This window comes from Rhinichthys klamathensis, unplaced genomic scaffold (assembly GCF_029890125.1).
Source record: "Rhinichthys klamathensis goyatoka isolate OS25496 unplaced genomic scaffold, OSU_Roscu_1.1 h1tg000010l_1, whole genome shotgun sequence".
Lineage (NCBI taxonomy): Eukaryota > Metazoa > Chordata > Actinopteri > Cypriniformes > Leuciscidae > Rhinichthys > Rhinichthys klamathensis.
The window spans coordinates 1,776,007-1,836,751 of NW_026606563.1; the positions used below are offsets into that span (position 1 = coordinate 1,776,007).

General features: G+C 39.6%; 1 protein-coding gene, 3 long non-coding RNA genes and 1 other non-coding gene across 7 annotated transcripts; 2 read left to right on the forward strand and 3 right to left on the reverse strand.

Moving 5' to 3' along the window:
• The first annotated feature begins 6,397 nt into the window (after positions 1 to 6,397).
• LOC130095062 (uncharacterized) lies at positions 6,398 to 7,457 on the forward strand. The gene is made up of 3 exons (XM_056261721.1): positions 6,398 to 6,727; positions 6,862 to 7,052; positions 7,139 to 7,457. The coding sequence occupies exons 1-3, from the start codon at positions 6,398 to 6,400 to the stop codon at positions 7,455 to 7,457; spliced, it is 840 nt and encodes a 279-aa protein (XP_056117696.1).
• Positions 7,458 to 16,217: 8,760 nt separating this feature from the next.
• On the reverse strand, positions 16,218 to 17,221 carry LOC130094909 (uncharacterized). The gene is made up of 3 exons (XR_008808022.1): positions 17,156 to 17,221; positions 16,931 to 16,975; positions 16,218 to 16,322 (listed from the first exon to the last, which is right to left on the reverse strand). It is a non-coding gene; the product is annotated as an uncharacterized LOC130094909 (long non-coding RNA).
• A 137-nt stretch (positions 17,222 to 17,358) lies between these two features.
• Positions 17,359 to 19,368, reverse strand: LOC130094913 (uncharacterized). The gene is made up of 2 exons (XR_008808023.1): positions 19,170 to 19,368; positions 17,359 to 17,451 (listed from the first exon to the last, which is right to left on the reverse strand). It is a non-coding gene; the product is annotated as an uncharacterized LOC130094913 (long non-coding RNA).
• A 20,344-nt stretch (positions 19,369 to 39,712) lies between these two features.
• On the reverse strand, positions 39,713 to 42,873 carry LOC130094942 (uncharacterized). 3 transcript variants are annotated; one of them, XR_008808030.1, is made up of 4 exons: positions 42,771 to 42,873; positions 41,809 to 41,919; positions 41,198 to 41,339; positions 39,716 to 39,734 (listed from the first exon to the last, which is right to left on the reverse strand). It is a non-coding gene; the product is annotated as an uncharacterized LOC130094942 (long non-coding RNA). The 3 variants fall into 3 exon arrangements; XR_008808029.1 differs by lacking the exon at positions 42,771 to 42,873 and having other exon boundaries at positions 39,713 to 39,739; positions 41,809 to 41,951; XR_008808028.1 differs by lacking the exon at positions 42,771 to 42,873 and having other exon boundaries at positions 41,809 to 41,951.
• A 6,195-nt stretch (positions 42,874 to 49,068) lies between these two features.
• LOC130095246 (U1 spliceosomal RNA) lies at positions 49,069 to 49,232 on the forward strand. The gene has a single exon (XR_008808068.1). It is a non-coding gene; the product is annotated as a U1 spliceosomal RNA (small nuclear RNA).
• The last annotated feature ends 11,513 nt before the right edge of the window (positions 49,233 to 60,745 follow it).

Sequence of the window (60,745 nt, forward strand, 5' to 3'; positions counted from 1 at the left end):
CACGGCAGCAGTGCCTGGGGAAGCTGGTGGTGCCATTTGGCCAGTACCTTAATGCTCCGTTCCACTGGCTTGTGGAAAATGATGTGGGCTACATGAAGTAGTAAGCATTGTTTTTATGTTTAATGATGTTACATTGTTTTCAGTGTGCAGCTTTTACCAGCTGGTATAAATAATATGTGTAATTGCAGTGTGGTTGACAAGCACCGAGAAGAACTTGCTAAGAAACCTAAGAAGATTAACCATCACTGGATAAAGGACTTTCTGGCAGAGTACGCTGAGAGCTTCCCTCAAATATTCATCGTCCTGGAGGCCAACATTGACTGCTGTATATATGGGCAGAAAGGGTTTGAAAATCATACCTTTAAGGAGATGTGGGAGCTCTAAGAAGAAGAAGAAGAAGAAGTTTTATTTATATAGCGCCTTTCCGAAGCTCAAGGTCGCTTTACATGGTACCTTTATAATACATTTAACACTGACGCACAACTTTACAATCACAAAGGACACATATAATCACATTTAGACGAAGTACATGTTAAACAGATATGTTTTTAACTGTGTCTTGAAAGCAGTCACTGATGAAATATTTCGAAGTGAAAGGGGCAGTGAATTCCATAATGTTGGCGCATTAACACTGAATGACCTTCCACCTACTGTAGATAATCGAAAACGAGGGATGGACAGTAAACCAAGTTCAGTTGATCTGAGAGAGCGTGCAGGACGGTAGGTGAAAAGTAGATCAGACAAATATGGGGGTGCAAGACCGTTTAATGCCTTATATGTTAAAAGCAATACCTTAAAGTGGATACGTGATGAAACAGGTAACCAGTGAAGGTCATGAAGCACCGGAGTAATGTGAGCAGAACGCCTGGTGGAGGTGAGAACTCTTGCTGCTGAGTTTTGGACGTACTGCAATCTTGCAATAAGTTTTTTGGGAAGGCCAAGAAATAAAGCATTGCAATAATCCAGACGTGATGTGATTGATGCATGAATTAAGAGTTCGGCGTCAGCTAAAGTGAGAGATGGTCTTAGACGAGCAATATTTCGAAGATGAAAGAAAGAGTTTTTAACAATGGAAGAAATATGAGAGCCAAAAGACAGAGTTGAGTCAAATAAGACACCGAGGTTGCGAGTCAGTGATGAAGGCTTTATATGGAAACCATCAATATAGAAGGACTGGTCCATCCTTTTGACTGAGGCTGGAGAACCAATCACTAATATCTCAGTTTTATTATCATTTAATTTGAGGAAGTTAAGGGACATCCAATGCTTTATGTCCCTGATGCATGCAGTGAGTGAGTCAGGCAGGGATGGTCTATCGGAGCTGGTGGTGAGGTAAATTTGGATGTCATCTGCATAGCAATGGAATTTAGTCCATGCCTGCGTATGATGCTACCAAGTGGGTGTATGTAGATGATAAACAAGAGTGGACCAAGAACCGAACCTTGAGGAACGCCCCGTGTAAGTAAATTGGTGGCAGAATTATGACCTTGTATGGTGATATAATACATTCTGTCAGTGATATAGGAAATAAGCCAGGAAAGAGCGGAACCAGTTATACCAATATCAGAAAGCCGAGAAATAAGCAATTCATGGCAGACTGTGTCAAAAGCGGCGCTTAGATCAAGGAGCATCAAGATGTTTATTAACCCTGAATCCATCGATGAGAGAATGTCGTTAACCACACGCAGAAGAGCAGTTTCAGTGCTGTGAGATGGGCGAAAACCCGACTGAAAAGGTTCAAAAAGACCATTCATATCCAAATAAGAGCGTAATTGAGAAGCAACAACCTTTTCAAGGGTTTTGCTTAAGAATGTTAGGTTTGATATCGGTCTGTAATTGTCCATGTTTAGGTGATCAAGGCCAGGTTTTTTAAGAATGGGAGTCACTGCAGCAGTTTTTAATTCCGCTGGGACAATGGCACGAGCTAAACTACAGTTTATCATGTGAGTTATGAATGGTGCGACCTCAAGGACGCACTTCTTAAGTAGAACAGTAGGTGTAGGATCGAGCCGGCAGGATGTAGAATTTGACTTCACAATTAGGTCACTTATGGCAACAGGAGTAGTCAGAGTAAAAGTAGAGAGAGGGTTTGACAAGTGGGCTGGTCCAGTTATCATTAAGTTTGAGTCACTTGTATGCGTGTTTTTGGTGATGGAAGAAGTGATAGACATCAATTTGTCTGAAAAGAATTTAGAGAAGCTATTTACAAGCTCCACAGAGCCTGACATAACATGTTGTGGTGGATTTGTTAGTTTGTTAACCATAGCAAAGAGTGATTTGGGTCTGCACGAGGAATTCCTAATAGTGGAGGAGAAATAGGTGGATCTTGCATTGTTAAGGACGGTCCGGTAGTTGAGCAGGTGTTCTTTAAAAGCTAAAGAGTGCACAATGAGTCCAGTTTTCCTGTATAGTCTTTCTAGACGGCGACCCTCAGTTTTCATCATCCGAAGTTCAGGAGTGAACCAGGGTGAGGCACGAGTAGATGGAACCAGTCTAGTTTTAACAGGGGCATGCATATCAAGTATTTGAGACAGGGCATTATTGTAAGTACAGCAGATTTCTGATGGATGGTTAGACAGTAGACATTCAGATAAAGTAGAAGCCCTTATAGAAGCAGAAAAAGAAGTTGAATTAACAGAGTTAATTTTACGATAGGTCAGCATTTTCTTCTGAGGAGACATAGATATAGGAAAACTACAACTGAAATTTATAAGTTTGTGGTCTGAAAGTGCAAAATCAGAGCCGTTAACAAGAATATTATTCAAGCCAGATGTACATATTAGATCCAGTATGTGGCCTCTGGAGTGAGTGGCAAAAGTTACATTTTGAATCAAGTTGAAACAGTCCAATACTGACATCAACTCTTTGCATTGTGCAGTGTTTTCATGTATGTTAAAATCACCAAGCAAAATAACAGATGAATGACAAGCACAGACAAGAGTAAGTATCTCACTAATATCAGAAAAAAAGTCAGAGGGACTTTTTGGTGGTCGGTAAATTAAGATTACCACCAGTGACGTTTGGCCTGTCATTTTCAGCGCTAAATATTCAAATGTTGTAACATCGTGTAACTCAATCTTGGATATTTTAATAGTCTCACGGCAAACTACAACCAGTCCTCCACCTCTGCGATGAAGACGTGGTTGAGAAAAAAAGATGTATCCAGATGGCGTTAAGAGGTTTAAGCTCAAATAGTCATTTGGCACCTGCCAGGTTTCCGTTAGAAATAGCATGTCCAGGTCAGTGTCAATGATTATGTCATTCAATAGTGATGCTTTATCAGTTAGAGAGCGGGTGTTTAGCAGCGCACATCGCAGGTCAGGTGATGCACGTCTGCAGATTCCGAGGTCAGGATCAGGACGCAGCGATCTTAAATTTCCAAAGTTGATATGTCTATGTCTTTTATCCAGTTGTGTTGTATCCAGAACACGGGTGATGGTAGAGACAACCGGAATATTATTGGGGGGCGAGTAATAGTAATTCCGGAGTTTTTTCCGCGACCGGTGAATGTAGCGAGGTCGGCGTAAAACCTCGAGCTGTTCACAGCGTTTATAAGTATCAGGAGCCAGGCGGGAAACTCCTTTTAATGATCTGAGATGAGCAACGGAATATTGCAAAGCCATCTTGGAGAAAAAACTGTGATTCGTCTCATCAACAGACAAGAAGATCCAGATAAGACCACCAAAAAACAAAAACAGAAACTGCCAGTGTGTATGTGACGACATGACGAGTGATGACCCGTTCGACCTAACACAACAGTTTATCGGTTTCACTGCGTTAGCCAGAACCGCGTCGGAATCAACAATCCTCAGAAGGGACGGCTACCCAACCATACTAAGGATTTACATCGCAAAAGACAAATGACAAAGAGAGTGGAGACTCACAGTATCAGGTGTCGAGAGGGATGACAGGATATTGACGGAGAGGACTCGCAGCCGATCTGTGTGAAGGATCACAGGGACACCCAGGTCAGTTATCCAGTTATCCAAAAGTTTTGAGAATAGTCCAGCGAATTCAAAAAGTTTGGAGGGTATGAGAATAGTCCAGCGAATAATCCAGGAGGGTTGAAACAGAGAAAAACATATCCAAGAAAAAACACGAACGTAACAGCAGCAGACAAACAGGTACCAGCGTGAAGCGGCAGCACAACCGCGCCAAGCGTTCTCACAACCGGAAATGGTCTAGTGTGTTGATGTGTTGCTCTACAGCCAGCATTCTGCCCAGAAGGACAGGCCACACGACTTCAGCAGCAGTCAGAGGGATCTGATTAAGAAGGCGCACAGCTCTGTCTGCCGGTGGCTCATTACAACTGTAACACACATCACCAGTGTTCAGATGAAAAGGTTTAGGATGTACATTAATGACAAGTAGGGGTGGGCGGTATGACCAAAATTCTATTTCACGGTATGACTAATTTTATTTCACGGTAACGATATATTCCACGATATAGTTATTTATATATGTAGTTATTCTCGAAAAATCGACAAAAAGGGCTTTGTATAATAAATAAACCCAAATACTTTAGAAATGAAAAGTACTTCACATTGTTTTCTGTTTCTCTTATTTGGTAAATTATTTCTTTGGTAAACTATTTAGATAGCTAAATATAAACAAAACACACTCATCAACTTTTAGATGAACTTCCCCCAACTGATTGATATTAAATACAAATCATAGGTGCAATTAAACTTTAAATAAAGTGTTTCTGAATAATTTTTCAATCTCATGTTAAGCTTTACTTCATCAATCAGTTTATAATATCCGAATATTTTATATTGAACTATTCTATTCATAATAAATTAGTTATTTCCTTTTAATTTTGTAGGATAGTAATACTAGTTATGTTTAAACGTGTTCCCCGGTACATTTGTGCCATGTCTGCTTAGGCTACACTGCGTTTTTAAGGGGCTTGTTTAGCTCTTTTTGTGATATCTGGCAACCCGTCACCCTGCGCTTTAATCAATAGAAGTTCAGAAGTGACTAGAATGAGAGCAGCAGTTTGAAAACGGAACAGCAGCTACTGTTAGTGTTGACAAAGTAGCCTAGTTTAAATTATACACACCTTGTAACTGCGTCATTATTTGACCATAGCCCGGTGAACACCGCGCTCCCTCAGTGCGTGTGCACGCGCGCGTCTTCTGCATCAGTAAAATGCGATCGGTTAATTTGAGTGTCAAGTTGTAATCACGTATCGAATCAAAGGAAGATTTTATCAGCTGGTTGGTGGCCAATTGTTTGGAGTTAGAAATATATAACTCGCGATGCATATTTAGTAATTTTGCCTCAGATAGGCTACAGGATTATACATTCACTTTAACAAGCATGTTGTTCACGGGCGGCAAACTGTTTGCGTGTTTAAAAACTATACTTAAGAGACGGAAAGATGCAGATAACTATACATTATTTAAGGTTATTTCTATTCGTTACGATATTGATATATGAACTGTTGTTGTCCAGCTTTCCCCGTTGCGAGCGTGCAGTCCTCTAATCTGAATGGGTGCTGCACTGCTCTAGTGACTGCTGCGCCTTCCCCCCCGAAAATATCACGTTAACAACAACCCTTTAGAAAATGTAATTCCTTTGTGGATCATCTTGATCTGCTTTCTCCGTGTTTCTTTTTACAATTCGCTGGGTTTCAGTCTCACGCACGTTGCACGCAAGTTAACCACGCCCACTTATTTGCATGTCGCGGTATACACAGAATAAAAAAATCTGTTACGGTTGACATTTTCTACCGCGGTAACGATATATACCGTCATACCGCCCAGCCCTAATGACAAGGATGACAGAGTAAGTGGCCTGCAATGCAAACATTTGATTTTTTTTAATAAATATTTATGAATACATATCAGGAAACAAAAGAAAAAAAAGTAGATGTGACTTTTTTCTTTATGCAAGACATGTTTGATTTAAAAGTCTGTTCAATGCATTTGTTACACAGTCAAAATCTCCCAGCAATGATCCTTCATGGCTGGACGACAGCCTTATATAAGAGGTGATCCGATCTGAGTCTACATCACAATCGTTCACGTCCACATCTGCTGCTGCGTCCACAGCCATATCTGCTGCTGTGTCCACAGCCACGTCCACATCTGCTGCTGCGTCCACAGCCATATCTGCTGCTGTGTCCACAGCCACGTCCACATCAGAGACGGCCATTGCCATGCCGCCTGCCATGTCCACGTGCACTGTCCTTTCCGCTGCCACTTCAGCCACGTCACAGACCGCCATTCCCACGGGCATATTTCATAAGTCTGCTTCCAAGCTCAAGCACAAAGCGTCACAGTCCACAGCCATGAGTCAGAAGTCTTCTTCGGGAGAACCATGTCTGAGTGACTCCCCTGTGAGTAATTCATATCATGTGAAAAATGATCCAACATTAATTTTTATCATTTTAATGATTAACTGTGTTGATGTATTGGACCTCTCATGGGTGAAGGACGACACAGAGAGAGGGCTCTTCACCCACGTCCAGGTGTACAAGCAGAGTACCGGCGTGATGAAGAGGCGACGGGTGATGAAGTCAGACCGGATGTGGTTCTACCCTCCTGAACCTCCAGGGTACGTTAGTGGCGCTGTGCCATCTCCAAACCTCTTCTTTCGGAGTCGTATCTTGGTCTGGCGGCCTGTTGGGGTATGGAGATACTCGCTGAAGTGCCCCCGTGGTGAAGAATGCGTGGGTAGAGGAAAGGACGTTCACCTCTACAAGTCTGGCTACCACACCAAGGTTCGACATATCTGTAATTGGATCGGTTGTTGTTGTTATTACTAGAGTTTCAGTTCAACGGTAGATTTTTACAACATTGATTTTCATGTAAACACATTCAAGGTTCAAATAACAATGCTCTACTGCTATTGCAGGTTTGTCACATCTGCGACGTGTCCAATTGGTACACCATTTTGACGGAGGTCCTTTGCTGTGGACCATGCACTAAAGCAGGCAGGAAAGGTGAAGGTGGAAAGGTTGGTCGTTGGTTAGCATGGGATAATGCTATCCTCTGCCAACTCAGCAAGGCTCACCAAGCCATGTTCCCAGCCATTCTCACATTTAGGTAAGAATACTGAAAAATAGCTGGTGTTCGCTTGTAACAGCAATTACCTCTTGGTTGATTGACACGCTGATTATCAAACTTTATAGACGTGGTGTGGACAAGAACGTTGTGCGGCTTTTGAGGGACCGGACCGAGGGTAACACCATGACCAAAGTGTGGCGGCAGATTCAAGAGAACCACGTGGAAGACTATCTCCACAGGAAGGATCTGTATACCACCCTCCTGATGACTCTGGTAAAGCCTGGGGGGATCGTGTCAGCCTTGGGGCACACGTTTGAGGCTCCACCTCCTCAAAGAGAGCTTCCCTTTGCTCGTCTGCTCCGTCATGCCTTCCTGCTGGCAGAGGCCAACAATGTACAGGATTATAGGACCCAGATTCTCTCCACATTTGGCACTGTGCTTTAAAATGGACTCCACTAAAAAGGTACATAAAGCAATACACTGTGTATACAACGTATTTTAGAACATCATAATTTACATCATTCATCATTTACTCCACTAGCCAAACCTGTATGACCACCTTCTTTCTTCTGTAAACTCACAAAAGGTGACATTTAGAATCAGAAAGAAGAATCAGAAGAGCTTTCCCAGCTGGCATTTTAACGTCGAGTCACTGTTGAATCAACGTCAGGTGCCAGTGTTGGATGACTGTTGAATTTTGCTTAGATTTTCCAAATCTAATTAACGTTGAAATAGCAACGTCATTCCAACGTCACGTTTCTCAACATAGGTTAATGAGCCAACAGTGAATCAATATTGATTTTAGTTTAGATTTTGCAAATCCAATCAACGTTGAAATTTCAACGTCACTATAAAGTCCTGCTTTTCAACATAGGTTATTTTGTTAAACTGTTTTCACTAAATTATTGAGGTGTTCAACAGTAACACCAAACACCTTGAAATGGATACATAAACACCAAAGTTCGCGGACACGCACAATCAGCTAGGAAGAAGCCAATTGGTCAATGCAAGACCAGGAAGAAGATTAATAAAGACATTTCACTGACGTAAGAAACATGCTTTATTACATGGCTTCAAGTGTGCCAACATTTCACACAATGTAATTTTACACCTGTCGAACGTTACTTTCTTTAGAAAAACGGCCCAAACATTGGGCAACATTGAACACGGCTGGTTAAATCTTCCCTTCACTTCTTTCTGCCACCGCCACCCATCCTCACTGGTGCATATTTCAAGTATTTGGCCATGTATTTTACTACTTTTGTTGTAGTTGTATCAAATGAGCTCAAGACAGCATCTGATGAAGAAGAAAAAAAACAGATCAGTATTAGCAAACGCTAACCTCTCAAATTAAAATATTTAGCAAATATCAACTTGTGGCATTGCCAATGTTTCAAGTATATAAATTAGTATTTATCAACGTGCAAGGTCATTGATAATCATGTGCTTGGGCGAGCAACAAAAAGCAGTTGGTAGTAACCAGTGCTGCCGGTAGAGAAGTTAGTCTAGAGCCCAGAATGGAGTATTATATATAATATTAGAGCATGCTCTGTAGAGTCCTCCAACTAAAATGATTTTTCTTATGAATTATTATTATTCTGCTTACTATATTCAATTATTTAAAACATTGTTACAAAACTACTATGTTAACCCTCTGGGGTCTGAGGTGTTTTCGGGGTCCTTGAGATGTTTTGGCATGCTCTGACATTTGTGCTTTTTTCAGTTGCTTATAAACATATTAATGGCACAGGTGAAATTACACTCTATATAGCACACACAGGGCTACCATAATGTGTGAGCAACATGTATGTACATGTTTGTATTTTTGAGAGAATATTGTTTATGCGTGGTTATTGAAAAAACTAAAAAATAAATTTTCTAATATAAGGCCACAAATAACATGCTAAATATCTGTCCACAAGACTTTTGACTAGTGGATGTTGTCGCCTAGAGTTTTTGCTTCAAATTGATCTGAAAATCATTCTGCCTAATCATTCTCATAAAACAATAGATTGTTTTAAATTGTGAAAAACATTTTTTTGTTTGCAAAGGCAATATGCGGATGGGTGGAACGGCCCAACCCCCTCATGAATAATTAGGCAGTTCTTACCTGAGCAGACTGCATACTAATGAGCCTTTCATTCAGGGGTGTCACACAAGAAAGAATGCAAGGACAATATATATATAAATAAATAAATAAATATTTATATACACGCACACACACACACACACACATACATATATATATATATATACAAACAATCAAAATATAAATGAAAGCCAAAAGCACATTTTTAGTCACACCTTTTAGCCATCCACACATAAAAATAAACCAGTCGCATTTCAAAGTCGTACGCGAAATGACCGCCAGGTGGCGCAAAGGGACATTTAGCAAAACGTAAGTGGGGCTAATGTCTATTAACAGTAGCCTAAGGATGAAATACTACAAGTTAGGGTAATTTCCAAATAAGCCTACAACAAATTGTTGGTCATACAGATAAGATATAATCTTTTAAAACTGTAAAAGGCTAAAGTAGGCCTACACTCACAGGCTAAAGACAAAACGTTTTCTCGCTCATGTGAGAAACAAACGTTTGGGTATTTCTCAGTGAGAAAATGCATAGCCGAGCGGTAGAACTTACGGTTCGATCATCAAGATGACATGGGTTCAAATCCCGCACAAACATGGTCTGCTGTAAATTTTATATTTATTATTGCAGAGAGATTTGTCTAGCTCTAAAACTCTGTTACACCATACAGTTTTTTTTTTTTTTGCTTATATTTATAAAATACAATTATCATGCATTTCCATTTTACACTAAGGAACAAAATAGTATCCAACAGAACGACTTTGCATCTGTATGATAATAGGCTACCAATCGTAATTTCAAAAGCAGTTCTGTAAAAAAATAAATTATATATAGCCTATAAAATAAAAAAATAAAAACTTAATTCACAAATTGCATGCCTGGTTGTAAGGATCCAAAGATCCCTGTAGACTTTAATATTGAGTTGAACATTTTGTTCATGACAACAAATTAACAAGCGTTTTTTCAGATTATATTTAGTTTTGCTTGGAAAAAGCTGCCCCAAACCAGTTTTATTTCATCAATTATTGAAATAATGAAATATTTAGTAATAAACTTTTATGACAGAAATATCACTAGGCTACATGTAACTTAAATCATTTAATTCCTTCATTATCAACACTGTCTAGAATAGCGATTTAAGTGTGAATTGCGACTTCTCTTTGTGTTAAGGCAATTGTTACTGCAGCCTCAGACTCCGATAGCCTGTGGGGGGTTGGAGGGACAGTTGCTGGACAAAGGTGTTAATGTTCCTCTTTCATATGGAGAGTGTCGGATAGCCAGCCTGATGAGCAGGCAAAATTATTGTAAGGATAAAAGAGATCCAGCGCGAGAGAGGCAAAGAAAAACGCATGTTTTTAATTTAATTATGTTTCTTTGGACAATTTTCGTTTTGTACTGTTTTAATTGTTAAATTAGCTGTAATTTCTTTGGCAATACAAATTTAAAATGTCGCAAGAATAAGATTAGCCTAGTGTTTCTTATTTTGCATCGCAAAAGAAATAAACTCTAAACCCGATGCAACCCTGTTTTAAATTTAAAAAACTGTCCCTACACTTTATATAAACCTTGAAATGTTCGAACTTGGTTTCAAACTTAAGTAATTTTAGTGTTCTTTTACATTACACAATAATTTAGCAGGCTAAAGACGAGCTTCTTCATTTTCATTTTCTGATGCAATCGGCTGACAATCTTCCTTAATCAGTTTTTGTCGTTTGTGCAGCGGCTGCGGTTCTACAGGAATGTAGCAAATTTATGTTGTAATAATAATTAAACAAAACTCTTGACTTTAAATAAGTAAACAGTTATAAACAGTTACCTATTTAAGCATCAAGGTGGTAAAATATAAACGCTGTAGGCCAACATCGGTTAACATCATGTATGCTACATTGAGATTCGATCTCGGGTCGATTGAAGCTCCTCGAAGCTCATGTCGTTGCGTTGATCACTGTGCTACCGTCTGTACGCTGTTAGAGTTAACGTCTTATGCCGTTGTAAAGCCTCATTCATGTAGCCTAAATGTTTTTATTGCAATGCTTTATGTTGAAATGTTTTCATTATTTATTCAATTTCATTTCAGTAGCCTAATTTCAGTATTGTGATTATTAATTATTTTAACTACGTTTCACTTGTTGAATTCATCTGCTACTACCAGCTTTCAATCGCTCCGCGGTGCGGCAGCAGATTACGCAATAGAGAGAATAAACGAACACTTTTCAGAGTCTATGATTGTAGCGCCTCTTAGCGGTAAAAGGCAGCAAATACACCACACATTTTACCGCCGCGGTGGAACGGCTGATGTGGGCGTTGTCATGGCTTGCCGACATTTGCGTTTGAATAGCGCGCGTCCTCCGTGGGCGTGTCAGATTAACGCGTAATGAAGTGTAATGAGCTGGGAAAAAAAATACTGACAGCACTCTCTTTTCATACAGATTACATAAACTGAGAATATTTGTTTTTTATATAAATTACTTCATTTAAAAGAAGAGAATTCAAGCTTCATAAAGAAAAATCTCTCGTGCCTGTGTGACAAGTAATCGCGGAGTTACAGTTAATCTTAGGACGCGTTTCAGAATGGACTTCACTGACAGAGAGAACGCAGAACTCGCATCATGTTTGTTTTTCTTTATTTGGTGAAAAGCACAACACTTTGTTTTTATTGTGAGTATCCACAAAAAAAAAATAGAAACTAAACAGGATCTAATGATGTATAACACTTATATGTAAGATCAAACTCAACCGAGTATTTTGAGTCTCTTTTGCACTGATAAGAAAAAAAGCGAGCAGATCACGCCGGCGTGATTGCCGACCCCAGAGGGTTAAAGCAAACTCACCACAGATTATCTTGTACAGACGGGTCTTCATGAAGGCAACCTTCCCACTTCTTCCTCTGAGGCTCATTATGGCCATACTTTTATTTGTCATAGTTCTGCCATAGTAAAACAGATTTATATTAGAATATTATATTGCAATCAAGTTCATTATGAAAATGTAGCAGAGAGCGATTAAGTGGGTGTGTGGGAGTGCATGACAGTATATGACGGATAGGGTTGGGTACCGAAACTCGGTGCCAATAGGGAACCGGTTCCGATGTTAACGGTAGTAACCAGACCGAATAAGAAAGAAAATTTCGGTGCCTGATTTCGGTGCCTAACTTCATTAGGCACACACGCGCACACACACACACACACACAAGGTCTCTCGCTCTCTCTCTCTCCGCCGTGCGTGTGCTACACAGTTTGGAGCACAGTTTCTTCTGTCTCGCATGCGCGCTCTTTCTCGCAAGGTTTGGCTGCATTTCACGTGTAAAATTACGTGTCAGAACGCCCTCTGGGTGTGGCGATAGTCTGAATACCATATAGAATCAAGCCAATTCATTGGCTGATGGCGCCGCATCGACGCACTTACGTCGTCATACTATGCTGTCGCGCGCGCGCCATCTGCTCCTCAGATTTCTCTGCCGAAAAAGGAAGCTGGTCGGCAGTGCGAGGAGCTTGGCTGCGTCCCGTTCCCTATTGAGAGATATGTAACACCAGTAACCAGAGATGTTCTCTTTCATAGGTTCACTCAACGCTGCGTAGCTAAGAAGCAGTGGATTTGTAGGCTGCTGTATCACGTGCCGTTTGAACTGACGCGCTACAGCGATCTGTCACATTTCAAAGAGCCAAAACGTTATTTATTGTGTGAATCTCGTAAAAATATTGACAGAATCTGACAGCTGTGGATTTGTTCCATATCAAAAGTAACCTTCTCTGTCTTGTCTGTCAGTGTCCTCTTTGTCCGCGATTTTTCTGTGTGAAAAGGGTCATTTGCGTGAGTCTCACGGTCAATGCGTGAGAGTTGGCAGCTCTGCAATCTCCAGTATTATTACATTGTTTGATACAATATTGTTTCATTTGATATTATGTAAATATGAATTTTTATTTTATATTGGTTTTATTATTACCATATGTTACTTGTATTTATATTATTTAAAGATTTAAGTTAATATTGTGTCCAGTTTGGCCCTGTAAATTAAAGGGTATTATTTTTTGATAAAGTGTGTGCGGTTTCATTTTCTTAAGTACCGATTTAAGAACCGTTTAAGCACCGGAACCGTTTAAAAAATACAGAGTAGGTACTGGAATCGGATAAAACCCAAACGATACCCAACCCTAATGACGGAACATAATCACTATAAACTAATGCAAAAAAGGAACAAAGTTACTTACGCAGCCATTGACTTCTTCACATGGTCTGCAGCATCAACGCCTCCCAACCTCTTCAGATGTTTACTCTGAAAAGGAGCAATAAGAAATTAAAAATATAACCAGAAAAAGTGGTCAGTAGAGTCCAGACCTCCACAAAGCAGGCACATGATGAGGACGAGGAGTTTGTAGTGGTCACCAAGGTCAACAAGCCAATTGACTTTATGCACAGCTTCACTACTTCCTGAACTTAAGCCAGCTCCTTTATTTCCTGTCTTACATTATTGGACACACTGATTAATTCAGGTGTGCCTGACCTCAGTAGTCATAGCAACAATAATCAGACACACCTGGATTAATCAGTGTGTCCAATAATGTAAGACAGGAAATAAAGGAGCTGGCTTAAGTTCAGGAAGTAGTGCAGCTGTGCATAAAGTCAATTGTCATAATGAAACTTTGCCAGCACTTTACAAGATTAATTATATAACCCTTTTGTTGTCTGCGTTTTTTTTAGAGCACTTGTCCTCCAGGGTACATTAGCTACTACTAGCATAACACCTCAGAACTCCATGAAGCCGGAAAAGGCACTTCCTGCTGTAAAGACATTACCCGGATGAAAACATACTGTGCACGCTCTATAGGCCTCATGCGCCTATAAAACGTGCACACCTCTTCGTCTCGTCTGTTCCTGCTGTTGTCTCTGATCAAAATGTGAAATGCCCCATCAAGCTGTACTTATTAGATCAGTTTGAGTGTTTTTGTCTTGTACTCAATCAGGGAGAGGCATAAGAATATCTCTACAAATCGTTAGCATTGAAAGCCCCATGTACATTAGAGTTGTGAAACCATGTTTCACTAGCCTGATACTCAGACCCCAATACCACCTGAGGGTTAAAACTTACCAGTTTTGCTCCCTCATTCGTGTCCTCCAGGCGATTCTCTAAAGCTTCAAGCTCTTCTTCAGTGTTTTTGCCGGCTTCACTTCATAACTTGTTCCATCAGATGAGGTGGCAACGTGAATTGTATCCTTGATTTCGACAAGGAGCTGAAGAACTCTCTTCTGGAATTCTAGCCAAAAAAGAAGCAACCGATTATTAATTTATAATGTAGTGAGTACGCTCTACACCACAAAATCAGTTTTTCCATTTGCCCAATAAAAATGCACTGCAAAAGCTCAATTTTACCAAGAATATTTGTGATATTTCTAGTCAAATGTCTAATTTCTAATCAAAATAAATCTCATACACTTAAAATAAGACACCTAAAAAGTAACTTGTATTTAGACAATTTTCACTTGTTTCACGGAAATTTTCACTTAAAATAAATAGAAAAATATGCCAGTGGAGCAAATTATAATTTTTTTTGCTTGTAATAATAATTTTTAAAAAAACCTTACATGTTACCATGTGCTCATGTGAAAGATCAGGTTAGTTTGAAGAATTGGCAAAGTGTCATATTGAACTGCTGAGTCTGATTCAACTGAAACTTTGGGGACAGCTAGGGACACTGGAAGACTCCTAATTATTTGTCAGCAAAAATAAGAGAATAAAATTACTTTTTTCAGACATCGGGAAGTCTTCCTTCCTCAATTTGTTTGAGTGTGCATGCGTTGACATCGCCTTGGCTGCATTTGGGGGATCCCTTTCAGCTCTCATATACTTCTCAGGAGGCTGCCTAAGGCTTCGGTCGATAGTCGTTCTTGGGGTGTCACTGATGGAGAAAATGGGTTGCATACTATGCAACCCATAATGGTCATGTACAAGCACACCCAAGACAGATACAAGTATCTTAAAGAGCTCCAGTATTTTTTTTCTCCCATATGCCAAAATATGTTCCTAACAACACCCTCACCTCTTACTGCTCCTTGTGGGTTCAGAAGCAGTCTGACACCGTGAGAAGGACTCTGAGGAACTCCGTCTCCGTCGGCTACGGCTAAATTATATGGTTAAAACATTTTTTTTTAAAAGGACATTGCTATGACCGTTATTGCAAATGAAGTCTAATTCTCAAATTAGTGGGAATGATCATTTTGCATTGCAGTTTTTAATTAAAAAAAATATATATACATCTATATATAAATATATCTCATGTGACATTTGTTGAGGTCTGTGCCAAACATTTTCTTACATCTGGAAGATGTGTAGTTCAGGCTGCAGCTTTACAGGGCTTCATTTATACTGACAATATTGTACTTTTGATCATATTTAAATTAATTACCTCCGTCCATGAGTGGAAGACCCTGAGGAACCCTCACGCTGTCTCTGAGAAAGGGATCTGGACAGACTTTCTTGGCCAGGGCTGAATGATCTGGTTTAAAAAAAAATATGAATGAATAAAGCAGGGAAATTGCTACAGGAGGTATTGCAAATGAAGTGTAATTCTAAGTTGTGGGAATTATCATTTTGTCATACAATTTCTATTTTTACTGAGTCAGTAGTACAGCAAACATTTTCTTTACATCTGGAAGTGCTAAAGCACTCAATCAGTGCATCTGGTTTGCCCAGTGTAATTGTGATGTCCATACCAAATAAAATCGAATAATAATAACTTACATTAATAAAAATAAAAATAAAATACCTTCGACTATTAGAAAGAGACTCAGAGGGACTCCTGCTACCACTGTGTGCCAAGGATCGAGATTGAGGGCTTGAGGGGATGTTCATTTGGGTTCTTTCTGCATTTTTAGAGGTTTTAGACACTGGGAAGGGTTAATATATGTCAATAATATGTCAATAATTCAAAATTACTTTCACATATTTGGTTAGTCAACGCAACATTAACAGTCATAAAAAAAGTACTTAACTAGTAACTGTAGTGACTAATTGGCCCGATACTGACATAGCCACGGTGGTGATTAAAATGCTACAATGATGTGTTCTGGATGTGCATACCTTTTGTTTGTCTTTTCTTGGCTTGATTCTCATTACTTGTATTTGCAGGATGCAGGATGCGGCGTCTTTTCATTGTGTTGGTAGTTGTGCCATATTTACCAGACTGTGTATTCGTCATTTTGGGAGTTGGAAGAACAAAGTCATCTGTAATAAATAGCCAACAGTCATAAAAAAGTACTTTCAAAACTGTAGTGACTAATTGGCCCGATTACTGACAACCACGGTGGTGATTGAAATGCTACAATGATGTGTTCTTAACGCGCATAACTTTTGTTATTCTTTTCTTGGCTTGATTCTCATGACCCAAGGTGTCACTGCCCCCTTTTGGTGTGGCATACCCCAAAATGAACCAGTGTTCAAAAACAAAAAGCACCCATTGTGGCTCCAACAAAGACTTATGTCATTACAAACTCTAAAAATACAATGAAAGCAAAACAGGTAAATTTGACCACCGCACACTGAAAAACTTTACCGAATCTTTGTTCTGAGTGAGCGACAATCAGAGGGAGCTACAGGCGAAACGTGTTGCTTGCTCACAAAGATTCTGTCAAGTTTTACAGCATGCGGTGGTCTATTTCACTGTTTTACTTTAAATGTTCCTGCTACCAACCTGCACCTGACGATCACACTGGCTGTGCACAAGGATATCCTTTTGTTGGTTTACTCTAAAAATACAATGTTACAATGATGTAGCCCTTGGGGCCATGCAGACATTGCCATCAGTGCATTGGTTCCTGTAAATTAACACATACCTTCACAGGGAATAAATTTTCGAATCTTCTTGGTAGCCTTTTCACCTAAAATTAGTAATAGGCATTCTGTAGGACAGTAGTCAACTTTCAAACAATTAGGCATACCCGTATTGACTGTCTTAGTTTGAATTGAAAAAGGTTAGAAAACCCTACTCCAACCTTATTGTTGTGCCAGAGATATGAAAATAAATGTGAAAACCAATTATTATTTTTTTTATTACATACCTGTACTCTTTATCATAAGACCTGGAGAAGATTCTTTTTGACTGTCTTCATTGACAGATGGTTCATCTAAAAAAAGGAAAAAGTCAAATCTTTGATAGACAATTACAAATGTAATATTCTACAACATTGAAAAAAAGTCTTACAAATGATCAAATTAGTAAAAGTGCACTACATACTCATTTGATAGTCGGGATAAAAAAATGTTTGGGGCCTCCTCTTCATCGGTAACTCCTCTTCTGAGACACTCAATTCAGCAGTTGTAGTAAAATCATACTTCTCGCATTCATTCTTGTCATCTGAAAGTACATACAGCAATGGTAAAATGCATACAAATGAGTAAGTCTTAATATACAACAGCAACTGGGTAAAAATGCAGGTTTGGCTATTATAAAATACTTGTTTCATTTTTTATATAAGCGGATATCATCCTGCATGCCAACAGTCAACAATAAACAGGCTATTGAATGACATTATTGTTCTTTTTATGGCATATGATGGCATATGATATGATTTTGTGAGGAAGGGGCAGGACTAAATAAGCTTTTTGCTTCCTCCTGTTCCCTCTCGAATATATTTTGTTGTTATTTTTTTCTGGATGTGACTGTTTATTTGTGTTGTGCTTCTGACATTTGGGTACTTTTAATTTTATGGTTATTTGTAGAGATGCACCGATTGATCGGCTGGTGACCGGAATCGGACGATTTTCACGTGATCGGCCATGATCGGCGACCGGCCGGTCAGTCTGACATGCCGATTTTATGCCAGTCAAATGCACTCAGTCTCGGGCGCCGCATGATTAACATCGCGCAACATCAGCATCACACGTGCACACGGAACACACATGTAGGAAACCTCGTGAATTACGACCGTTTCACACCACAAGCGTGAGCAGCGGGTTTTTTTTTCTTCTTCGGCGTGCATGTTAATCAATGAGTGCATTCACACCGGGAGCTGGAGCAGCGCGTGAGCGTCGAGCAGGGGCGTCGCGTGAGCAACAGTGAAGCTGTTTCAGCACCGAGTCTATTCTGCTCGCGCTCAATTAAAGTGAAAGCATACTTTTGATGGACAAAATAAATATGATTTCACCCCAAAAGTGCCCAAAATGCACAGAATTTGCACGTCTGGTGTGTTTTAACAAGAACTGAAGTAGCCAGGCTATGTCAGAAAAGAAAATTAAGACTCAAAAATATTTATAGAAAATAACTTGTTTTTATTCCCAATCGTTTCCCTGCACATGCTCCACTTGTCCTGTTTAGCCTGGCTGGACATGTGTCAGAGAGAAAAACTGTTTGAGAAATATAACTTGCCATTGATGTACAAGTGATTACAATAGGCCTGTGTGTGTGTGTGTGTGTGTGTGTGTGTGTGTGTGTGTGTGTGTGTGTGTGTGTGTGTGTGTGTGTGTGTGTTGAGAAATATATACTGCAAGGGTAGGCTATATTTATTTTATTTTTATTTGTTATTTATATATTATTTTATTGGCATTACCTGTTTTCATACAAAAGTTTAGTTTGCTAAATATATCAATTTTTTTTGTTGGATATTGGATGTGAAAAGGAAATGGTTCTTCCATAACATTGCACTTTAGATGTGTGTGGATTTCCCACACCAGGAGTAATTTATATAGTCCTATTTTATAGTGATTATCTGTTAAAAAAATGTTCTATGCAAAATGTTCTATTAAAGAGAAGATAGAAAATAAATATTTGTGTGTGCTGTAAAAACCCGTTCAAACTCAAGAAAAATCGGAAATCGGAATCGGCCTTGAAAATTGTAATCGGTGCATCTCTAGTTATTTGTTTTTGGAGATAAAACCAAACAATACGACAGTCTCCCCAAAATACACACGCAAAACTGACATTATAGCAGGCTAGAAATTACCAAACATACATAAGAGACAGATAGAGATACTTAAAAGTTCATGTAAAAGAGAAAAATTAAGAAATGTCCATATGTATGCATTGACGATTTGAAATTTGCCTTACGTTCATATATGACTTTACAAAACACATACCTGACTGAATCTTAATTTTTATGAACGGGAATTTCGTCCATGACTCTTCTGGTTCTTTGCAGGCCTTCAACGCTCTCGCAGCCCCTTGTGTAGGCCACAATACACCACCATTCTTAACCCAACATGATGGTATCACTTCCTCCATCTCCATGGTTTCCTCTCTCCACACCGCTCTGGTCCACATTATTCTGATGTATAGAAAAAAAAAAAGAGAAAACTCGGAACAATCCAACAGTTAAAGTGAATAACCATCATTACATTATAACTAAAAACTTCTAACATTAAAAGATTAAAGGGTTAGTTCACCCAAAAATGAAAATGATGTCATTAATGACCCTCATGTCGTCCCAAGCCCGTAAGACCTCCGTTCATCTTCGGGACACAGTTTAAGATATTTTAGATTTAGTCCGAGAGCTTTCTGTCCCTCCATTGAAAATGTATGTACGGTATACTGTCCTTGTCCAGAAAGGAAATAAAGACATCATCAAAGTAGTCCATGTGACATCAGTGGGTTAGTTAGAATGTTTTGAAGCATCGAAAACACATTTTGGTCCAAAAATAACAAAAACAAGGACTTTATTCAGCATTGTATTGTCTTCCGGTTCTGTTGTGGATCCGCGTTCAGTGCCGCCGCTGACGTGTGTCTGGGGCCTGTACCATGAAGGTAGCTGAACAAACTCGGAGTTACAGGATTAGTTTTGAGTTGACAAAACCAAACCGATGCAATCAGGCTTTATTGGTACCATGACGCAGCTCATCAACTTTCTCTGTCAACTCAGGCTTTGATCTTAAGCTATGATTACTCCATGAGCGCGTGCACATACCAAAGTGACGTTGGCACCGAACAACCAATCGCGTTCGATATGGATAGAGCGAGAGCGATATTTTCTTTCCGCGGAGGAGCAAGAGATAATCATTCAGAATTACGATGAATTTAAATATGTATTACAAGCTCGAAACAATACGGTCTCTGCTGCCAAAGCAAGAGAAGACTGTTGGAGAAAGATTGCTGATTGTGTTAATGTGTAAGCTAAATAAATACGTTCTTTATTCATGTAAAATGATGTATATATAGACTATGAATGTATGTGTGTGTGAAATATAGCCTATATTTTTATAATATATATAAAAAATGTGCATGTATATACTAATAAAGATTAATTAGGGCCCAAGCCCAAAGGGCGAAGGCCCTATTGTTTTCCTTAGGATTATTTATTATTATTATTCTTATTATTTTTCTGCTACCTTTTGGACACTTTTGGAGGCCTTAACATGCTCAAAAACTCCTGAAACTTTGCACACTGGTCAGAACCCGCGGCCATCAGGGCCGGGCTGAAGATGGTACCCGGGCGTGGCAGGGGGGCTCGACAGCGCCCCCTGGAACGGGGTCCGAAAACATGGTCCATAAATCAAACATGCTTGCATGTAATAATATGAAACTCGGTACACATGTAGATCTCCTCGTTTCATATATACTTCACACTCTTACTTTTTACCCCAGCCCAACAGGAAGTCGGCTATTTAGGGTTGTTGGTAAAACACACGCAATGGAATGTGAAATACTCCTCCTAGAGAATTCAAACAAACGGCACGAAACTCGGTCAGCATGAAGTCAAGACATTGAGGATGAAAGTTTGCGAGGGGATTTTTGATATCTCGAACGGTTTGGCCGTGGCGAGGAAACAAAATTATGGCGAGAAACGTGAAACAGGAAGTGTGTCATAACTACTGCATACATTAACTGATCTTGATGAAACTTCACCAGTGTGTTCGTTGTAAGAGCCCGATCACATGGATGTGACTATTGTGAGTCAAAGTTATAGCGCCACCAACTGGCAGAAGGAAGTGTGTCACTTCCTAAATGCTTTGAAATCACCCTCTTATTTTTACCCGATTTGCTTCAAACTTCACTACTATAATGTAAACACACGGCAGATGTAGACCTGTGAATGGATTCTTGATATCTTAGATACTGTTGTCGTGGCAACGCATCAAACTTTAATATTCTTTTTTTATGCTTTTGAGACTCTTAGCATGCCTGAAATTGCTTAAAATTGCATGAAACTCGACAGACACATCTCATTTATTAGCCAGTAGACATGTGCAAAGTTTCAGAAACGGGCGTGTTGAGGGCTCAGTAGCGCCACCTTTTGTCAAAAGTGGGGAGATTAATTTTATCTACAGTAATAAAAATCGGTATGTGTATTGTTCTCCTCCAGCCAGACAAGTTTCTAATTTACACTCAATAGCTCCAACCAACAGGAAGTCAGATATTTTGGTTTGAAAATTGTCATTTTATGTCTCTCTCTCTCTCTGAGCCTACGTCTCTGTGTGTGTGTGTGTCTGTGAGTGTGGGGAGGGGGAGGGGGAGGGGGGCTAGATTAACCATTTGACTGCTGTGTTGTTTGGCCTGCATTAAAAAAGAAAATAAATGTCTTACGCCTTGTATTTTTTAAATAAGTTGTATTAATAAGTAAAGGCATATAACCAGTTGAATTGTAGTGCATTGAAAATAGTTTTATATAATTAGTTTATTAATTAAATTAACTTGGTCCATAAACTTCGTCAGAAAATTTGGTCCATAAATCAAACACACTTGCATGTAATATTATGAAACTCGGTATATAGATCTCATCGGGCCAAACAACTTTAAGCCAGCCCAACAGGAAGTGGGCTATTTTTGTCTTAATGTGGATGTTTTGCAAAACCAGGCTCTACATTTTTACCCACTCCTCTTAAGTGGTTTATTTTATTCCCACCAAACTTTTTCAACATGATGAAAATACATTAAAGAAGCATAATTGTGAATATCTATTGAATATCTCTAATTGTTTTGCTATGGCGAGGGATTAAAATCATGTAAAAAAAAAATAAACACTAAAAGCCTCATATCTTCTAAAAATTTAATTATACACCATTTATTTCTAGATAAAATTATACAAATATCACAACTAAACCCATTTTATTCTTGTTTTCAATTTAAGAGTAATGTACAAGTTTAAAAACAGCCAGGATGCACTATTCAGTTAAAAAAATAAATATATCAAATAATACATAGGGCTATACTGCCCTCTTGTGTTCAAAATCAGGTAGGCCTATTGTATTTAAATATATTAGGTAGCCTATGTGACTCCGAGAATATTTTCTCACCGGTTATTTGACGTGTAAAACGTGTTAAATCGCTAAGTTAAAAGTGAAAGTAAAGTAAGGACGTCCGCACGGACATTTATAGTGGTGGCGCTCACAGTGCGCTCGAATGAATTTCTATGGAAGTAGAAATGAAAAAACATTCGCTCTGTTTTGCTCGCTCGTCGCCATGGACGCGCACCGTTATGAATTCCAGTGCAGCCGCATACTTTTTAGTGTCACTAAAATTAGCGCCATATCGGGGACCGATTGCTTCCGGTTTTCAGGGAAAAGACAACAACAAAAGAGTAAATGACAGATTCGCTTATATAGGCGCTTTTACACAAAATATTCCGTCATAATTTTTCCAGTCAGCTCTTCACTCTCGTGATTAATGAATTTTGACTCCTGTTGCTGATCTTTGCTGCAACTTTCGTTCTGCTCACAATTTAGTAAGCAAATACGTTCAAGTTTTAATTGTAGTGACTAAATGATTTTATTATACACACACCAAATTGACGGTGGGGGGCCATGGTATATTTAAATCTGCCAATTGTAATATCTGCTGGGCACCCCTAGTCTAGTCTTATTAAATGTATGCTTCATCTTTCATTTTTAATTTTTTAAATTTGATCAATAAATTCAATTATTTAGAATAATAAGACACTATATGGCTGTTACTCTAGGTAGGGGTGATCAAATTAAATCGTTTACACTGAAAAATAACAATGCATTAAATAATGTGAGATTGTTTTAAATATGAGTTGGAAAGAATGATACTTTTAAACATAACACTAAACCGTCATTAGGTGTCGCCAGGCGACCGTCTTAATGAGTGAGTCATTGATTCATTCGTTCAAATGATTCGTTCGAACGACTGAGTCATTCATGAATGAGACAATACATGTTTATGGATTGGTCATTGAATCTTTGAGTCAATCGATTCGTTCAAAATGCTGAATCATTGTGTCTCTTACAGCGACAAGAGTTTAACCCTTGTTCAAGTTTAAGGCCTTGTCTTTTTGGATATATATCTTTTTTTTAAATTCCAAAATATGCATACAACCCATATATTTTAAATGTATCGTTTGCTTTAAATTAAATTAAGATTGTATGTTTGGTAATTTAACCTGAGATGAATGTGCTATATTTCAGATCAATATATTTGTTTTCCTTAAAATTTGAACTAACACTAACTTTATTCTCATCTGAATTATAAATAACTTATTCCTGTATAAAATAAAAACACATTAGAATTTTCTTTTTTAATCAATGTAGAATGTGTAATTGAAAAATAAACAGATTAGGGCTCTGAGGACAATAAATGAAAATCAATGCGATATGGTGAATGTCCAAAAGATGGCTCCCACAGACTGTTTTAAATGGGGTTGGATAAATATTTTTTGCTTTTAGACAGTGTGTGCGTGTGATTTTAGTTGGGTGACAGTTGTAGGTTACAGTTTGACAAGAGTTTATAGTTTGACAAAAGCACTTTGTTGTGTTTTATTGCGAGTGTACACAAATATAAGTAAACACTTTGCAGTTTGAATGATGTCCTCTATGAACAAAATGACGGAGTATGTTTTTATGTGTAACAGTTCAATCGCACCCGCACCCGCACCCGCACCTCACCCACACACACACACAGACACACAGACACAGACACAGACACACACACACACACACACACACACACACACACACACACACACACACACACACACACACACACACACACACACACACACACACATATTGAAACCTGAGTGAAGTACAAAGCCCATAATGAAGAATAGTTTAGCATCCAAATACATCGCAAATGTTGAAACAGTTTGATTCTAATGAGAGAGTTACGTGAGCCAAACACCACCTACTTTCACTTTCGCTTTCAATTATTTCGGTTATTTCTTAATTATAGTTTTTTTTTATTCTTGTTCTGTTCTGAATATCATTAAATTTAAAGAATTGCTTGTGTAATATTTTGAGTGTATCATCAAAACAGATTAATTCTCTCGGTTTAGTGATTCCCTAGTTATTTTTTTATTGTTTTCATTGTTCTAATCCGGTAAGGCAAGTGATATATATATATATATATATATATATTTTTTTTTTATATATATATATAATTTATATATATATATATATATATATATATAAATATAGCTGCGAGCAGCGATGAAGGGCCAAAGCCGGCGGCACCGCCACCCCGGTGCCTTTAGGTAACTAAAGGAACCGGGGTTGCGGTGCCACCGGCTTGGGCCCGTAATCGCTGCTCGCAGCTATATTATTCATTGATTTTTAGATGCAACTCCAAACGTTCTTGGCAGCTGATAAAGACAAAATATGAAAATATAATTCAAAGTAGCCTAGTAAGTATTTACACACAACCTTTTATTATTTTTTTATTAACACTTGTTTGAGGCAAACCGAAAAAAGAGTGAAATTCAGAAAACCAGTGGAGGGCCACTCCTCCAGAATACACTGAGTTGGCTCTGATAGGAATAAGGGACGGCCGGTTATGGATGGGATTTAGGGATGCACCGAATCCAGGATTCGGATTCGGATTCGGCCGAATATTGGGCTTTTTAACGGGGTTCGGTTTCTGCCGAACCTCAGAATTTTTTTCCACCGAACCGAACCCTAGGCTTGCACTACGCGCGCTACGTCGAAGTCACCGATCAGTGAATGACATCAAAGTACCGCGTGAACGAATAGAGAGCAGACGGCTCCATGCTTTTGAATTGCTCTCGCGGTAGTTTGATGTCATAAACTGATCTGTCTGTGCAGCGCCGGTTCAAGTCGAACAAGCCTGTAGTGTAACGCGTTGTGTCAGGAAGAAAAATAGGGATAGCTCACAGCTAAAGTTATTGCAGAGGCCAGACAGACTCACGGAGGCGATTGGCATCACACAACTCGCACTTTATTACACAATCGAACTTGTGTAACTGTCTGTCACACGTTCTACCGTCCCCAGCGTTACTTAACAAAATCAGGTAAAAATGAGCATCAAACAGAAATAACCCGCATACATGGGCATGTGTTCGAGCCGCACGGCACATACAATACGGACTGCAGACAGTTCAACAGTGAGCGCGCAGTTCTTAAAGGGGCCACACCTTATTTCCACTCGTCGTTACAGTAGGTGCACCGTTCGAATGCAGTAGGTAACTTGTGAGAAAGTGAAAATGGAACTCGTGAGCAGAAAAAGTGTTGTTAGGCAGTACTTTCAATGAAAAGAAGGCAATTCAAGTCGAGCTACATGTTCAATTTGCAATGCCGATTTGTCTCATGGTGGTAAGGACTCTAAACAATAGGCTACACAACATCGCCACTGTTAAAATGCATAATGTTGCTTATTCTTTTTTCTTTTTTTTTTACAGTTATAAAAGTAAAAGTAGTGTTTATTATTTACAGTAATAAAATAAAATGAAAAATCCACTTTGTTTACTTCATTAATGTGTTTACTGTGTTAATGGACTGAGGATGAGAGTAGGATTCGGTATTCGGTTTCGGATTCGGCAGAATCTTAACCAGTGGATTCGGTATTCGGCCGAACCCCACAAATCTGGATTCGGTGCATCCCTAATGGGATTACAGGTGCTGTACAATCTGAGCCTGGTGCCGGCTCCTCGAAGCAAGTAACATTGGGTACGTGTGTGATACATTACTATTTTAAGTTTTAAATATGCCTGACTGTATGTTCTGCAGTAGAGGGAAATACAGTGTCCCTGTTGAAGCCAGCACACACACACAGTCTCCCACACAGAGGTCAGTATGCAACAGACAGAACACCAGAAACATATTGGCCTACTTTTATTTATCAGGGAGGAGGAAATGATGAAGACACGCTGTCTGTGTTCTGGGACAGTTGCTGAGGTGAATGCACTGGGCTTTTTATTAAGGCAAACATTTGAATGTGTGGCATAAAACAGGGACTGGCCCAAGTTACACATCTCTTTTATTGTAGGATTTTTCACAACCTGTCCCAGAAACTGAAGCCTCTACCTCAACAGGCTTCAAAAGAAATGTGAACAAGGTAAGGATTTAAAACCCTTGACATATATTACAGGTGTTTGTCAAGAAACTTTCAAGGAACTTTTTGTGAGTTCATTAGCCTCCCAAAAACTTGTAATGATCATGTTTGTGGTGGAATTATGTTTCAGGTGGAAACAGACTCAGTCAGGGCCCTTTACAAAAGGAGCCTATAGAGCTAGACTGCACACTAAAGGAGCCGATAGAGCTAGACTGCACACTAAAGGAGCCTATGGAGCTAGACTGCACACTAAAGGAGCCTATGGAGCTAGACTGTACACTAAAGGAGCCTGACTGTGAGCTGAGGAGGCTCCACATTTAAAAAAATAAATGCAACAGCTAGATTAAACTAGTGCTGGGTATCGATTCAAATTTCAAGAATCGATTCGATTCCGATTCTCAAGATCTTGAATCGATTATCATTATTTGATTCGATTCGATTCGATCCGATCCGATCTTCGAGATTTAGATAAGCGGTTTTGAAAAAAGCTTTTTTTTTTCCAGCTGTTACCTGAATTACAGGACTGTAGTTATGCAACATATTGATACTATTATTATCGACATTCAACTGCAAATTGATGGAGTATTGATGGTTGTAAAGAATAATCCCCCTTCCAGAGTGTTGATACAACTGCTTTCACAACCTTGCACTGGTGTAGACGTCAGAGGACGCAGAGGTATATCAGCAGCAGTAGACCGATTGTTTAGACGCAAACCTGATGTATTATTAAAATGACATTTTAAAAATGAAAAATTTTCCAAAAAGCTCCTACAGTTCAGAGGCAAATGCACCTTTATTTTTTATTTTAACAATCAACATTTAGAACACATTTGTTCTAAGCCAGTGCAAATGTAAACAGATTCTTTGTTACTGGCTTCACAGTAAACAGACAACATTACACAGAATGTAAATAAATGTATAAGACATTAAATTGCCTTTATTTGTGTAAACTGGTCATTTTAAACTAAAATAGTAGATACAAATAAATAAAAACTGGAAAAGGCCTTGCCTATTAAAGTGCAAATAAAAATAAACTGGAAATTAAACTTGTCTTAACCCAGAGTGTGAACTGCCATCACTCAGGAATGGAAAGATTCTTCTGCAGGAACAGTAGCTCATTGACATGCCCAGGTGTAAGGCAACTTATTTTGGCAGTAATGATGTCACCTGCAGTTGAAAAAACCCTCTCAGATGTGACGCTGGTTCCTGGGACACAGAGATATTGCTTTGCCATGCGAGCCAAAAGAGGATACTCCTTTTCATTCTCCCGCCACCAGATGAGAGGATTGTCCTGCAGTCCCGCAGGTCTCCTTGCCCTGTACCTTTTGATCTCGTCTTCTGCCTCTGCCGCTTTAGTTTTCTTTGGTCCTACTTCCTGTTGTGGTCTGTAGGCTTCCCCAAGGAGAGACTCCAAAGCACTGGATTGCTTGAATTGCTTGGGTGCCGGAGGTTGGGGTTCCACCTCTTCCTCCACTCCATCAACTTCATCAGCAGCATCATCTTGCTGTGTAAGAAGAGAGAGAGAGAATTTGTATTTTATTGAGGTGTGTGTGAGTGAAAGAGAGAGTGGACTTTTTCCACTGAGTTTCTTTTTAAAATGATTACTTACATTATATGGATCTTCCTCCATCCCATACACTGCTTCAGTCTGGAGTCTGGAGAAGGTCCTGTCTCGCTCCTCTTCATTCAGGAATGGCAGAGCTTTGAAACGTGGATCAATAGCTGAAGCTACGTACAGCATGTCCTTCTGGTTTACATACCTGGAATTAAAATTTTACACATTTTGATCAATTTATCCCCCCTGAGGAGGACAATGTCTTTCTTTAATAAAGTTTCCTTTATATTTATATATATATATATATATATATATATATATATATATATATATACACAGTAAAATACTCTCATATCACTCACACACACACACACTAACCTGGCTGTCCCCTAAACCTACCCATCACACACACACACACACACACACACACACACACACACACACACACACACACACACACACACATACTGGTACGGGTGGTTTATAAAGACTTTTTCCCCTAAAAAGTTCCATCCTGGTTTATGGGGACCCACCTTTCCCTTTGTCATAGAGATCAATAAGAAATATTAAACTGCTCCTTATGGCATGGGGTAAAAATCTGACTGCTCAGAATTTAATTCTAATGAAACAGTCTGGTAATATGAAGACCTGACAAACTAAAGCACTGTAAGGACAGGGCAGGAGTGGGCGTTTCCTGATTTAATTGTGATTTATGAGGACTACCCTGGTTTATCTGGACATCACTCACATACATACACACACACACACACACCTGACCCTTAATTATGAGGACAACCCCGGTTTATCTGGACATCTCACACATACACACACACACCTAACCCTTAATTATGAGGACTAACCTGGTATAACCTGGACTAACTTTACCCATGAGAGTGCCGCATCACTTAAGTTTGTTTCAATACCAGCATATAGAAAAACAAAACAAGAATATATCAGCAATTGTTCAACCTGGCTTAAACTTTAAGAGAGATTTCAGAAAACTAACCTGAGTTTGTAATGTGAGATTTAGCAGGTGTGAAGTGAGTGAAGAGCAAAAAGAGAAGAGGGAAAGTGAAATACGGAAATATTTTAGCTTTAAAAATTAAGAAATTAAAAAACCAAAAGGAGAGTTTACTATTTAACCATCACTGACAAATGCATTCACCCACAAGTATTTTTCATAATTGAACCTTGAATGTCAGTCTTAATTTATTAATTAGATTTTAAGAAGTTTTGTCTAAAGATAGTTTTGAATAAAGCTAAATATTTCCAGTTGATTGGGTTTGGGTTTTGTTAATCTGAAAAGAGAAGATTGTTCAAGACTTGCTATTAGTATCTAAATGAACATTGCTGACCATTTGGGTTAAACTGGACATCAGTAACCATATGAATCATGCATACACACACACAACCCTGACTAACCCTTGATTATGGGGACATTTTGGGTTTAACTGGACCTCACCTCACACACACTCACAAACACCTAACTAACCCTTGATTATGGGGACATTTTGGGTTTAACTGGACCTCACCTCACACACACTCACAAACACCTAACTAACCCTTGATTATGAGGACATTTTGGGTTTAACTGGACCTCACCTCACACACACTCACAAACACCTAACTAACCCTTGATTATGAGGACATCTTGGGTTTAACTGGACCTCACCTCACACACACTCTCAAACACCTAACTAACCCTTGATTATGAGGACATTTTGGGTTTAACTGGACCTCACCTCACACACACTCACAAACACCTAACTAACCCTTGATTATGAGGACATTTTGGGTTTAAGTGGACCTCACTCACACACACACACACTCTCAAACACACACAAACACCTAACTAACCCTTGATTATGAGGACATTTTGGGTTTAACTGGACCTCACCTCACACACACTCTCAAACACCTAACTAACCGTTGATTATGAGGACATTTTGGGTTTAACTGGACCTCAACTCACACACACTCTCAAACACCTGACTAACCCATGATTATGAGGACATTTTGGGTTTAACTGGACCTCACTCACACACACACTCTCAAACACACACAAACACCTAACTAACCCTTGATTATGAGGACATTTTGGGTTTAACTGGACCTCACTCACACACACACTCTCAAACACACACAAACACCTAACTAACCCTTGATTATGAGGACATTTTGGGTTTAACTGGACCTCACAAACACACACAAACACCTGACTAACCCTTGATTATGAGGACATTTTGGGTTTAACTGGACCTCACCTCACACACACTCTCAAACACACACAAACACCTAACTAACCCTTGATTATGAGGACATTTTGGGTTTAACTGGACCTCACCTCACACACACTCTCAAACACCTAACTAACCCTTGATTATGAGGACATTTTGGGTTTAACTGGACCTCACTCACACACACTCTCAAACACACACAAACACCTAACTAACCCTTGATTATGAGGACATTTTGGGTTTAACTGGACCTCACTCACACACACTCTCAAACACACACAAACACCTAACTAACCCTTGATTATGAGGACATTTTGGGTTTAACTGGACCTCTAAAACACACACAAACACCTGACTAACCCTTGATTATGAGGACAAACTGGGTTTAAATGGACATCACTATTAACTCCACACATAGCAGGAGTACCTGTATTAGAGTTAACCATACTAAACCAAATCAACTATTCTACATTAAAGAGTGAATGATTGTGCATCTTTTTGCTGCCACTAAACCTGTAAAAGTAATACGCACACCTAAGGAAATAGTGCTACAATGTGCTGTTGCTATATCAACCAACATATACACATGGTGCAAAATAAACCTGGTTGGAGAAAATTCAGTGATCAAAGATCAGCAAGTTTTACACTTCATAGAAGACTAGTTAAAGGGCAATTAGATGAAGAAATGCAACTAGACAGCCAATAAAAACTAACAAAATTAAACTGAAAGGGCAATTTTTATTTTGCAAATGGTAAAAAAAGGCTCAACAACTGAGATCTAATAAGGCCATTATTAGAGATGCACCGATTGATCGGCTTGGGACCGGAATTGGCCGATTTTCACGTGATCGGCCATGACCGGCGATCGGCCGGTCAGTCTGACATATGCCGATTTTATACCGGTCAAACGCACTCAGGCGCCGCATGATTAACATCAGCATCACACGTGCACACGGAACGCACATGTAGAAAACCTCGTGAATTACGTCCGTTTCACACCGCAAGCGTGAGAGGCGTGTATTTTTTTCAGCGTGCATGTTAATCAGTGAATGCATCACACCGGGAGCGGGAGCAGAGCGTCAAGCAGGAGCGTCGCGTGAGCAGCAGTGAAGCGGTTTCGGCACAGAGTCTATTTTTGCTGCGCTGCTCACACTCAATTAAAGTGAAAGCACACTTTTTTTGATGGGCAAAATAAATATGATTTCACACAAAAAGTGGCCAAAATGCACAGAATTTGCATGTCTAGTGTGTTTTAACAAGAACTGGAGTAGGCTATGTCAGAAAAGAAAATGAAGAAGACTCAAAAATATTTATAGAAAATTCACCCATTTAAACTTGTTTTTATTATTCAGTTTGGGTAGAAGTATATGCTGTTTTATAAAAAAAAAAAAATAGAAAATAAATATTTGTGTGTGCTGTAAAGTGGTTAGAAAAAATGAAATCGGAATCGGCTAAAATCGGTATCGGCAGGTCAAACTCGGAAAAATCGGAATCGGCCTAGAAAATTGTAATCGGTGCATCTCTAACCATTATGGGACTAAAGTGCATGAGGGAGTGTGCCTCAAAATGACCTCAGCAACACACTGGAAATAAAACCAAATTAAATTGCCTTCCAGTAAATGCATGTATTTGTACATTTCTTTCAAAACAGTGTTTTAATAAAAGTAAATAAAAGGATGTCTTGAACACTCTTCTGGCCCAACAACACTTTAGAGAACAAAACCCACAGACATTAAAGGTTGTATCAGCGATTTCAGGCCCAAACATAAATGATCACATTCATCTAATCTTTCCTAACGATCCGCTAGCTGCCCGCCCCATAAGTATGCCGTCCAAAAACCGCGTCTCTGTAGGCAGCCTAGGCTCTGAGATCTGCACACAAAAACAATGGGTTTCACCAACCACTCAAAACCAAAATAAACAGTGTTCCAACCAATCACCGACAGTTCCAACCAATCACCGCAAAATCTCAAACCACAACACCCCCACCTTTTGTGTGCAGATCTCAGAGCCTAGGCTGCCTACAGAGACGCGGTTTTTGGACGGCATGCTTATGGAGCGGGCAGCTAGCGGATCGTTAGGAAAAATTAGATGAATGTGATCATTTATATTTGGGCCTGAAATCGCTGATACAACCTTTAATGGAAGGCGACACTGATCTCTCGAAGAGCTCTAAGAAGATTTCTTTTCCAAATAAAACTTCGGTTCCTCACGAAATCCCTTATATTTTGGGCCGTTCTTTCTCTCAGAACAGGGTCCTCTGCAGTCTTGCACTGCTCACACTCTGCCTTTGTTGCAAGGTGTCCCTTTGAAATATGGACTCTGAAATGTTTCATGACAGCATTCACTTCATTTGGGCTCCATGGCCTTTTCGCAATTCTCCTCAATTTGGTCTCTGTAAAACAAACAAACAAACAAACATATACATACACATATGTATACCTATACACCTATATGTATATACATGGAATAACTTTAATATACCCAAATGTTTAAATACCTCTGGAGTTCTCAGTTTCATCCTGATTCATTTGGCTTTTTCCTGAGGGGTAAAAAGCAACAATTAAAATATATTCCAGCCCTACAATCCAAACAGTTTCGGACCATGTGAAATATCAGCAGATAAGCACACAGGGAAAACTAGTCTCTGGTCCTGTGTAACATGAAAAGGACCACTTTACACTGAATTACTGTGGAAGATAGAAAATAAAATCAACATGTATCCTTTTTCTCAAATAAATATCTAAAATATATGCGCACACACATACCTGTGGAGCTGTCAGCCTCACCCAGGCCCATTTTTGTTTTTTCTAAGGGAAAAAAAAGCAACACACTATTCATCTTCTCTACACGGCAAACAGGTATATCATAATTATTATTATTATTATTATGTAAATATGAGGGCTCTGAACCAGTTCAAAGAATGAAAACAAAAACTGGGGAAAAACCAGAAACGATTACTTGAAATGACCATTAACTGGTTAATAATGGTGTTTTTTTTATTCTTTTTTCTGTTTAAAGGGTAATTCCACCGGTTGAGACATGAATATGTATTGAAAGTGGGTCATATATGTAGTAGAATAGTAGCATACATTTCTAATTTGGGTCCTTCTTGGCCGATAAAAGGCAGAAAATGACTTTTTAGTGCTTGTGGATTGTAGACAACAATCCCCATAGTGCATTGCAATGCTCAGCTCCGCAGGCCACTCCCACTACCTACCGCCTGGAAATCATTTCACACAATTTCTAGTGAAGAGTTACTTTGCGAACTAATTATTTGCTTTATCATGCTCGTTAGCTGAGATAGCTTATACCTGCGTGCATGAAGTTGTCTGGACTTGTGTTCTTCCACAGCTTTCTCAGTCATTTTTACCGTCCGTTTTTCACTGTCTTGTTCATCCATAACGAGCGAATGTTTACACACTTTATTAGTGCAAATATCAAAACCGTAGGGTGAGCTTAACACACACACTGCGTTCCACTTATTTATTTATTTCTCACACAGCGGCGCGCGCGCCCATAGTCCTCTAGGTTTCGATTAACGATCCACAGCACAGCAAGGAAAGCTACGACTTAGTTTCACCGTGAAAGTTTCCTCCTTCCGGCTTTTATCTCGATATCGTACAGTAGAAATTGGCACCGCTGGAATGAAAAAGTTTCTGCCGGTGAAATCAAATGCACGGCACTGATCTGTGATGTGTCTGTTAGCGCATTAGGTCCAACCCCCTATGGGCGGGTTTGAAAGGGTGGGAACTAGAGCTTGTAGTCTTTACAGAAATCCCCCCCTCTTACACTTCCTCCTACAATGACGTAAAATGACGATTTTAGGAGGAAGTGAAAAAGGTAAATAGCGGATTTCTCTCGTCTCAGGGGAAAATGTGTTGCACGACCATTCAATAGTATGACTGGGTTTCTAACAATGATGCAGATAATGACATTTGCATGTAAGGCCAAGCCATTTTTTTGGACAAACAGACATATAAAACATGTAAGGAGGAGGCTGATACATGTAGATCTTGTCTATAAAGTCAAATAAATCAAATACACATTACATAATAAACATCAACATACCATTTCCTTTCCAGTCAAAGCTGAATCTCCTTTCTTTGCAACCATCTTTGATGTGGTCATCTGAAATCAGACAGAGCAATTGTATGCTGTTGTCATAAAATGGTTTCATTCTGATGCATAACATTTAACAAATTAGTATGAACGCGGATGTTATTTATGCTTTCCCTCCTAAAATGACCCTTAAAATGCAGATATTAGACAAGAAAATCTCCCTAAACGCAAACCCCTCCCCGCTAGCTGAGGACAGGATGAATTTTACCAACTAAAAAAAGCCCTGTTCAAACTAAAAACTATATATCTATTAAATTATAGGCCTAAAAAATCCTCTCAGTATTAAAGAATAGCAGAGTCTACACCACAGCTTACACGATAACAACACAGAGAAACAAAAACAAAAAAATCACTTTCAGAACGATTTTACCAGCTGAGAAACGCTAGAAACATTGGCAGTAGGGGTGTAACGATACCCTAATGTCACGATTCGATACATATCACGATACGATATTATAGAGATACTCCAAGACGTGGTAAAAGGGTAACTTTTTTTTAACTGTTGATTAAAATGCCTAATTAAACTCTGTAAACTTGATTGTTTCCCCTCACACAGAAATTTTTATTTTGGGTGTACTGTCCACAATACACATTGTCACTATCCACAATATATATTGTTGCATTTTTGTATTGCGATACATTGCTTAATTGACAGCCAATCGGAATCAATTCTGCTATAACATGCTTCAGTATATAAGCGGCAGTCAAAGATGCGATCACAATAAACAGAGCGTTACCGTCTGCTGGTTGGACCCTAACACAGTTATGGTTGGTGTGAATGGGCCTTAACAGTTTACGTCTCTATGACTGAAAGTCACAAAGCATATCCAGATTGAAAAGTGTGCATATTGGGTCTACAGCTTACCCACAATAAAGAAGCAGCCGACACATACCCAAAGCAACATCTTTTCCACAAACCCTAACCCTGACATGATGGTCCTCGTAGTGGAGAACTGTCCTTATATTTCAGGTCAGTGTCATGCCCATCCCCCAACGCACGAGTTATGAAAATGAATGAACCGATTCCATTTTACACAAAGGAACAAATATTATCCAACAGATTGACTTAATTTATATCAATCTGTATAATAATTCCAATCGCAATTTCAAAAGCAGTTATGTTAAAAAAAAACTAGAAAAAAAAACTTCATGGGGTTCCATATAGGCTACAGAAAGAGTTTTTAAAAACATGGTTGTGTAACAAGGTGCGATTTGCTGGTGGGGGATTTCCCCCCTCCACAGTAATCAATGCTATAGCCTAATTCACCAATAGACCATATCAAATATATTATATATTTTTAAAAATATGCAACACGCACGTTTAAACAACAAACGATACAATCTGAACTGGCGCTTCTGCTCCTGTATTGAGAGATAACATGCAGCGCGTTTCAGCTATGATCCTGGTTCCAGTGGCCTTAATACATTCACGGCTTTTCAGAATGTCACAAAGCGTTTTGAGATGTTTTTGAACGAAATATTGATGTTTATAATTAAGTGTTTTGGCACACCGAGTGGCGCTACGCATTGTTCTAAAATTGGGTTTTATTCTGGCATGTTGAACTAGAGTTCGACAAACGCGGCGGCACTTTCACTTGAATACATTTTTTTCTCATTACAGCTAAAAGAACTTAAAAGGCTAGCCTACTCCGTAATTTTTGGTCATACAGATAAGATATCATCTTTTTTTAAACTGTAAAAGGTCTACAATATGCTAACGATAAAACGTTTTCTCGCTCATGTGAACGAACACACTGGAGAAACAAACGTTTGGTCATTTCACAAAGAGTAAAATCATGGCCGAGTGGAAGAACTTACGGTTCGATCATTTAGATGACACGGGTTCAAATCCCGAACAAACTTGAGACTTTTGTAAATTTTATATTAGCCTATTAATGCATTTTATATCCGATTATTAATGCAGAGAGATTTGTCTAGTTCTAAAACTCTGTTACACCATATAGTTTTTGCTTATATTTATAAAATAAAATTGCCAATCATTTCCATTTTACACTGGAACAAATAGTATCCAACAGAATGACTTTACATCTGTATAATAATACCAATCGTAATTTATAAATAGCTATAGCCTATATACATTTTTGGGATTCCCTATAGGCTATAGGCTACTTCACCAATATACCATATACAATATATAAAATAGAGATATGCAACAGGCACGTTTAAACGACAAACAATAAAATCAAAACCAGCGTTTCAGTTGTTCATTAGTTCCAGTGGCCTTAATGCATGCACGGCTTTTCAAAAGGTCACAAAGCGTTTTGAGATTATTTTGAATGAAATATTGAAGTTTATAATTAAGTGTTTTGGCACACCACGCCGAGTGTCGCTATTGTTCTAAAGTCGGGTTTTATTCTGGCATGTTGAATTAGAGTTCGACAAACACGGCGGCGCGTTCATTTGGATTTATTTTTCTCATAACAGCTAAAATAACTTAATAGGCTACTCCGTATTTTTTGCCTACATCGTTCAAAACTGTAAACTTCTATTCATATTAGGCTAACAACATTTTAGCTGTCGTCTCGTCTCTGTCTCCGAGAACTGCGCGTCACAAAAATGAACCGAAAACCACTTGCCTCAGCTCAGTCACGATAAGAAATCGGCTATGTCTAAAGCCTTTAAATGTCTAAATATTTAATAAATGTTATCTGATTATGTAATCCATCTGAAACTGAGAGGTACAGAGGATCTACTCAAACATGTTTAGCTATGATGTGAGCGCTTCCCAACGAGGAAAGGACAAGGCAAGGGGGAAAATCTCGCTCTAATTAAATGTAGGCTAAATCGCCCTGAATTAAAATGTAAAAGCAGATCAAATAATTTTTGTAGAAATGTTGCTATATTGTTTCATTTAAGTTCATAATTATTCTATAAATGTTATTTAGTTTAACAGCAGCACAACGGAGCACTGTGGTTCGAGGTTTATTTGAATAAAAAAGAACAACTTATTGAAATTGAATGAATTATTGAAATGAAATATTTAGTAATAAAGTTTCATGACAGAAATATCACTACATGTAGCTTACATTATTTAATTCCTTCATTATCAACACTTTAATAGTCTAATGCTAGAATAGCGGTTTAAGTGTGAATTGCGACTTCTTTTTGTTGTAAGTCAGTCTCAGACTCAGAGAGCCTGTGGGGGGGTTGGAGGGACAGTGGCTTTATCGGCACAATAGGTGTTAATGTTCCTCTTTCATATGGAGATGTCGGATAGCCAGCCTGCAGGCAAAGGCTAAATTCTTATAAATCTCTCGGTGTGTCCAAATGTAGGCCCTATATCTTATTAAATATTGTAGTTTATTTTTTGTATTTAAAGTTTTCACACAAAATTTCAATTAAAGTGTTCAATCCAGTTGTTTCAACTGGTTTTGTAGAGTTTTAGAGTTTTAGAATGAGCACTGTGTATGATTGTCAACAATCTGGCATTATCTAAACATTAACTGTTGACTAAACACATTCATGCCACAGCAGATACAGAGCTCTTTAATTCAACCTCGTTTTATTGTAAGGTGAATTCAACAAGGCATGCTGTGTCTTTGAAGCAACAAAGGCTTAATAATTTGTTACAGTTTTTTTTTTTTGGAGGGAGGGAGGGAGACAAAATAAACTTGCTAAAAAGAGATCCAGCACGAGAGACAGGCAAAGAAAAACGCATGTTCTTAATTTATGTGGCTTTGGACTATTTTCGTTTTGTACTGTTTTAATTGTTTAATTTAGCTGAAATTCCTTTGGCAATACAAATTTAAAATGTTGCAAGAATAAGATTCTGTGTTTCTTACATTCTTCAAAATTTGCGATGGGTTTCAAACTTAATTAATTGTAGTGTTCTTTTACATTTTCATTTGTTTTTATATTGAAAGTAATACTATTTAGTTAGTCTGTCAAGTCAACAAAATCAGTCTTTTCTGATTTGTTCAATGTATGGATCTGTTTTGAAAAATTTCTCCCGTTGCTATGGCCAGGTATCACTCACTGTCAGTCAACTCAATTTCGTGAATGATTCACAAAACAATAATTTAGCAGATTAAAGACAAGCTTCATTATTTTCATTTTCTGACGCGATCAGCTTTCTTTTTTTATTTATTTTCATTTCCCTCATCAGCTTTGTCGTGCAGCGGACATGGAATGTAGCAAATTTACGTTAATGTGGCATTGATAATTAAACAAAACGCTTGACATTAAATAAATAAACAGTTAATGAACTCGCTAATAAACAGTTACCTATTTAAGCATCAAGAACGGTAAAACATAAATGAAGTCGGCCAACATTGAGATGAGTTGGCTACATTGAGATTGGATCTCGGATCGCTTGAAGCTCCGTGAGGCTCATGTTGTTGCGTTAACCACTGAGCTACCGCCTGAACGCTATTAAATTACGTCTTATGCTCTTCCAGACCCTCATTGATAGCCTAATATATTTCTGTTGCAATGTTTTATGTTGTAATGTTTTCACTATTTATTCAATTTAATTTCAGTATTGTGATTATGAATTCGTTTAACTACAATGTTTCACTTGAATTCATCTTTTACAAGCTTTCAATCGCTCTGAATGAGTCGCGGCGCGGCGGTAGATTACGCAATAGAGAGAATAAACTGACACCTTGATTGTAGCGCCTCTTAGCGGTAAAAGGCAGCAAATACACATCCGAATTTTACCCCCGCGGCAGTAAAAGTATTATTCTTGTTGAGTACCAACTGTACCCAAAGCAACATCTTTTCCACAAACCCTAACCCTGACATGATGGTCCTCGTAGTGGAGAACTGTCCTTATATTTCAGGTCAGTGTCATGCCCATCCCCCAACGCACGAGTTATGAAAATGAATGAACCGAGCAATGTACATTTTACTCCAATTTGAGACGTCACAACAGCGTCTTTAAGACGACAGTCCACGTCAACCAGCCTAGCATGATGCCCAACCATCCTACACTTAACATTGCCTGTGTCAAAGAGAAGAAAACAATGAAGGAACATGCGCTCACTTACTTTCTGTTTCACTGATGAGGAAGGATTCACACTGCATTCAGTCACAGCCACTGATGTCTCGTCACACAATTCCTGTAATTATGAGAAAGACAGGTACAACACTGAGGCAAGGATGTTTGCCAATTGGTCACCGCAACTAATTCTAGTATCAACCAAAGACTAAATATCTAGTGTCCCTTTCATGGCTCCGTCATGCACAAAGCAGACGTGCAGAATTTTTTAAAATAATCTGCATCATATAAAAAACTAACATTCATGAAATACAGAACATGGTTGACTTTCAGTGATAAAGTCTTTAAGAGACTCACCCTTAAACGCGAAGGCCAAGAGGAATCCCCATAGTTGTATGTGACCTCCTCATCTGGAAAGATATGTCTTATACTAAACAGACACAGGTGTGGCCTTCCGTCAACAATGATTGTCTTGACTTTGCAATTTGGATTTTTGTCATCATCATTCCTCCACCGTCCTCTTTTGTTGCATCTATGCTGTGATAAAAATAGTGCAGTAAGAAACTTAAAACATAGACACACACTGAAACATACGGTTCTAACTGAACATTTGGGTTAGGCTCACCTTGGCCTATTTAACCTATATTCAAATACACATTGTGAAAGTTAACTTGACTTCCTAAGAATTTAATAGGTCAGATGATCCACTTAAGGTAAAAAAAATAATACCCCAGTTGAACAATAACCATGTTATTGATTATCACTAACTAATAAGTTCCTAATGTTATGAAAACCCTAGCAAATCTGCTATTGTAATAGTGCGGCACGATTAATCTTATCGCAATCGTAATCGCGATGTCAAGCCTGTGCGATTATATGGCGCAAAATGCTGCAATTTTATGTAAAATAAACAATGGGCTGTTAACGCAATTAACGCAGCATCTGTTATTTTTTGTCATCCTTTGGCTAGTGTTACATGATAATGCTCTCATGCGATTGCTTAAAACCATTCATGCGAGACAAGTCAAAAGAGAGCGCGCTGAATGTCCGACTGTGACTCACAGAAAGACACGCGCCAGAATACAGTTCTCTTTCGCTCTTGAACGAACAACAACACACACAATTATGCCAAAATGTCGTTTGTCGAGTATCTTCATAACTTCTTATGATGGACGTATAGAGTTGTGAGAGGATGAGGCGCATGTGAGATCCGCGTCTCTGTCAGCAGCGGCTGCTCTTAAAGGGCCAGCAGCCAAAGCTTTCTGTCAGTAAAGTTAATCACAGAACAAAGGGGACAGAGAAAATTACTCACTGCTCTTGACTAAAGAACTTATGTAGCTTTAATAAGGATTAGTCTATTTATTATTTATGCAGCGCAGAGTCTGCATACTTGCTGTTTGATAACTTTATTAAATTTCTGCATACCTGTTAGACAGGAAGGGCACAGGTAAATATGACATGTCATTTATAATGGGTTTATGTGAGGATTATTTGAAGTTCACTTAAATTAAAAGCTGTTATATTTTTTGACGTCTAATAAATGTTTTTTTTTTAAATTATAGCTTTCAATTGTAATGATGGAATCACTGTAATGTCGGATGGCTATAATTAATGTTTTAAATGGGGGTGGATTAATTTTTATCCAGACATCAATGGCTTAGATGTTATCAATCATTTAGTTGTTGTTGCTAGTTTGAGTTGAGAAATACACATTTCAGAATTATCACTAATCTGTGTGTGCATTTTGCTTTAGAACCAAGCAAGTTGACTCATGAAACCATTTGTTTATTATATCGCAATCGCATATTCCAATTGCAATATTGACCTCAATAATCACAATGACATTTTCCCCAAATCGTGCAGCCCTATATTGTAATAATAATAGTAATAATAATAAATCATAATCATAACTGTTTTTATTAGAATGACATGCAACTAGTTTGCTCTGAATATGAACCAAAAATAAATAAACCAAAAAAGAAACAGCCAGCTTACCAATAACGTGTTCCATTCCATGTGAAGTCAAACAAGTAGTTGCCTTGAACATCTTTAACATGTTTACTTTGAGAGAGAATCCCACGGTATTCAACAACAAAGGTGGATGGTTCAATGTGCTCAAGTGCAAACACACCTCTCCCTGAAAGGGCAAAATAATATATAATAATACAAATAAAACATGAATCCAAGTGCACCTATATGTTACACAGCTAACCAACCTATCCTTTTAAAGAGTTAAATCCTGTAAAACTGTGTAATGTAATATGAGGTGCAGGAAATAAAAAAAATAAAAAAAATAATCAAGCATTGGTTTTCACTGTGATATAGCCTACTAGTTGAATTTGGTTACACTATTCTCCGTATACATAGTTTTATGTATTTATTTTAAAATAATAATTATAAAAAAATTGTTTAAAGTTTTTTTTTCATCTCTTAACCTTTATGAAAATGAGCGGCTTACCCAAGGGTAAAATGTGTGAATGTGAAAGATCATGTCCAGACTGCCAGCAATAGGCCTACTTTTCATTCTTACAAGTGCATGCCTACTTTATGATTTGATTTGCCTGCAGTCTGAACATAGTCAAATTGCCTTGTGGTGCACAATTTACCTTTGAATGTGTTGATTTGTCGTCCCTCAATGAAGGCTTTGTCTTTGCCCGACAATATGTGTTCTTTTGCATCCTGCTCAGGTTTTATTCTCTTCTTTCTTAACATGTTGACTGAAAACATTCCAGACAACATAATTAGTATGTATTTATAAATATATAAATATAAATAGATAGATAGATAGATAGATAGATAGATAGATAGATAGATAGATAGATATGCTTAATATACAGTACATTATTGTCAGACTTTAGTCTATATCAATAAATACAACATTTTACACAGAAATAGTTGATCAGTGAGGTTTTGAGGCTTGTTACTTTTGATAAGAAACAGTCTCCGATTTCAAATTCAGTCCATTTTATCACTCTTTAATGTGGCGCCTCAGATCAAATGAAGCTAAACTCGTTACTTAGAAAAATTAACTATAGAGAGAAAGTTTTAGAAAATGTTACATGTATTACACCTGATTTACATTAAAATAATAAATGTAAAATCGAATAGGAAATAGAATCGAAAGCACGTGAATTAAAATTGAATGGAATCATAAAATGTCTGCTAATATCCAGCCCTAAAATGAATCAACCAGATAATTTTGGCAAGTCATTCTAATGACAGTAACGTTACATTAATGAAAGTATACTTTTACATTAGTCTCGTTTCTGTTTATTTAATATATTTCTGTATCTTACTGTATTAAACTGTAAATTCATCCACTCAACTTTACCAGTCATCATGATGACAACATAGATTTGATTTATTTCAAAATGTAAATTAATTCTCTCAAGCATCCATGGAGATGTATCTTTCATCAACTAATACTAATACTAGTATCCAACTGCTTATGGACTTATATTAGCCACGTTTAGTGGCCACGTTTAAAGTAATGCTAACGTTATTAAAAACTGTCTGACTCACGACACTTAACTCCATAAAGGTAGAATATATAAATAAACGCACTTACCTTCCTCGTGATAAAGTGAAAATCTCCCACTATAGCTCGTCAACTTCGCTCGAATTCTGCTAATTAATCTTTCATGATGATGATTAATCTTCTGATTAATCACACCGTCACACCACACGTCTGCGATAGAAGATCAGAGGCGCAGGCGCGCTGACTTTGACGGATGTGAAATGCAGCCAATCACTGACGAGGATTCCAGCAGCCAATCACTGACGAGGATTCCAGCGTTCCACCAATGAATCGCGCTTGGGCGTGGTCTGGGTGTATGAAATGTGTATGATACTGCAGTAGCGTCGAATTTCACATAGAGGGAGATTATACACTCTGAGCGACTCTGAGCATACACTGTCACACACTGAAAAACGGGTACAACGGATTTATAAGGACATATTGAGAAAAAGCGGGAGGTGGTTAGGCGCAGCGTGAAATGCCTTTCTACACTGCTCGACTTATGAGGACAGTAGTGCTGTCCTCGTAGTTACGGCATGTCCTCATAGAGTCGGTATGTATCCATGGTTTTTGTCCTCATAATCCGGTCGCACCAACGCGCACACACACACACACACACACACACACACACACACACACACACACACACACAGACAGGCAGACAGACAGACAGACAGACAGACACTCAATCACTCACACACACAGGCCTACCTTGTGCTTAAGTTTTTCTTGATCTCATCCTTCATGTCCTTAACAACTCTGGAGTCTTCTGGGAGACTGGTCATCTCTTTCAGCAGCAGAGCATGCAGAGGTGGTATCACTGAGAGAGTTGGGCACTTTTCTTCTGACATTACTTGAGTGGCTGTCTTCATTGGCTTTAGAGCTCTAACCACATCTTCTGCATCTGTTATGTCCTCTTCCTTTAGGCTGCAAAGATCCTTTTCATTTCTCCGCACATCAGGTGAGAGCAGAGCGGCAGAGATCGCGGGTTGCTGCTCTAAAAAGCGCTCAAGCATTTCTAGTGCACTGTTCCAACGAGTCACCACATCAATTTTGAGCTTGTGTGCATTTAGCTGCAGTAGCTTCTGCTTTTCTTTGAGGATACGGGTGGCAGTTGTACTGCGATGAAAGAACTTTGCGATGTGCCTTACTCTCCCAAGAAGTCGTGCAACATTCGGCAGTTTGAGACCGGCTTGCGAGGCCAGGTTGATTATGTGCGCGAAGCAGCCGACGTGGGTTAGCCCCGTAATCTCAACCGCACGGACCATATTCGCCGCGTTGTCAGTGACTATGGCTGGGTCTTTACTCATCAGCCCCCACTCCTCCATAGCTTTGGTTAACATTTCAGCTAAACCGACAGAGCGATGGTTCGTTTCAACTTCGGTTGTCTGCAGCACGTAAGACACGAGGTTCCAGAGCTCGTCTATGTAGTGTGCTGTCACACTCATGTAAGATTCCGTAGCTACAGATGTCCAGGTGTCACTCGTAATGCCCACCCTCTCTGCGGTCTTAAGCTTACACATTACACCATCTTTTACTGTCTGGTACATGTTGGGGATCACTTCTTCAGACAGACGTTTGCGAGAAACAATGACATATTTTGGTTCCATTACCTTCATTAGCCGCCTGAATCCCACATTCTCAACAACAGAATACCGGCGCATATCTTTGCAAATGAAGCCCGCAATCGCCTCAGTTATTTTGACAGAGCGTGCAGAATTAGTTGGCAGTTGTAGAGTTTGTTTCAGTGTCATCTGTTGCGGTCCGGTGACAGGCTTGGATAATATGATGTCTTGATGATGTCGCATCATGTGGTTCCTGAGATTAGTAGTATTTCCACAATACTTCACCTCCATTTGGCAGGCTTTGCAAATTGCTTTGCTTTTGTCAAGCTCGTTCTCTGTATCGCTTGTTCTGAACCCGAAATGGTGCCAGATTGCAGCTTTGAGCGTTTCTGGAGTTTTCAAAGCAACCGCCATGTTCGTTGTTTTAATGTCCTTCCACCTCGCGCGCATGCGTAAAAAAAAAAAAAAAAAAAAAAAAAATCGATCCTCTGAGTTACGGATCGATCTTAAGAAATTATAATGAAAATCGATTCTGAATTGGTGAATCGATTTTTTCAACACAGCACTAGATTAAACTGATCTCAGCATGTGAACTTATTTAACCAAGTAACACTTTAGCATGAATATTTATTAATGCAACTTTCTATTGCTTTCTTTCTCCCCCCCCCATCCCACAAAACCAATAAAACAGTTTGAGACCTATCTGCAGTTTCAATGTGCTTTTATTAAGTGTAATATTGTATGGTGATTGCAACTACATTTGCACCAGCTGGGTTTTCAAGTGTGTTCGGGTCAGTTTCATCGGGGAGAAGCTTTCTGTGGTGGTTCTGGCTCCTTTATGGTGGCTATATTGTGCAGAATGGCACATGCAGACACTATCTGTGATGCCCACTCTGGTGACTCTTAAGCGCCGAAGACAGTTGAAACGTGCCTTTAGGATGCCAAAGATCATCTCTAACTTTTACTATGGTTTTACTGACACATGAGGGTCATGATAGGGGGTTATTGTGTAGGTTTTGCTGTCCCAATTCAAATGAACAGTGTTTTGTACTGTACCAAATTTAACTAGCTTTCCTCAAAGCACTGACACAACATACTCACGGAAAGTAGATTGTTATCTGTTAATTTTACTATTAATTTAAAGATTTATCTCACAGAAAATAATAATTTCACATGTTCACATAATCTCTACCTGAACATTAAGGCTGTGAAAAGACTTTCTATTAACATAATCTGCCTCATGTTCTCCTAGAGAAGTGGAGATTGCAACATGTGTGCAGGCTATTGCTCCAATGACTCTATAGGGAATGCTATCATAAGATTAAAATAATGCTTAACATGTACTGTATTATATAGTACATTTGTGAAATTTGCTTTTTGAAAAAACAAACAAACGTGATGTCACCCTATCAAAATATTTTACCGGCAATTTTATAAAAACCCTCTCTTATGGACATGGTCAATAAATGTCTGGGGAACACCATTAAATATTAATGTACTATTGCAGAGCGAGGACCACCTTGGAAATGGTTCGACAAACCGTGTTTTCCCCTAGATTCTGTGCATCACCGATCGTGCAAGTATGTAGGCTACCACTTGCAAAAAAACGCAACGCAATACCATTTATGGTACAGTAAGTGCATGAATTCGATGTGTTAAATTATTTATGTGCGGCTCAAGAAGTTCGCAAAGATAAGATATTCCTTCCGCAGAAAATCTGTATCTTTCATACAAGTAACAGGAAAGGCAAGGGGATTTTGTCCGGCTAAAAACTCATTTTCTACGATGTGCTCGTCTAACAATTTGCGCTGAGATGTCCACAGGATTTGAAAGAAAATGTAAAGCCATTGCAACAAACACTGGGAATTAGTTACGTCACCTACATGTTTCTTTGCTCACAGCTGATTGGTCAAACTTCAGTCTGAGATCTCGAATCCAGAACTTAACCTGCCCCGGAGCAGGTTAGCCGTGCAGCGTAAGGTACCATGGCAACGAACACCGATTAAAGCCGAGCTACTTTCATAGTACCTAAAACCCAGGGTTGGCGGAAACTAAGCTGAAACATAGCTGGCTAGCCACCTAAACCGGCTTCATGGTATAGGCCCCTGGTGCGCCCGAGCTTCGTTTACAGTCTGAGGGAGACGCACGCTGGAAACAAAACAATCTTCGCAAACATGTCTAAGGATTTCCACACAGAGGAAGACTTGCATTTTTTTGCCCAGCCATATTTATTTGAACCCGAATACACGGACGCACACAGCAAAATTCCCAGTGTTAAATTAACACTCTCGGTGTACATATAGGTCCAACTACAGGGTGTTAAAAATGAACACTGAAGCAGTGTTGAAGTTAATGAGATAATTAAGTGATTAATTAAGTGATGATTGGTCATTAGTGGTGACACCTGATGTTAATAAGCAGAATCATTGAAGGAAAGAGAAACAACAAGAACGAAAAAAAGAGAAACACAAGAACTACTAGACTTCGAGCCTGAGTTATGACTGGTCAAAGATGGGACTTTGACCGGGTGTTTCTCGGGGACCAAGCCGAGTTGGAGCTCCAAACTCCGGGCATGGGGAGGCACCCTTGGGCCCCCCATGACCCCAGAGTATGGAGCCCAAAGTTGGCTTGGTTCCTGAGTTATGCCTGGTCAAAGATGGGACTTAGTGGGACTGGTACAGTAGGTTTCACCTTATAGATTACAAGATTCTGAGAATGCAACTATAAGTTCCTGAGAATGCAACTATAGGTTCCAGAGAATGCAACTATAGGTTCCTGAAAATTCACACGCTCCAAAAATCTAAGTCGAAAACAGCATCCCACCTGTAACTTATTTGACAGGGCCTCTGTAGGCTGTCTGTGGGCAGTGGACCAAAAGGTCCGTTTGGCCCGAAATTGTCATCCACGCCTCGTTAGGGGACCCTGGGGCCGTGTATAGAGCCTCATGTCCCTTCGACCCGTTTTCGTGCTTAATTGGCCCACTTGTCCACAAACAGCCTACATTTTAAAGGTTGCAGGACGGATGTCTGGACAGCAGGGGTCAAAAGGTCGCAGGGGCTCCAGATTTGACACGGTGGTAGTCCAGGGGCCCCTTGGTCAGGATCCTGGATATCAGGGTCCTAGGTGGGCCCCGAGTCTGTTTCCCTATCTTTTCAACGTGCCCTTTGGAGAGGGTCTTTCTGTCTATGAGCGCAAGAGGCCTTTGTGAGAGATTTTGACAAAGGCGCTCTAGGGACTCGTCCTCCTAGTATGTGGCAATGGGGCCCCTAGGCTGCCAGGATGCGAAGTTTGGGGCCCCTCGGACCCCCGGGGGCCGAACAGTAGCCGAAGACACGTGCAACTTATTGCATGCGTTTTAATAGGTGGTTCGTGGACAGTGGACCAAAAGGTCTGTTTTGCCCGAAATTGTCATCCACGCCTCGTCAGGGCCCCCTGGGGCCGTGTCTAGAGCCTCGTGTCCCGTCGACCCATTTTCGTGCTTAATTGGCTCGCTTGTCCACGAACAGCCTACGTTAAATAGGTTGCAGGACGGATGTCTGGAAAGCAGGGGTCAAAAGGTCACAGGAGCTCCAGATTTGACACGGTGGTAGTCCAGGGGCCCCTTGGTCAGGATCCTGGATGTCAGGGTCCTAGGTGGGCCCCGAGTCTGTTTCTCAACTCTAACCTATCTTTTCAATGTGCCCTTTGGAGAGGGTCTTTCTGTCTATGAGCCCAAGAGGCCTTTGTGAGAGATTTTGACAAAGGCAGTCAAAAAAAATTCCCTGCGCTCTAGGGACTCATCCTTCTAGTATGTGGCAATGGGGCCCCTAGGCTACCAGGATGCGAAGTTTGGGGCCCCTCGGACCCCCGGGGGCCGAACAGTAGCTGAGGACACGTGCAACTTATCGCATGCGTTTTAATAGGTGGTTCGTGGACAATGTGCCAAAAGGTCCGTTTGGCAGGGGTCAAAAGGTCGCAGGGGCTCCAAATTTGACACGGTGGTAGTCCAGGGGCCCCCGGTTCAGGATTCTGGGTTTCAGGGTCCCAGGTTGGTGTTGAAATTTTCCCTGCACTCTAGAGACCTGTCCTCCTGATATGTGGCAGTGGGGCCCCCGTAGGCTACCAGCGTGCGAAGTTTAGGGCCCCTGGGTCGAATTGGTGAAAAATATGCACTTAGGTGGATGTTTAGGCTGTTCGTGGGATGTGAGGAAGACTACGATGAAGACTATGCAGTTAGGGGATGTTTAGGCACTCCGTGGACGAATTGGTGAAAAATAGGCACTTAGGTGGATGTTTAGGCTGTTCGTGGGTCGTGAGGAAGACAACGGTGAAGACTAGTCAGCAGTTAGGTGGACGTTTAGGCACTTTGTGGACAAAATGATGAAGAATAGGCAGTTAGGGGGACAAAAAGGCGCCCCCAGAGGTGTCCCCACAGTGCCTATTGCGCAATCTGGGGTCATATAAGCATGAAAATGGATCCAAATTTAGCCTACAGTCCCTTGCACAGCCTATGCGTCATATGGCAACTTATTTTAATGGGCCTCGATCCGGCGAAGCGCCTACGTGTCCTGCGTATTAAATAGATTTTTGGCTCACGGAGCCGAAAGAATGAAAAAAAAAAAAAAACGTCACTGCACATTTTTGATGTCTCTCTTATCTCTTGGAGTCTTTACTAACGAGCTGATAAGTTGAATCAGGTGTGTGTGTGTGTGTGTGTGTGTGTGTGTGTGTGTGTTTGATTGTCAAACCGTTGGTGAGGATTGCGAAGAGGGACAGGGTGCTTCTGACTGAAGGCCTGGGAATTCATACTTACCTGGCAGGGGAGACACCATGATCAGGAAGGTGGTTCACCCAGGGCGAGGCTCGGCCATTGCACTCCGGTTGTGCTGACCCCTGCGAATTCCCCAAATGTGGGAATCTCGACTGCATAATTTATGGTAGTGGGGGACTGCGTTCGCGCTCTCCCCTGGACACACTGGTTAAAAGAGCAGATTGTTAAAGTTCCACTTATGTTTTTTTCTTCTGATAGTTGATGACCTAGGAACTCCAGATAATTTTAACTGCAGTGGTTGATCGGGAGATATAAAACAATCTCTGTGAAAGGAGGTTTTTTCTTTTTTGTTTAAATGGAATTGTTTTATTCTTCTTCAAATAATCTCCAATATTTAACAAACGATTTGATTCACAGCAGTTGTCCTGGAGGCAAAGTTGTTCGTAATGAGGAGGTCTATCATGTGGTATGAATACCTTGTGCATGTGTGAAACATCACGTGATATACAGCCGTCTATGGCCGTATTCATGTTGTTGTTTTTTCTGTTTACAGCGCCACCAAGTGGCCAGTCGCCGCATCCCTTTTCACGTGACCACAGGCTGAGCCCGTACACAGGTGTACCGAGTTGGGTGTAATTGTCTCATTCCGTTGGAGAGTTATAGCCATTTAATTAAAGCCCGCCTCACCCACTCCCAACGTTTTGGCGTCCGGTCGCCAACGCGAATGGAAATTCCGACTTTTTTAACAATCACTGTTGGCAGTCAGACTCCAGAGAATCTTTCTGCACCGGTTTGGGTCAGATCGGGCAAAAAACCTAGGACTAGTGTGCAAAAGTAGGTTTTTCAGAAAATCCAAAATACCCGAAAATCTTGCTAGCGCGACCATCTAATCCGAGGCGTGCGTCTTGTTCGGCCCGAGCCAAGGATTCCGGTGATGTAAGACACTTGGGTCTGCGACGGACGGTCAAGGAGTTACGAGCCATTTCGTACTTTTGATCGCTGCAGCGCCACCCTGGGGCCGATCGGGGCGAGCCTTGGTGATGTTGTAGACCGGGCGGGTACTACCATCCGTCAGAGTTTCAAGTCTCTACGACGTACGCTTTGGTCTGCCCGCTCACCTTTAGGGCAGAATGTTGATGATCCAAAATCCCAACATGTCGGCTGCTCGTGCCGGCACGAGGAGGCACCACAGCGTGCGTTTTAAATTTAAACCAAAAGAGGATAGCACTCTCCCGTTCATGTCCAGACTGGACTTTTCTAGGAAGTGCATCCAACAGTTACTCAGTTTTAAGGTTGTGGACATAAACTGCCTGTTGACTCTGTCCCTGAACCATGGTTTTGATGTGAGTTTTGCTTCTGCTTCCTTGCTAAGTACTTTTTGGACTTGATTTGAAATGTGTAAAGCCAATTTCTCCATGTTCACTGTGGAAAAACTGACTGATAATTCACTGAAAGTTGTGATTGTCAGGATGTTTAATGAAACAGTTAGTGGAGAAGATATTTCTGTGTGGTTGGCAAGATATTGCTCTATTCGTGGACAACCAGTCAAGGTTTTAGATGAAGACGGTATCTGGAGCTGTGCGTGGAGAGTGCCCATTAAACAATGGGCAGATCCCAACAGCTACCATGGCCTGAGTCAAATACCTTCTATGATTGTGTTGGGAGAGAATAGAGGCTACATCCATTACCAAGGGATGCCCAAGCTATGCCGCAAGTGTGGCAAACTTGGACATCTCGCCGAGGCATGCCAAGAAGTAGTGTGTAGGAAGTGCAGAGAAATTGGGCACACTTTTGAAGAGTGCCAAAATGGCAGAAAGTGCAACCTCTGTGGAGAATCATCCCATCTCTACAGAGACTGCCCTAAAAGTTTTGCCAACAAGTTAAAAAGCAACAAAATGGCCGCCCCACCCTAAGAACAAACAATTGAGGAGGCGGCCCCCGAGGTTTTGGCGGGAAATTCAAACCCTCAGCCAGCCTCAGGGATTGGACAGGAAGGAGGAAGTGGGGCGGCCACAGGGGCGGAGTCAATTCTGGCAGTTGGTGAGGGGGAGGAAGCCAATCCTCAAAATGAAATTGAAAAAGAAGACAGTATGGAGGATGAAGAGGAGGAAATGGCTTCCTCCCTAGTAACCGTGTCTGAGGTTAGTGTGTCCGCGAGTGGGAGTGAAACAGATGTTTCGCTCCCCAATGCTCAAGTGCAGAAAAGAACTGCGAGATCTCCTCTGGTTCAAACAGAGGAGAAAAAGCTGCGGGTAGCGCATCGCCTAGATAGTTCCCCCCTGGAAGATCTAGCCCGTATGTGGCCCGCAGAATCTCCTAATGAAATCTCCTTTCTGCATTTCAAGCTAAGAACATCGTAGTCAAAGGATTCGCAAGAGGCCTACTCTGCGAGCCCTGAGGCGTCAAGCACTTGCCCCCCTGATCCCAGCTCATCTGGGGAAAAGAGAAGGCAAGTGCAACAAGAAATAACATGATTTTAATTATATCTCTGTAGTCCCTTGGTTGCTTTTAAATGTCTCACACCCTTTTAATCATACTGCTCATGGCTCTCACTATCTCCACAATCAATGTGAGAAGTGTGAAGAGCAATACACGAATACACACTGTGTTTTCCTTTTTAGAATCTTTTAAGTCAGATGTGTTTTTATTGCAAGAATGTGGTCTGCCTTTTTTAACAAATTACAGGAAGTGGGAGGAGATTTGGACCCCAGGACTTTCCATCTGGAGTGGGTCCAATTTTAACAAAAACGACGGTGTTGCTATTTTAATAAAAAATCCCCATGTTTTGGTGAAGGGCAGCACTGTGGTGAGGGACGGGCGGGCAATTTTAGCAAGTCTGACTTTTTTAGTTAAGGATTTTAACATTTTAAATGTGTATGGTTTTACAGGTAAAAACAACAGGCATGAGCTTTTAGAAGACCTGCAGCCCCACATGCTCGGGAGGGCTCCCCTAGTGGTAGCAGGGGATTATAATTGTGTTTTATCAAGACAGGATAGAAAGAGGGTAGGAGAGGATTTTAAGGTCGACAAGACATCGGTTTTATTACAAAATATAGTCAAAGATTTTAAGTTAGTTGACTGCTTTAAAACAATGCATCAAAGAGAGGAGGGCTTCACCTGGTTCAGTGGTGATGGCGCCAGAGCCTCTCGAATTGACTATGTTTTTACAAGGGACTGCCCGCCGACCGATGCTACATTGAGCCCCCTCTTCTTTTCTGATCACATGATGCTCTCCTGCACCCTTTCACTACCCACGGGTGTGACTGTCGGGGGAGGGCTGTGGAAGCTGAACTGCTCCCTTTTAGAGGATGAGGAAGTGATTAGTGAATATAGGGAGCAGTTCAGCCAATGGCAGACCCTCCAAGACTTTTTCGACTCACGTGCACAGTGGTGGGAGATGGTGAAACAAAGGACAGGACGTTTTTTTAAACAAATTGGAAAAGAAAAAAAGAATAAAGAAAAAAGACGCATGATGGGGCTGTAAAAAAGACTGCAGAGATATTTTAACCTTTTAAACAGTGGATTGGATTTTACAGAAGAAATTAAAGAATTAAAGAAAGAAATATCAGATTTGTCCGAAACAAAGAGTAAAGGTGTCATTTTAAGATGTAAGGAGAGAGAAATAGAAGAAGGGGAAAAGTGTACTGGATATTTTTTTAAAAAGACAATAACACGGGGAGGGTCAATTAATACTTTGAAAACTTTTACAGGTGGGGAGGCAAATACAACAGATCTGATTTTAGGGGAAATTGAAAGTTTTTACAATAATTTATACAGCACTAAAGAGGTACACAATAGCATCTTAGAGGAAGTTTTAGGGTTTTTAGACAAAAAGGTAAAGAGTCAAGATGTGCTTTTATCCCAAAATTTTACTCCTTTAGAAATGCACAAAGCGCTAAAAGGTTTTAAAAAGGGGAAGTCCCCAGGCTTGGATGGACTCCCCTTTGAGTTTTATCTCAAACTTTCTGGGACATTTTAGCACACGACTTAATGACAGTTTTTAAAGAACTTGAGACTCTTGACAGACTTCCAGACAGCTTTAGAGTAGGGATAGTTACATTACAATACAAAAAAGGGGACAAGACTGACTTGAGAAACTGGCGACCAATCACTCTTTTAAATTATGATTGTAAACTTTTTAGTAAGATTTTAACTACACGTATGTCGACTGTTTTAGAGGACGTAATCCACCTGGATCAAGCATGCGCTGTGTCCGGCAGGAAGATCACGGACAGCCTGGTACTGATCAGAGACGCCATCTGTTTTGCGAGAGACAGAAACATTCGGCTAGTAGTCCTAAATTTAGATTTCGAAAAAGCCTTTGACCACGTCTCGCACCAAGACGAGGATGGGGTTTCCTGGGAGGTTCATTGCCTGGGTGGGACTGCTGTACAACGATCTGTCTAGCAGAATTTTGGTTAACGTGCATTTATCCAAAGCTTTAAAACTCTACAGCGGCGTCCGTCAGGGGTGTCCTTTATCTCCCCTTCTGTATGTGGCTTGTATTGAGCCACTGGCACAAATCTTGAGAAGGGATAAATGGATTAAAGGACTAGACATCCCAGGGACTGGTGGACTGACGGCGACTTGTGTTTTATATATGGATGACGTGACCCTTTTAGCGACTGACCTTTTATCAGTACGAAGAGCAATGGACTTGACTGACTGGTACGGTCGGGCCTCGGGCGCCAAGCTCAATAGGAGTAAGTCCGAGGCCCAGCTCTTCGGGCCGTGGGGGAACGTAGACACAGTTGGACTAGATTTGGATTTTAAAGACAATGATTTGAAAATTTTAGGTGTAAAATTTGACAGAGAGGGTGGAGGACAAGGAAACTGGACTGACATGTTAGGGAAAGTCAGGCAAAGACTGGGCTTTTGGGGACTGAGACAATTGACGTTTGAAGGCAAGATTTTAATTTTTAAAGCAGTGATTTTACCACTAATTTTACTTGTCTGTTCTGTTTTTAGTCCCCCAAGACGATTCCTGGCCAAGCTGGAGAGGGCGGTATTTTATTTCCTGTGGGGGTCCAAGTGGGAACGACTAAAGAGGGAGGTCGTCAAAAAGAAAAAAGAAAATGGCGGGAAAGGCCTCCCAGACCCCCACCTGTTTTAAGGCAGCCGCTTTGCCGCCCTCCACATCCAATACGCCCTGACCCCATCCAGAGAACCCAAGACAGCAGCCATGACCCGATTCTGGATGGGGTCATACCTAAGAACTTTGAAAATTTTACCCATTGATCTTAAAAGTCCAGTGTCTTTTAATTTGTCAAAAGAGCATAGTTTTATTAAGAAATTTTTAAAGAAATATCTTTTAGAGACAAATGATGCCACCATTTTAACTAACCATAAGTCTCTTATCTCTCTTGTGCAGGATCGGGAATCGGTGAGTCCGGTTCCAGGCCTCACACTAGGTGAGGCCAAAGACGTTTGGAGGAACGCAGCCCACCCAGCTCTCCAGAACAGGCTGAAGGACTTGTCGTGGATGGTGGCTCATGAGATCCTCCCGGTCAGGGCGGTCATGCACTCCAGAGGCATGGCCAAAAACTCCACCTGCCCACGGTCCGGATGTGGTTCCCCGGAGACCGTCTACCATCTGCTCTGGGAGTGCGGCGCTGCGCGGGACCTGTGGGCCAAGACCGGCCCCCTGTTTTTCCCGTGCCTGCCAGCGGTTGGGGCCCAGGTGGACTACAAGCTCGCCATCCTGGGGGTGGGTCAGGGCTTGAAGGAGCTTACATCACCCCAATTCTCCTCGCTCTGGCTCACCCTAAACGTGATCAAGGATGCCATCTGGGTCACCAGAAACCTGCTGGTGGGGAAACATGTTACGGTGCCCCTCCACGCGTGCGAGCAACTGATAAAATCAACGCTGCAGGAGGCGCCGGATGTCGTCATTCGGATGGGGGGGCCGGGCCACACGGGGAAGGTCCCGGCCGCCACCGACCCTGGCCGCCCGTAGATGCACCCTCACCACACCGGCTACGGGAACAGCGGGCCAGCGGGCCGGAGGAGAGGGGATCTCCGCTGGGCACCGGAAGCGGGGAGTCTGGAGCCTGTTCTGGAGACCTGGGGTGCTTCTCAATATCCCTCCTCGTCTCCTCGCTCCTCCATCCTCCATCCTATGACCCGGAAACCAATCGAGCTCAGCCATCTTGAAGGACATCTCAATTCTCTAATTGCACCGCGAGGAGTCGAGGATCGAGGAGTGAGGAGGCTTCCAGAGGAGCTATGAGAGAGGATACACAGGTGTACCCTTTGCGGAAGAGTTTTATCGACTAAACATGACGCACGTATCAATGCTCCTCCCCCTTCACATCTGTCACAATCATTTGAATTTATACTTTACTTTTGTAGTTTACATAAACCACACAACTCACATATTTCAACAAGGTATCTTGCTGTATTATTATTTATTATGAATTTCTTAACCCTTGTGTTATGTTGCGGGTCAATTTGACCCGTTTCGATTTTCAAGTTGTTGGAAATACTGGTTAACCTTTGTTTTTTTTCTTGATATTTTGTGACTTTTCCTCATTTATCATGATGAACATGCATGCAAAGTTTCAACATGCTGATGTGTTTTGACATATACAAACAAAATTACTGTTACGTTTGTGATGTTCGCGGGTCAATTTGACCCTCATAGACAGCCATTCAAAAGCAACTGTACAGACACAAAATAAAAACATTTATTTTCTGTATGTAAGGGCACTTCAACTCCAGTTCTAACGTGCAAGTGCATCTAAAAGCAATCTAACCCTAACCAAACACACTTGAAAAAGCTAAAATTACAGTGTTCAGAATTATTTGCAAATTACAGATGAAAATCACTTAGGTAAAGTTGGTTTTATATTCGCACATTCGCACATTCGCGTTAAAGAACTTTTTCAATTAAATAGTCAATGAAGCAATTTTTTTTCAGATTCGAAGCAGCTACTTAATATTGACAACAAAGATTGTAATCTACAACATTTTCTACAATCGATCAAAATGGGTAAGTATATTTTTAATGCATACACACTTGGTTGAATATTCAATGTAGTGTGGTAACCAAGATAGGGACCGTCTAAAAAGTTTATATTGTTTTTCATCGTGTGCAAACAGACAACTACATTTTAGCCAACTACAGATGTACCAGCAAATATCTCTCACATTATGTGTTCTAATGCAATAGAATGTCCTTATAATGATGGTGTTTAAAAAGGTGTTTAGGAAATAATAAAGAATGAACATGTAGGCAACATGAACTGTAATCTGGTAACAATCCAGACTGTAGAAAGTGGAAAATCATGTGTAATCTCCTGAACATAGTTAATCGCTTAATTTTACATCTGTTTATATTTATGTTTATTTTTGAAATCAAAATGAACAAGAACAGTGTTGGTGTTGGTTTTAATTATGACATATAATTTATTTCAATAGGTTTTGAAAGGATGGGCCGACTGTTCCAAAGCAAGTTGGATGGTCTTGTCTGGACCCTACAGAACACACTACAGCCCACGTCTTGCTGTTTTATCCACCTCGGTTTTTCTGTTTTTAAGTGTAATAAAGACTTTACAGTGTAACAGTGTTCTCCAGGTGCTGAATAAAAAGAATGGCCTAACAGTATTTTATGTTTTCCTGTTGTATAGCATCTTCAATTAACATTTAACTCTCACAATAACACAATTCGTGTGCATTGATTGATGTTTACAGTCCTGCAGAAATATCACTGTCCATGGTACTGAATCCATCATTATTGACAAGTACCCAGAAAGCATGACAGCAAACATGATGTTTATTTTGGGGGTGAAGGGTGTGGATTTTGGAATAAACTGCTGCTTCAATGTATATGTAATGAGTGATTATAATCAAGGTTTTCTTTCTAAATATTACATGAGTGGAATGACTTATCTAGGCATGTGAGATTTTACTTAGTTATAGGCTAGAAGTTACCAGTATGATTACTGAAATGTTTGTTTCATGTATTTTCTAATGTCTGTATTTGATATCTGAAAGCAGTAACAGTGCTTGCTCATTTAGTGATTCTGTGATCTTTGTAACGGCCTACGAACTTGAAGAGTCTTGAAGCTGACTTCTGCTGATGAAACTGAAAACTATCTTCAGTAAATCTTTTCTTTATTATAATTCTGACTCCTGCTCTTCATTTCTTCATATCTGGTTCTGGGTCTTTGACTGTGCGCCCCTAACAGGTGAACATTTAAAAAACTAGCAAAAGTCCTATGGGGTTCTTCAATGGCACACATCAAAAAATATTACATTATCTAAATGTATTTATTACTGTAATGGCTGAAAACAGTAACTTCTTTACTTAATGGATGTATTTATAGAAGAATGATTTGCTTTAAAAGAACATTAAAACCATTAAACAAAGTACTGTTTTGAAAATATCTCCCTTACTGTACGTACAATTATCAAATGTGTATTAAAAAAATGACTGTATTTCCCCTAAAGTATTCTTTTCGTGTTTCAAAGGCTGTAGTGCTTTCCTAGTGACCACACTGACTTAATACAGCTGAAATTTCCATAATAACTCCCATACTGTACGTACAATTATCAAATGTTTATTAAAAAAATGTCTGTAATTCCCCTGGCCTAAAGTATTCTTTTCGTTTTTCAAAGGGTGTAGTGCTTTCCTAGTGACCTGACTGACTTACTACAGGTCAAATTTTGACAATAACTCGCATACTGTACGTGCTATTGTCAAATATGTTTATGAAAAATTAACTGTATTTCCCCTAAAGTATTTTTCCCCGTTCCAAAGGCTGTAGTGCTTTCCTAGTGACCACGCTGACTTACTACAGGTGAAATTTTGACAATAACTGCTTTACTGTACGTACAATAAACTAATAAGTTCAAGAAAAAATGACTGTAATTCCCCTAAAGTATTTTTTCCCGTTTCAAGGGCTGTAGTCCTTTCCCAGTGACCACACTGACTTACTACAGGTGAAATTTTGACAATAACTCCCTTACTGTACGTACAATAACTAATAAGTTGAAGAAAAAATTACTGTAATTCCCCTAAAGTATTTTTCCCCGTTCCAAAGGCTGTAGTGCTTTCCCAGTGACCACACTGACTTACTACAGGTGAAATTTTGACAATAACTCCCTTACTGTACGTACAATAAACTAAAATGTTTATGAAACAATTACTGTAATTCCCCTAAAGTATTTTTTCCCGTTCCAAGGGCTGTAGTGCTTTCCTACTGATCAGACTGACTTACTACAGGTGAAATTTTGACAATAACTCCCTTACTGTACGTATAATAATCAAATATGTTTATGAAACAATTACTGTAATTCCCCTAAAGTATTATTTTCCCGTTCCAAGGGATGTAGTGCTTTCCTAATGACCAGTGTTACTTACTTCAGGTGACATTTTGACAATAACTCCCTAACTGAATATACTATTATCAAATAGGTTTATGAAAAAATTACTGTAATTCACTGTAAGTATTTTTTAGTGTTCCAAAGGGTGTAGTGCTTTCCTAATGACCAGTGTGACTTACTCCAGGTGAAAATTTGACAATATCTCCCTTACTGTACGTACTATTGTCAATTAAGTTTATGAAAAATTAACTGTAAATGACCGTAACTATTTTTCTGCGTTCCAAAGGCTGTAGTCCTTTCCTAGTGACCAGTGTGACTTACTACAGGTGAAATTTTGACAATAACTCACATACTGTACGTGCTATTGTAAAATATGTTTATGAAAAATTAACTGTAAATGACCGTAACTATTTTTCCACGTTCCAAAGGCTGTAGTACTTTCCTAATGACCAGTGTGACTTACTACAGGTGAAATTTCCACAATAACTCCCTTACTGTACGTACAATTATCAAATGTTTATTAAAAAAATTACTGTATTTCCCCTAAAGTATTATTTTCGTGTTTCAAAGGCTGTAGTGCTTTCCCAGTGACCTGACTGACTTACTACAGGTGAAATTTCCACAATAACTCGCATACTGTACGCACAATTATCAAATGTTTATTTTTTAAAAAAATACTGTATTTCCCCTAAAGTATTATTTTTGTGTTCCAAAGGGTGTAGTGCTTTCCTAATGACCAGTGTGACTTACTCCAGGTGAAATTTTGACAATATCTTCCTTACTGTATGTACAATAATCAAATAAGTTTGTGAAACAATTACTGTAATTCCCCTAAAGCATTATTTTCATGTTTCAAAGGTTGGAGAATGTTCCAAGTGATCAGACTAACTTACTAAAGGTTAAATATTGCCAATACCTGCCTTACTGTAAGTACAGTACATACATATTTTTTATGAAAAAATTACTGTAATTCACCTTAAGTGCTTCTTCATGTTCCAAAGGTTATAGTATGTTCCTAGTGATCACTCTACTCAATTAATTTTGATAAATGTATTAGGTAAAAGTAGGTATTAGAACTGCTGTTCCTGGTACAACACATTTTGTTCATTGATTAAAAACTGTAAAGATTTTAGCTTAATCATATTTTTAACGTTATAAATAAGCAACAATCTTATTGTAATGATTCAAATCTGGAATCCATTGCTGCTTCAATGTATATCTAATGAGCTAATTTAATCAAGGTATTAATCAATATTTTCCTTCTAAATATCAAAGGAGTTGAATGATTCTCTAGGCTTATGAGATTGTACTTTGTTTTAAAATGACCAGTGTGATTATCTAAAATGTTATTTCATGTATTCTCTGTATTGAAAATCTGAGAGGTGCACTGTAAAACCCAACACGTTATGCAAACTCATTTCAGTTGAGACCAATTACCTCAATTCAATTAAGTTTAAAAAACAATAGTTATGAGTACTCTGAACTTATTTTAACCAAATCCACTAAAACAAGGATATTTCTCAATACACAATTAAACTTCTGCATTCAAATACCTTGATATTTGATATTATATATTGAGTAAAAACAGTGAAATTACAAACTTTAAATGAACTTTTAAGTGCTTGTAGTTACTACTAGCTCACACTATCACACACAAAGTCAAATCCTTTAAGTTAAGCTAACTCATTACATTTGAGGACACCGATTACCTTAATTTAATTTTTATTTTAAGCAATTATTTAAGTGACTAATTAAGTAATGATTGAGCATTAGTGATGAACACCTGCTGTTAACAGGCAAAATCACTGAAGGAAAGAAAAACTTGAAATGCAAATGAGCTGCTGCTCCCAGCACAGGGGGCGGAGCCTCAAGAGGTTCCGTCCTTTTACCTCAAACAAACATGCACTGAAAATTTCAAAAACATTTAGCCTTTTATTGTCAAACCAGAGTCAGACATAGATGGAGTGACACAAGAAGAAGTGACAGAGGTTTAGAAGGTGATGATTTATTGAGTTTCGTTCAAGGTCACCATATTGGAGATTAGCGGTTGTTTTAGTTGGACTCTTGACCCTTGCAAATTAGTTTGTCTTTGGCTGCTGTAACTCATGTGTATATAAAACACATTTGTTATGGCACAAAAGTCAAAAGAAAATATGATCAGGTGTCAATGGTTGTGCTTTGATGATGAAAATCATCATTAAATGACATGATGACTGAACTTTTAGTCTAATCTAATCTCTGATTAAACAAGTGATGTATTATTAGGTTTGCCTATTTATTTAAATTCAGAATCGGATAAAAGAAAGGATTTTACGAACAATTTTCGCACAAAAAGCTTTCATCTATTGCATTATTAAGACTAACACAGACATCAATAATCAGCA

Excerpts from the sequence above, each read along its gene's own strand:
- LOC130095062 (XM_056261721.1), top strand. The coding sequence starts at position 6,398 with ATGATTAACTGTGTTGATGTATTGGACCTCTCATGGGTGAAGGACGAC. Across the intron at positions 6,728-6,861 it reads AGTCTGGCTACCACACCAAG|GTTTGTCACATCTGCGACGT; the intron begins GTTCGACATATC and ends CTGCTATTGCAG. Across the intron at positions 7,053-7,138 it reads CCAGCCATTCTCACATTTAG|ACGTGGTGTGGACAAGAACG; the intron begins GTAAGAATACTG and ends CAAACTTTATAG.